At 41.4% G+C, this 72,089-nt stretch overlaps 1 protein-coding gene and 2 pseudogenes across 1 annotated transcript in view; 2 read left to right on the forward strand and 1 right to left on the reverse strand.

Annotated features, from left to right (window-relative positions):
- The first annotated feature begins 31,902 nt into the window (after positions 1-31,902).
- On the forward strand, positions 31,903-34,490 carry LOC129408643 (nuclear factor 7, brain-like; annotated as a pseudogene).
- Positions 34,491-51,652: 17,162 nt separating this feature from the next.
- LOC129408539 (nuclear factor 7, brain-like) lies at positions 51,653-57,077 on the forward strand (annotated as a pseudogene).
- A 5,147-nt stretch (positions 57,078-62,224) lies between these two features.
- Positions 62,225-72,089, reverse strand: part of LOC110170958 (forkhead box protein K2-like) — a 17,209-nt gene continuing 7,344 nt past the window's right edge. Inside the window, 7 exon segments of the mRNA XM_055152673.1 lie at positions 62,225-62,615; positions 64,026-64,229; positions 66,905-67,128; positions 69,025-69,175; positions 69,178-69,212; positions 70,278-70,471; positions 71,005-71,151. Of these exon segments, the coding sequence (XP_055008648.1) occupies positions 62,389-62,615; positions 64,026-64,229; positions 66,905-67,128; positions 69,025-69,175; positions 69,178-69,212; positions 70,278-70,471; positions 71,005-71,151 (1,182 nt within the window). The 3' untranslated portion in view covers positions 62,225-62,388.

Raw genomic sequence — 72,089 nt, forward strand, 5'->3', positions numbered from 1 at the left:
AACCCCTGAGATCAGGAAACTCAACATCAGTGTGTGAGACACAGATAATATCAGACCCAGTGGTAAATCACAGAAATGTTAGCAGTTTATCTTTATAAAGTGATCGAATGAATAGTTTCAAGAACTGCATTGTTCAGCTGTGAGAAGGTCGCTTCTCGTCAGATTTAAGTAACGTAATAATGCCTTTTGCAGTTGAAACCTTGGTTTCATACAGGGCTGAAACTGCAGACACAGTTGGAAGCAGACTTTTTAAAGTAAGCTGGGCACTAGCAGCCATCATTTGTAGTACATACACTGGCTCTTGGATTAGCTGTTTGTGTGCAGTTTGATGTCCTCAGCAGTGTCTCCATCAGGTGCAGTGTGTCCTCCCATTCTGGAAAGCACTTCAAGCAGGTCGTCCATCATACTGCCTTCCTTCAAGCACGGTGTTGGCAATGTCTTTTTCTAAAGGAGTAACAAACCTTGTGTAAAATGAATGTATAAAACATTAATTAAAGTGCATAATGAAGAATACAGCAAGTATTACAACATTTATTGACTCATGTAGCAGTATAATTTCATTTTTCAGCTTAAAACAGTACATTTGCCTCAAAAAAGATTCAATCAGCATCTCTGTTGTCACTTTGTTTTCCATGAATGAGGCACACTGTAAAATGACAATGACAACTTGATTAGAAAGAATCCATGATCTTTGTATCCCTTCCACAGAGTTCTACCTATTGCCTCCCATTCCTCTTTCCCATATTTAGACTGAAGTGCTGGGACATATTCCGCTTCCCCATCCGCACAATTCCGAAAAAAAAAAAAAAAAAAAAAACAGGAGTAGGCATCCCTGGCACCCAGTTTCACGATTCATACGACTGTCCAATGTTGACGTCATGTGGCATTTCATTCTCTTTAAAGTCAAAAATCTTGAAAATGAAACTGGCAAGAGGACCTTTCTTTGACTCACCTGCAGTGAAAAAAACAGTTCCTTTCCCAACTTGATGTTGACTTGATGGTCTTCATAGCCGATAGTTTTTTGAACTATTAACTTTCTTGTCCCACCCCCACATCTGGTTCACACTGGCTTTTTATTGTGTATAAATCCCAGCAATGAATATACATTAGTTAAACTGCTGCTCTGAGCCTTGTCATTTTGGTCTTAAAATAATCGTATGAACCCGCTCCGGTTCTGAAATATTGCAGAACTATACACAGGGCTACTTTGCTTTATTGCTTAATCACTCCATGCTCCATGCACTCTTATGCCACAACCTTAAAATGTTCAAAAGAAAGTCATATGTAACAGCAACAACAGGTTTTCATCTACAATTAAATGTTGCAGCATTAGGCCTGATGGCTGACTTATATTGGCTTTCTCTTTCTTTTTGGAGGCATCATTTCGTTTTCTGACTGGAGGTCTGAGGTGGTGCAGGTCAAAGCCTTGTTGAGGGTTTGCCTGGCTTCAAGGTAGTGTGCTAAAAAAAACATGCAAAACTATTATGCAAGTTATATTGTAAGGATGAAACACTTTAAACTATATTGTCCCTGTTAACTCAAAATCATTTAACATTTAATATTGAAATTCACAGTCAATAAAGTCATGTTTAGTCCCGACTGAGAACCAGCAGGACACTGGTCCCTGAAGTGTTTGTGTGTGTTTGTGTACGTGTGTGTTTGTCTTTTCGTGTGTGTGTGTGTGTGTGTGTGTGAGAGTGTGTGTGTGTGTATGTGTGAGTGCGTGAGATGAGGCTTTGCTTTCCCAGGCAAAAGAATCCATGGCACATCATCTACTAAAATATTACCAATTAATTGATGCTCTACTTGGAATACCTCAAGGCGCCCTAGTGTTCCCCAGGACACTTGCTGAAAATCAACAAGAGGCCACTTGCCATGTACCATAGTAATTCAAGGCCTTACCACGTTTTTATTATGCGCACATCAACGTCGCTCCAGTCCTCTCCAGGCACTTCCTGCATTTTTGCTGCCCTCGTGACCCGCCCATCTTTTAAATATGGTGGCCACAAGCGCTCCCCATCGCTGACCCAGTTTGCTGGGGCAACTGCCACCGTCTTATTAATTGCAAATTCAATTAGATGATACATTGTGAAACACTGAAAGAAAAAGCAAAAACACAGTTACAACTGAATCATATATGTGTATTTAAAGTGACTAATTACTTACTTACACTATTTACAGATTGGAATATAAAAAAGTTAAAGTAAGAGTAAGTTCTAACTAAGTCCCCAGCACAAGTATAAACAAAAAGTCAACAAAACAAAAACAAACCCAGATGGTTTTATGGCGCTGACCACTCGCCAGTCACAAAGTAGGTTCTAGTGACTTTGTGTGTAGGTGTTAGCTGGGGGAAGCTAACCCCACACACAGTCTCCCAACTCTGCCGGATGCAGTTTAATGTCAATACCCAGGACATGAAAATAAAATCAAAATGTGTGAAACAGAGGCATAGCCACAGAATGACCCCTGTATGGTAAAAAGCACAATTTTATGGGTGATATCCTGAAATCTAGCAGACTTAAAAGATTTAGATAGGCTAGATACTTGAAATATTTAAAAGTCAGATTCAAACAGATAGGAAAAACACTATGATTTTTCTGTATATTCTTTGTATACCACAAACACACTGCACAATATTACAGATCTCACAGTTGCTGTTCCCAATCACACATTGTCACCTGTAGCAACTCTCACTGTCCACTTCTCACATGATATTTCACTGAACTGCCTCTCAACAGTGGATAAGTTAGCAAGAGGGCCAACAAAATGCTCCTTTTTCAATATGACTGTTGTAGCCGTGGTAATAAAAGTCCTGAGCTGGGGTTGCAGTTTAGGTGATTTATTTAACAAACTCGAGAAAAGGGAAGTGACCGGGACAAAACACAAACAACCATAGGACAGCAGGGACAGTAGCTAACTGTAAAAAACAAAAAACCCAAAATTACAAAAAACTGACAAACTCGATAAACTTTAATGATTTTAAAACAATTTAAAATATTGCTACCTGCGTTGTACTCCCCACACAGCTCCCCATAGCACCGTCCCAGGTTTCTTTTAAAAAACAGCGTGGCCGCCCTAACACACAACAGTTCATTTTTTAAAATACAGTTTCATTCACACACACAAAAACCATTAAAAACCCACCAGTATCGTCAGCCAAACGCACGCACACGTGGGTCCAGTGGTCCACCCGGCCACCCACGGAAACTGACACCTCCCGGGCACACAGCCAACTTCCCCTTAAATTCTACCCGGCTGTGGCCCAGCAGCGACACCCCGTGGTACCACCCACTACTGGCGGCCACGCTGTTTATAAATATTAATTAAGTTCTGGTCCAGTTCTGGTTCAGTCTGGTCTGGAGCTCTGTGGGGCTCAGTTCTGGTCCAGTCCTGGTTCAGTCTGGTCTGGAGCTCTGTGGGGCTCAGTTCTGGTCCAGTCCTGGTTCAGTCTGGTCTGGAGCTCTGTGGGGCTCAGTCCTCGGTCCAGGGGGCATCCTTCCACCAGACTGTTGACCGGAGTGGGTGGGACCACGAGTTCCTGACCGCCGCGCCACAGGAAGTCCTTCAGCAGCGGCAGCAGCTTCTTCCTGGACGCCACGCTGTTCCCTTGGTGGAAGGCGGTGACGTGTGGATGGACACAGCTGATTGGCCGAAGGTCCAGGGCGGGGTTTTCTGCCTGTTCCAGGTAAAGACTCACCTGCTCTCTGATTGACTGGCTGAGACTGAACACTCCGAGCTCTCTGATTGGTCGCTGGGTCGCAGTGAAAGAGATTGACATGAGCAGGAGCGAATCAAATCCCATCTTCTGAGTGAAGGCCGAGAGCTCCGTTTTTTTTTTTTTTTTGTCTGTATAAGTAGCTCTCACATGGGAATAAAGAAAATGAATCGAGGGTACCATGTTTTTGAACGTCACATGGCAAATGGACCAAAGCATGGATGTTGTACACAATTAGGTCATTACCATATATGCGGCCAAAGAAGTTAACAAAACAGTTCAAAAGTGTATGGGCGTAATTTGCATGGCATGTTAATGTGGCAACCGAGGGGTTCAACACTCCGGGAAATGTTAAGTTTTATGATGAGTTGCTGCAACAACGCCACCCCAAGTCTAGTTGGGGAAATGAAATCTAAATGTAAGGCACACAGGTAAGCATATCATTAAGGGAGAGAGCCAGGTTCCATCATTTACACAAATCTTTATTTATTTCTATTTTAAAAGACAGATTTAAGTGGTTTAAAAGTAGCTACATCCATAAAAATCAGCAAACAGTAAAACACTACAGTGGGAGAACGAGTACACAATATTGAAAATGCAAACCAAAACCCGAAGCAAAACTAAAGCAAAACAAAACAGCAAAACAGACGTAAAACAAAGATAAAACAAAACAAAGCAAATGTGAAGCAGAGGTACAACAAAACAAAGCAAAGGTAAAACAAAACAGCAGAGGTAAAACAAAACAAAGCAAAACAGCAGAGGTGGTGTGCTCACGCCGCTGCAGGCCCCCGCTGACACCTAGAAAATTTTTGGGATTAAAATCGGAGCCTGCAGTGCAAGGATCTGGGCTAAACATACCGTGGTTGAAAGTGACAGTGCGCAGTCCCCAGGCTGAATCGAAGGCAACTCTACACAGAATAACTGCGTCCAGACGTGGTCCAAACAATGTGGACCGACACACACTACAAATATACAATTTAGAGAGTGGTTTGGCACAGGTAGCACGTGATAGTAGGGTTTTGGTTACCTGCCGCTGCGGTTTAAGGGACACGGCGGCGCACCGCCAAGCGCAATGGGGAGGGACTCACTCGGCTCACCCGTGGAGCTACAGAGAGACACCGGTAAAAGTATGGGCATGGATGAATGAGTGGAGGAGTATAGGGCGTGCATTACCTTATCAGGGGAGATGAAAGCGCGCCCTAGGTGCTCTGTGATTCAGAGGAGCGAGGGACAGATGTGGTGAGAAGCACCAGCCAAACAGCGGCCAAACAACGACCAAGCAGTGGCACTGAAAGGAAACGTGATTGGAAATTTGGATGTAACGGACATGGAATTTACGAAGCGGAAGTTACCTGAGCTGGAGGACAGAGCGGCCACAAGGAAAGGCCCGGAAGAGCGTGTGAGCCAAAAGGGGGAATGACTGAGAAGGGAGCACTTAAATAGCCCACCAGCGCAGCGCCACGGAACGCCAGGAAAGAGCACCTGCAGCCTAGACCCTCAAAGGGAGGCGTGGTCAGTCTGAGCGACCTGCCAGGTCCATCAGGCTGACCACGCCTACAGGAAGAAGTAACAACAGCTGATATACGACACGTCACCCACCAACACCGGTGACAGTTCTGAAGATGGCTTGCAGCAGCAGCCGAAACATGTCAACAAGGTAAATACGCTTTACTGCATTGTCTTTAAAAAATAACCCAAGAAGTTAAAGTATATATAAGAAGACATAATGAACATCTTTTGCTTAATAAGAAGAAGATTTGGACAAAGAGGTGTCAAAGCACTTCGCCATTTGGAGAGGCTGGAAAAAGCGCGCGCATGCTATAATAACCACCTACGCTTCAACCTCCGATGCAGAGACGAGAACATCACACCAGCAAGCATTAACATCAAGACCCCGACCCCAACCCATAATGCAAAACAAATCATTAATAAGGCCAAGAAAGCACTGTTAAAGGAAAGAATTAGGATCATTGTCAACAAGCAGAGAAACATCGAACAGGAACTAAGGGACGAAAAGGAAAAATACGGACGACTTTTCCCCCACGGAAGAAGAGGCACAGCGACAGGTTAGCGAACACTTAGAACAAACATACGAATTGGAATTTAAAATAACAAAGGACCGCCACGTTAATAAGATAAAATTGCTAATGGACACAAAACACCGTAAAATCGAAACCTCACTAACAAAAAATAAAGATAAATGGGTATGTAACTTAACACAGCGTAAAATCACAGAAACAGAAACAAACGCACTTGCACGAGGACGTAACTTTGCCACCACCACAAACAAAATCCCCATAGAAGAATATATATTAGCCACGGAGTTAGCATGCCAAAAAATACCAAACCAGGGACAAAAAGCAGATTTACGCAACACAGTGACAGGGATCCTAAAAACAGCCAAGTTACCGAGAAGCAACATAACCAAGAAGGAGAGGAAAGCCATTAATCACATGAGAAAAGACAACACAATCACTATTCTACCCGCAGATAAAGGCAGGACAACAGTCATATTGGACACAAAAACATACGAACAAAAAATGCAAACACTACTCGCAGACACCGACACCTACAAAATTATCACAAAGAACCCGACAGAAGAAAAGAAACGAGCCCTGAAAACATTACTCAAATCGCTATTAGAACAGAAAAAAAATCACCCGAGAAGCATACAACGACCTAATCCCTACAGCCAGCATCACCCCGCGCATTTACGGAACCCCGAAAATCCACAAAAAAGACACGCCGCTCCGCCCGATAGTTGATAGCATAGGTTCAGTCACATACAATTTATCCAAAGCCCTGGTCGAAATAATAAAACCACTCATCGGTCAAACAAAATTCCACTGCAAGAACCCGAAACAATTGGCACAGGAACTAAAAAACATCACAGTAGCACCGGACGAAATACTCATCTCACACGACGTCATATCACTGTTCACTAAAACACCCGTGGATGTCACACTATGTATAGTACAGGAAAAACTTAAAAAGGACAGAACTCTCAAAAAACGCACAAATCTCACAATTATTACGTTTCGTGGCCAAATCAACATACTTCCAATACAATAGCACCATTTACCGACAGAAAGAGGGGTTTGCAATGGGAGATCCACTATCCGCAATAATGAGCAGTTTTTTCATGGAGGACCTGGAACAGAAAGCTTTCAACACCGCACCACCACAATGCCGTTTAACATTTTGGAAACGCTATGTAGATGACATCCTAGAAAAAATACAGCAAGGACACACTCACAAGACCACACAGGTAATATTCAATTCACACACGAGGAGGAAAAAGACGGAGCAATACCTTTTCTGGACATTAAAATCCAACACATCGCAGATGGCAGCATTAAAATCACAATATACCGGAAACCCACACACACTGACCAATATCTACTCTGGACATCCGAACACCCCACTGCACACAAACTTTCAGTAGTAAGAACATTATTCGAACGGGCCACACTCATCACAGACCGACAGGGAGGAAGAGGAGAGACACATCATACAACACTCAAACAATGTCAATATCCCAGCTGGGCCATAAACAAAGGCAGACAACAAGTTATCAATAAAACCAACAAACCCCGGAAAAAAACAACAATCCAACACAGGGCAGCAGGACAAAAACATAGTCACACTACCGTACATCAGAGGAATAACCGAACCCATCCAGAGCCATGAAAAAACACAACATTAGCACTGTAGTAAAACCAGACACAAAACTCCGTCAACAGCTCGTACACCCCAAGGACAAAATCCCACAAGAACAAAAATGCAATGCCATCTACGAAATTCAATGCAAATCATGCAATAAATCACACATAGGGGAAACAGGCCGGGCATTTCACATCCGAAAAAAGGAACACCAAAAGGAATGCGAGAAGGAAACGTCAGGGAGACTCACCAGAACACAAAAAGATAAAGCAGAACAGGAAAACCTAAAATCCGCCATATCAGACACTGTAAAAGGAACAACCACATTCTGGATTGGGACGGGACTCGGGTCATTGGAAAACAACAAGTTCAAACGCTGGATCAAGGAGGCCATTGAAATCAGGAAACGAGGCACGGACAGCATTAACCGTGATGATGGAGCGTTCCTCCTTTCACACACCTGGGACACCCTCCTCCAGAGACACCGGGCGACGGGAGGCGTGGTCAGTCTGAGCGACCTGCCAGGTCCATCAGGTCTGACCACGCCTACAGGAAGTAACAACAGCTGATATACGACACGTCACCACCAACACCGGTGACAGTTCTGAAGATGCAGCCGAAACATGTCAACAAGGTAAACACACTTTACTGCATTGTCTTTAAAAAGAACCCAAGAAGTTAAACTAGACCCTCAAAGCCGGTCTTGCCACATTAATTTGGGGATTCACTAATATAGCAATGCTACAAAAAAGAAGCATGACATTTTCCTACATTGCTTTGTCCAAAAATGGGGAAAGCATCACGGGGCCTGTGTACAGGAGGAATTGTCTAAATTCTGTTGCCTTCCATCTGTCTAGATCCCGAAGAGAGCGAGGTTTTCTGGCAAATTCAACAAGGACAAAGGGACGCATTTCAACTAATTTCTGGGACATTTTTTCAACAATATGGGCAGGGATGCGAAAATTTAAAGGCCCTCGCATCCAGATGTTCAGCAATCTCCTCATAACTCCCAAACAAACCAAATGCATATAATCTAGGGGAAATCCAGAAACCATTCCAATTTGGCAGCCATGAAATGGATGTGGCCCTTCATGGTGATAAACCATGTTCTCAAACGAAATGTCTGTCCTTAAAGCATAGTCCGTAGTGTCAAAAGTCATTCGTCTATTTATGTGTATAGTCCAGGCACATTTGTCACAGCCATGACAGGCATTGTGATCCTTCACATTTTTGACAAAGAACCTTGCAGGGGTGTCACATATAACAGCATCCAATTTAAGTTTTAATGTCTTGCCACCAAATTCAAATCCTTTCTCTAGGGGTTTTTAACTCAAATACAAAATCTGCAAGAAATTTGTGAGCGGAATTAGAACATTTGTTCTATTATTTATTTATTTATTTATTCCTAATTAAGTCAATTTTGGGCACCTATAGGTTCTATGGGAGAGCCTGATTTTGAGAATATTTTATGTCAGAACCGGCGCTCATAACGAACATCCTTGAGGCACAAGTGACGCACTCAAATCAAGGATTGGTCTTTATAAACGTCAATCAAACATCTGCCCTATCATGATTCAGCGTGCTGTTGGCTATGTCCCGCCTAGTCGCTGTACTTGCACTTGGTTCTCCACTAACGGCATTTTTGTTTTATTATGATTGAGTTACAATGTGTTATGTACAGAGAATTCTGTGTCTTCTCTTCAGCAAGACACTTCTGCCAAGATTCACTTGCAGACAAGAACAGAGTATTTGCATTACGCTGGAATGAGTGCATCTGGCTGCTCATATGGCGGCTCAAATTTGGATTCACACTAGCTAGTGATTAGCTGCCTAAACCTCCGGACCTCGTGGAGCCACCTCTTCATATTGGATGGATAGTAAATACACCTTTGGAGACAAAGCCAACAGGACAGCAGATAGACGATACGATAGAGAAGGTAGGATGCTCGTTTTTGTTAGTTTTGGGCTAATCTGAGAACCTCACAGTTAATAGTGAGTAAATGAGCTCGTGGGTGCTACGGGGAGCTGCTACACTGCTGTGTACGTTGTTGGAGCAGCGCTGATGCTGTGTTTTCATGTTTGGACCAGCCTTTTATTGTAGTTATAGCTGTAGCGTTATAAGTTTAAATTTGTTTTGCTGACGTTGTTGGGGCTAGTTTTGAGCGGTGGATCTGCATAAACTTTGCCTCTGGCTGTGCGCTGTTCTCTGATTGTGATAACCATACGCAGTGAAAGAGATACAGCGGGTAACTGATGAGTTACAAGGCTCATTTAGTTCATCAAATAGTGACTATAACAGTCTGTTTCTGGCATACAGGTACTAGCCTCTATACTATAGCTTTTGCTATATCAGACCACTAGTCCTCAATGAGTATCTAAAAGCTATGTAAAGGGTACGTTAAACTGTTTGATTCACCTTTTATAACCGTTTATAATAGTTATATTGAATGATGCCGGCCGGTCGGCTATGGCTAACGTGGAACTGATTAACAGACGGTTTTGTTGTAACTTAAAGTTAAATTAAGATTAAATATTGTCTACATTTTAATAATTATACTTGAAAGCTTTCATTAGAAAGCGAATTTGATGGGTAAAAAATAGATTACATACCGGTAACTGCCTTCTGAAGGTATCACTGTGTGGTCCAGTCAGGGTCCAGTCTACCTGCTCCAATCGGCGGGAATTTCAATGGCGCGTCCACAGTACTGATGTGACACGGACAAGCCGGGACCTGCTGTGTCGCATGTCAGCAGAGTTCAACCTCCACGCATGAGCAGAATGTTAATTAACATTAATAATGGCTAATACAGTGAACAGTTTAACTATTTACTTTCAATGAGGACATTAGGTGGGTGAGTCTTTCCACTACCCCGATAAATGCAATAAAGTCAAAGGCGTGTCCGCGCAGTGGATCTGAACCGAGTTAGCTGCAGATTTGCTCATTATAGAACACAAATACTGACTGCAGTATTAAATGCACATTCACTGTGTGTATGTAAAATAATATAGCCGTATATCCTCTCTGTGACAGCAGGCTGCCAAAGGATTAGGGTTAGTCAACAGTCATAAAGCGAATACGGAACAAATACGCGGCGGATCCGCAAAGCGGACTGACTGTGGGGCGGATTTGGCGGACCGAAAGCCGATCTGCTGCAGATCTCGATGCTATCAGGTAAATTATCATTTTTACTCATATTCTGATTAGTCTAAGTTCAGAGAAAAACAAGTCTCTTTGTTTGGCATTTTAAAATGATCTGCTCAGTATTAAATGGAACCACAGTTAATCTGTCAGGACTTGGAACTATTATTTTACATTTAAATATTGTGCAGCCACACAACATCTTCACGTGATCTACACTGACAGTCAATAAAAATGCATCTTGAAGATTTGAAAACATTGTACTTGTTCTGTTTGACTTTGAATGAATAGAAAATATTGAAGTTCAACAGATAGATGCTCAAGCCACGACTTTCACGTTGATGGAGATGTACTGCTGCTGTGCAGTACTTCATTGCAAAAACTTTTCTATATGTCAGTTTTTTGTTTTCATGACTAGCCCCTTTGCTGACACTGCTCTGTGCTCCATCAGTTAAAGAATAATTGTATGTTCTCATTTTTATCTGATAGAGTCTTCAAAAAGAGCAGCGCTCACAGTACACTGATCCACCACACTTCAGATGTTACCGACATTACAGGTGTCCCAGAGCACAGACGAACAGAAAGTTTAAGTTTTACTGATGTACTTATAATTATTCTATCATGTGTCCTGGTTAGGTCTGAATGATCAAATTTATTTAGCATAGCATTTCTAATCTGCACAATAACTGTGCAGTGTTTTTGAAGCAATTCACTACTTCCCCCCTCGAATTCACACAACTTTGTTTCACTTACTAGTGCAGCATTATTATTTTCCTAATCGATTAGTCAAGTGATTATTCTTTTGATTAATTGCTTTGTTGTTTAGATTCCAAAAGGCCCATACATTTTTTTAATTAAATTGGACCAAGAAAAGAAGCTCAGATAAGGCGATTTTGATCAAATAAGCAAATATACAGACAGGTAGATAAGATATTTTTTCATCAGATACTACATATGATCAATCGATTAAATAGTTTCAGCCATAGTTCCAACTGATATTTTATACAGCAGAGTTTTGTAATTGTACAATGGGAATGAATGGGAGCATACACAACTGAATCCCAACATGTGTTACTTTAACTACAAGTGCTCGACTGTGACTGGACAGTTTGGTTTATGGCAATTCATATTTTTGTGATCTGCAAAGGTTCCACCTTGTGAATGTTTGCTCCAAAAACTTAATCTTTTCTATTTTTTGTGTATTGTTTTGTCTTCACACTTCTCACTTTTAAATGCTGTTGATTTGATATACTTAAAAATCAAAAACTGATATGTCTCTCTCTCTCTTTTTTTATAGCTTAAGAAGCAGATGTTAAGGGATGAGGATTACACCACAGAGAATTATCTGTCAAGTTATGAGTTCACTCAACATGAATATGTTCCCAAACCTAATGAAGTTACAAGTTACACTTCATTAGAAGATGACATGCAGCACAGCGGTCAGAAGACAAAAGGTAGTGAAGAAAGAAAAGACAAGCAACATGCTCTAGTTCCCTGGACACTGATGACACCCTAGAATCTTCTTCATTTGGGGATTCTGAAGTGAAGGTTATGACTTTACAAAAGAAAGAAGATGGGAGAAAAATTTAAAACAAACTGCCTGTTTTGCTTGAAGCCTTACAGAAAAATGGCACGCCATTTGGAGGCAAAAAAGAAAAGAGCAATTGAAAATCCACCTGGGTGTAAGGAACAAAGAGTGCAACTCGATATACTGAGAAACAGAGGTAACTATGTCCATAACAGTCAGGTGCTTAAAGAAGGAACAGGAACAGTGATGCCCCGTCAACACTCCAAGAGACCTGTAAAATCATATGAGATCATATGCACTGTGTAAACAGTCAGGGTTACTTCAAGACCACATCACTGTGGAGGCACATGCAAATGTCACTTAAAGCTGAAGGTCAACAATGTAAAGAAGGGAAAACCTAGGGTCCAGACACTATTTGCATATGGTCAACCATGTTCTAGATAGTGTGAATGAACAATTTTGGAAACTGGTGCTTGGCATGAATGAAGATGACACAACAGCTGCTGTGAGAAAAGAGAAAGCCATTCTGTTTATTGAATATGGCCATGTTAACATGGCAAAAGATGCGTGAGACTGGACGACTACTTCTACAAAGAAGGAAAAATGGAGAGCTGCAAGAAATTATGGATTTTTTTCATTCCAGCTAATTTTCCTTGTGGTTGAAGTGGTTAAAAATGTGGCAGGATTAAATGTGGAAACAGGCACCTTCAAAACACCATCCTTGGCACTAAAGTCAGGTCACAATCTCAAAAAAATTGCTAGTCTTATTGAATGTGAGGGAAAGATCTCAGGTGATGAAACTGTCATCAGCAGCCCTCAGAAATTTGAATGAAGCAAAATAGAATGTCCCACAGCTTCTTCCCTTCACTGAACATGTGAGGAGAATGGTACTGTTTGATACTGGTGCAAACAAAACTCAAAGAAGACCCTAAGAGGAAGCACTGGGGAGAACTGGTCAAAGATACACTTTGTGAAATGATCATTTGCAACCGTAGAAGAGCAGGAGAAGTATCCAAGATGCCAGTTAGTGCTTTTTTTAAATTGAAGGATACATCATCAGCTCATCCAGATGTGGAGCTTGCATTACCTTGAGAAAAAGCTTTGCAAGCATTTCCAGAGAATAGAAATAAAAGGAACAAGCGGACAAAAGGTCCCCATTCTCCTCACACCTGACATGCAAGCATCAGTGGAGTTACTTGTCAACACCCACCGTGAGTGTGATGTGTCTGATGAGAATATCTTCTTTTTTGGAAGACCACAAGCTCTCAGCTACTTTAGAGGATTGGATGTTATTCGTCAGATTGCTCAAAGTTGTGGGGCAAACTACCCAGAAGCTTTATCATCCACTTAACTGCAGAAGCACATGGCCACAATGTCCAAGGTCCTGAACTTAAAGGACAATAATATGGATGAACTTTCTAACTTCCTCAGCCACGATATAAGTACATTGTCAATTTTATCGGCTGCCTGAAGGGACATTACAGCTGGTAAAAATCAGCAAAATTTTAATGGTTCTGGAAAAGGGAAAGCTGTCCACGTTTAAAGGCAAGAATCTTGACCAGATCAACATGTCGGAGTTAGAGCAGAGAGTGGACGATCTGGAGAAGTACTCCCGTGTAAACAACATGGTCATCACCGACATAAAGATCAAGCCCCGCTTGTATGCACGTGCTGTGGCGGCGAGCAGCGAGGAGCCCAGTGAGCAGGAGTCACGCTCAGTGGAGCAACAAATGGCATCCTACCTCCAAAGTAAAGGGGACAGAGATGGACCTGGAGCACATCAAGGCCTGCCATCCACTGCCCACTAGGAACGGGAGACCAGCAGGCACCATCATGCGGTTTGTCAATTGGAAAAACAAGTTGACACTTCTTAAACAAGGACGCAAACGGAAAGGAACAGACGTTTTCATAAATGAGCATCTGACGAGGAAAAATGCTGAAATAAAAAAAAAAAAAAAAAAGGCAAGGTTACTGAAAAAGGAACACAAAATCCATCACACTTGGGTAACACACTGTAAGACCTTCATTAAACTGGACACTTGAGGAAGCTAAAGACTTGGTGGTGAGGAATAAAGAAGATCTTGACAAATACTGACAATGCTCCCAATCAAGGTAATTTTTGACTCTCTACACATCACATGCACAATACACCAATTCCACAGACTGCATTAAGGAAAAAGTAATAACATGGACATGCTGCAGAGAATCGTCAAGCACACACAAATGGAACTGGACACTTTTGCACACAACGAATGTAACATCATAGACCCAGCAGCAGAGATAGACCCTGATACACATTTTCTCTCTTCTATTGTTAACTCTTTCCCCCTTGGACGCCGACTAGGAACAACCCATACATATATGACTAGAGCTACCCATTGAGCACAACTGTATAAAAGTAAACAGACTTCCACGAGTGATTATAAATGATTTTCACACTCATGAACTTAACTGAAACACAGATATATTTGTATCTCTGGAAACCTTAGATTCTGAACTCTTCATTTACGGATGTTTAATTAAATGTGATTCAATTAATTTTTTACTATTATCTTATTCAACTCATTTAGCTTATTATAATATAATAAAACTCTTCCCCTTCACTGAGTGTCCAGTATTTGTCATCTTGGTTATTTTCTCATGCACAGAGCTCCACGTAAGAGTTTGTTTCTGTGCAATTCTGTCATACATTGCATCTTGGGAAAAAAGACTGAAATATTTCAAAGGACTCGCCTGAGAAACATCCAGACAATTTTGGTTCATAATCGAGTATAAAGTCCCCGAGAGTTTATTTGGATATCGCAGGACTCCACACAGACACATCACCCACATTCTCACCTTTGTAAGTTTCACTCTCTGAAAGTCCGTCGCTGTCACTGTTTTCCACTTTAGAAAAAACTAAAACTGTGCACCACAGCGCCGCGATCTTTCCATTGCACGTGTTTCGCGTTGTGTTTTTTTTTCCAGAAGCAATCGTCACTACTTGGATTAACTTCAGAAAAAAATCTGCAAAAACATATCCTTGAATCCTATTGGTCAGCCTAGTGTGGGTTGTAGTGGCCCCCACTTATCACAGCCTCTGTTTGTGTGTGAAAAAACCAAGCCGTTTCTAATGGTCATCAAATCACGTCTTTAGTGAAACAGTGGAAGTGTCAAAAGACGTCATTAAGGAAACAAGGGGGTCGTCAAATGTCGTCTTCATGGGGGAAAGAGTTAAATATTGTAGTTATATTGCACAAGAACAGTTTGAAAAAAGTGTGAAATTAGAGGGCAAACTATCAATAATACATTTCAAGTGTGTATACAAATTTCAATTCTGTCAAGGAGTATCTGCAACTTTCCGCGCACCCCTTTAGTATAATAGCTATTACTGAAACCTGGTTCAGTGATGGCATAGATAAAACGCCTCGATTTTAGTCTTGAAGATTATGAACTAATATATAAGACTAGAGAAAATAAAACGGGGGAGGAGTTGCTTTTTATATTCATAATTCCATCAACTTCATGGTCGTATCGAATATGTCCCTTGCAATACATGAAACCTTGGAATGTTTAACAGTTGAAATCCAAAATGGGAAAAAGGAAAACATACCATATTTTCCGGGCTATTAGGCGCTCTGGATTATAAGGCGCACTGTCATTGAATGGTCTAATTTCGAACATTTTTCACAAATAAACCACACCAGACTTTAAAGGAAACCCAACAGTTGGATGGGTCAGTGGGACTTTGTTTGGCGCATTCACGGTGACTCTGGGCTTTGTTCAGGTTGTGGCGTGTAGGGAGGGTGTGTCTGGGACCAACGGATTGTCGGCGTGTTTCACAGTGACTCAGTTGTGTCTAGAAGTGGCACATTGCACTCACTTTTTCGGTTCGTTCCTCCGTTCCGTTCCTCGTCGGTGTGGAGTGATGAGTGTGTCTGTGGGTGTGTTTCGCTGTGCGGTCGCTGTCTGCTCCGTGTGTGTTTGTGTGTTCTGCGGGTGGTGCGGCTTTGTAGTTTACTGAAGTCGTGCTGGGACACCTGAGTGGATTCGTGTAGGGGCGCTCTGGACTGCAGGGCGCACAGTCGTTTTTTAATGGAGTTAGAGGCTTAAGAGCACATCTAATAGCCCGGAAAATACGGTAATTGTAAGTTGTGTTTATCGATTACTGAAATTTTTTAATAAAATGGATGGAGAAACTGTTTTCCACTGTGAGCCACAAAACATTATTTATCAATGGAGATTTTAACATTGACTTACTAAATCCAGTCAAACTAAAAATAATAGATGACTTCTCAGATACAATGTTCCGTATGTCCCTATATCTAACAGTAACTAAACCAAGTAGAATAACGTCACACAGTGCTACAATTATTGACAATATCTTTACCAACATTATGTGGAATCAATTAACCAGTGGAATTAATATATGACATTTCTGACCATTTACCTGTTTTCATTGTGTTTGACTTAAATTAATTGAATTGAATCTATAAATGAATAAAAACTGAAGAAGCTATCCACTCTCTCTCAACAACAGTGCAGCAGACTTGTGATCTAATGTGTCTGACTCGATCCAGTGGCACGTGATGCCAGTGAAGCTTCTGTGACGTGCAGTCCATATATCTGCTGTTGTGCACACATTTTCAACATGTTTAAGAATTTCGGTTCCAGTTTCCTTCATGTTTTTCAGCTTTTCTCAACGTGCATGAATGTTTTTCTGCTTACAGGGGTCCTGCCCCCACTTAGCCCCTCAACCAACTTACAGAAGGTGGTTTTGTCAACAGTAGAAAAGGACTGAACTTCATTGACTATATCGTCAAAAAACAGTGAATTTACTTTCCTTTGTGTGATGGCTGGAGAGGTAAGGATGGCTTGTTGGAGAGGAGGAGGAGGGGTTGTGTCTTTGCTGCTTTCTTCACCACCATGATCCGATGTGTTTGCTGTGGGTAGACTGTGCATGACTCTGGGATGGACCCTCTAAAAAAGAAGACAAAAAGAAAAAAAAAATATTACTGATAGAGAAATGTTTTCTATATGAGATCACTGCTGCCTTAAATTATGTCCACCTACTGTTAGGTGTCATTGTTTATTAAAAAAAAACAAAAAATTCACTTTCAGTACAAACACAAAGGCGCTAGCCCAGTAAAAATCTGTAATATTTGATGTTTTTTATTCAAAATTATGCAGAATCATGTTATTAACAAACAGCACGGTGCACGGGAGGACGTCAGTGTCTGTGCAGTACAGAAGGTTTTGTGGTCCGCACGTTCTCAGGTTGATGACGATGATGAAGGTGTGTGTTTGTGGGTGTTGTGCGTGCGTCCCCTCATGTCTCAGGTCACTATAGGACAGTCCTGCAGATATTATGAGCATATGTAGATTGTTTTCACAATTCCCAGTAGCTCCAGTTTGACATTTAACTTGTAGGTGATTTTATATGTTTTTTTTTTTTATATATCTTATGTCGGGAGACGTGAGTGGATGGCAAACCCCTGCATACCACACCCACGCCCGTCCACATGGCTCCCCATTTTTCCAAAAGCTTTGATGACGTCTCCTCTCCAAACAGCAGCTGGAAGTCTTGCAAGATCTGCAAGATTTTTTTTTTTTTAATAGTTATAAACTTACCAATCATTTGGTATGAAGGAACCTAGAAAAGACAGTGCACTGTGCTGGACTTCTCTGGATCATGAATCAGTTTCTGTCTGTATTGAAAGGTTTGTTTCATTTTCATGAAGATCTGCTCTTCATCTGTGCTGTGCTTCAGAAGAGAACTGGCCTCCAAACACTGGTCCCCATTAAACTGTTGATCTGTGGCCACCACTCTTTCAACCTCTGGCCCCTTTTCTTTGGTGTTATCTGAAGAGCTGCTTCTCCTTTTACCAAGACCAAGTTCTCACTGCATGTTTTTTAACTTCCAAGCAATGTAACCCTCATTGCTGCTCGCATCAAACCATTTTTTTCCTGAAAATACAATGGCAGACATTAATTGGGGCATGCCCTAATGTAATGTTGATAAGAAAAGCACGTTGATTGCAGTTCTATTAGTCACATATCCTTTTTGAGAGTAGGGATCCTTAAGCAAAAGTAAAAGGGCCACAATCCCCATCGCATATTTGGTCCTTGTGTCCGTGGGCGGAAATTCTTACGTTGTAAAAAAAGAAGTCATTTTTAAATCTATAGGTTGAACATGCTGTATTAATTAGATCTATCCATTTCAAACAGTTAAAGAGAAGCAAGGGAGGTTGATATCGAAAAATGTAATCTTCTGTTTGAAGCAGAATTAGAAGATTTAAAAGTGTGTCTGTATGTGTATAAGTTCACTAATTACAATAGCAGTATTTTCTGCCATATCACCCAGCTGTACGAGACAACGGTCATAAGTGGTAATTTAAGATTGTATATAAAATATATATCAGTTGTGTTAAAAGCAATCAGACCATTTACAGTTTGCTTACCCATGTTTCTCCACCATGTTGGTTACAACAATGCAGAAAAAAGGATGGCAGAGGCTCTGATTTGCTGTGAATTAATAGTCACGCCAACGCGTTTCGACTACTTAGTCTTCATCAGGGCTGATTGAGTGAGCAGCAGGTGTGACCATTTATAGGGGTTGTAACCCAAGACACGTGCTAGTTAAAAAAACACAAACAAAATCTCCTAAAACATTTGCATGTTGAATGCAAGAATATTGACAACAACCCACTCATAACACAACAGATAAATAACACTATGCAGAAAGAACAAAAATGTGGCTGTTTGCTGCAGGTGTTCCAATCAGTAGGAGCAAATAGAGGGTGCTCTTGGAAAAAAGGATCAAGACTCAAGACACAACGGATTCCAGACACTCCAAACCAGTAGAAAAAGTTAACACATCGCACGAGGAAAAATATAATTAAAAGGCCTTTATTTGAATGGCCAAAGCCAACATGTTTCGACCTCAACTGGTCTTCATCAGGGCTTAATTAAGAACAAAGCATGGGTGTGGCCTTCAAATAGAACACATCAACCAATAACAAGGCTGGAGTAAATTGGAGGCAGACAAAACAGGTGCACAAAGACAGGACATGGTACAGGCAAAAAAAAAATATATATATATAACAATTATAAAAAACAGGACAAATCAAAGTCCTCATTTAAACCTGGATGTTCACATGCTCTCAGTTTATGAATCCAGAAAGCTTCTCTTTGATTTAATTTTTGAAGTCTGTCTCCACCTCTTGCCAGTGGTTTCACATGTTCAATACCCTCAATACGAAGCAGAGTGTCACTGCTATTATGATTCTCACAAAAATGGCGAGCCATTGGGTAATCTTGATTTTTAACCCTGATTGCGTATTTGTGCTCAGCTAAACGATCTCGCATACGCCTTTTAGTGCGGCCAACATGCAAAAAGCCTTCTGGACAAGGGCAAGACAGACGATATACCACATGAGTAGTATTGCAATTAATGAAATAATTTTGTGTGAATGATCTACTATTGTGTACATCCATGAACGTTTTTGTTTGAAGTACATTTGGACAATGAGGACAATTCAAACACTTAAATGTGCCCATGGGTTTTTGTAGCCATGTACTTTTGTTTTCTGGAGGAAGATAAGAGTTCATTAATCTGTCTCGAAGATTTGGAGCGTGTTTAAAAGAAAATAAAGGAGGTTCAGGAAACACTTTGCTTAATACAGGGTCACTTAAAAGTATAGACCAATTGTCCCTAACAATCTTTTTGATTTGTTCAGCACTAGTACTGTAAGTGGTGACAAACATAGGCCGAGATAGCTCTTTAGATCTAGCCGTATTGTTTTTAGTGAGTAAAGTGCCCCGATCAAGAGATCGAGCCCTGTCACAAGCCTTTCTGACCACTGTAGGCTGATAGGCCCTATCTAAGAACCGGTTGGACATAGCCTCTGCCTGCTCTACAAAATCCTCTTCCCGATTACAAATGCGACGTAGACGTTGGAATTGCCCAAAAGGGATGTTGCGCTTAAGGTGTTGAGGATGAAATGAATCTGCTCTAAGGATAGTATTACGTGAGGTTTCTTTCCTATGTAATGTAGTGTGCAAACGGTCCCCTTCCCCCTTAAATATGGTAAGATCTAAAAAGTTTATACTGTTTTGTGAATATTCCATTAATAATTTAATATTGGGGTTTATAGAGTTTAAATATTTGTACAAATCCAATAGTTCCTGTAAAGTACCATTAAATAACAACAAAATATCGTCAATATAACGACCATACCAAGTGATACAATGGAAAAATGGATTAACTGTATTAAGAACAAAGTTCTTCTCCCAAAGACCCAAATATAAACAAGCATAGTTTGGTGAAAAACAAGAACCCATTGGAACCCCAATCTTTTGAATATAAAGCTCATCCATAAAAATAAAAATATTATGAATAACCCATTCTGTAAGCTAAGAAAAAAATCACAAGAAGATTTGGGGATGTCACTCTCAATAAGAAAATATTTTAGAGCAGATAAACCCTCTTGATGTTCAGTATTAGTGTACAAAAAATTTCAACATCCATTGTCACAAGAAACTGGTCTTTAATGTTCAGCAAAGATCCAATCCTGTTCAGTACATCTGTAGTGTCCTCAATGAAAGATGGAAGTGTTCTTACCAAAGGTTTTATGTAGTAGTCAATATATTTGGTAGCTGGCTCAGTGAGAGTGCCATTACCAGATATAATTGGACGTCCAGGGGGATTGTCCTTGGGCCTCTTGTGAACCTTAGGCAACATATAGAAGGCTGCCAGAACCGGGTGTTCAACTGTTAAAAAAACAAATTCGTTGTCATTAATAATTCTCATGTCCCATGCTTCCTTTAAGAGTATATCTAATAGTTTTTTCATAACTAACAAAGGATTGGTAAAGAGTCTTTCATAATATCTCGTGTTGAGCTGTCGATGAGCCTCCTGCACATATTTAGCTTTAGATAAGACTACTACAGCACCACCCTTATCTGCTGGACGAATTATTATATCTGTGTTATCAGAAAGTTCATTTAGGGCTTTGCGCTCCTTGTGAGATAGATTATTCCTAGGAAGGAACCCTCATTTTTCATCTCTCCCCCGTCTCCTTTCCTTTTACTGTTTTACTTCTTTTCTCTTGTTGTCCTGTCTCCTCACTTTTTCTGTCTGCTCCTTCTCTCTCTCTCCTGTTTCTCACACTCCCCTCCAGTTTATCACCTACCAGAACCTGTCCCCCTCATGTTGCCACTGTCTGTTCACTGGCTGTAGTCAAGTTTGATCTATTTAAACTACAACATTGTTTTGTCTTTGTTTTAGGTTGCATCAGCTGGTGAGGCTGATGTTCAAGATCCGTCTGTAGTCCTACTCATGATCACCAGTGAAACAGACATGTCAGTGTTGTGTCCCACAATAATTGTAGTCGTCCTTAAGGGCCACATGGTGACTGAGGTTTCATCTTTGTTTGATGCATATGTCATGCTTTTTGGACTGATCTATGCAATGCATTTAAGTTTTCCCAAAGCGACGGCCAACACCTTTGATTTTATTCAGAAATGTGGTGATGGGTCTTGACTCTTAAAAATGACCTTTACCTTGAATAGACATGTATAGGTGCCGTGCAGTTTTTGTTTTTTTTAAATTATGATTTAACACTGTTTTTTTTATGTTTTAACACATTTTTTTCACGTGGCCACACCATTAATTTTTGTTGTTTCCATGTTGTGGACTATTCTTTTAAAGTTGTAAAAGTTACTGTTGTGGGAGTTTACTGTTCTGAGGTTGAATGCAGTGACATAATGTTTGTAGTCTTGGCAAGCCAGGCTGCCTCCTGGTCTTTGTCTTCTGGCTGCTAAGTGGGGCTCTCACACCGGGTGCTGTTCCACTGTCCACCGCATCGTCCATGGGCTGGATTTGCAGGGCTGGCTGGGGCAATAGATGACTGCCATGTGACTATAGACACATGAGAAAGAATAGTGATAGTACTACAGCATATTACATTACATATGTTTAGCTGGAATCACCTATAAACACTTTCCGATAAGTTTTTGAAACTGTTGCAAGTATGAATACATACCTAGACATAATCCTGGTCCCTCGGAACCTCCTCCAGGGCAGACACCTCAGCAGACAGCTGGTCACGCCACTGTGCTCCAGCAACGGCCTCAACTTCATTCTCCCCCTCATCCTCCACGACATTGGGCTCTGGCTCGTCCTCCGGGGCCACGATGTCTCCTGCCCCAAGACAGATGTTGTGGAGGACGGCACAGGCGGTGATGACCTGGAAAAGAAAGAAAGAATAATAATCTTGATGATTGACTGTTTCATAATCACAAATGACATGATATTACATGATAACACAATAATTTACATTTCACTTACATGTGGTGCAAAGGTGTGGTGGACCTCCAGCGTGTGCAAAAAGATTGCCCTAAATCTACTTTTCATCATTCCAGGGCACGCTCAATAATAGAGCCCTGGAATGATGTAAATTGAAACGCTGGGCTCCCACACCTTGCACTGGCCATTTGTAGGGAGTGATGAGGGGGAGTGGATGCTGGAGACAGGGGTACCCACCATCTCCGAGGATGAAGTGCCCTGGAGGAGGATACAGTCCCCTCTGGTAGAGAGGATGGTGCCGAAGGACCCTTGTGTCGTGTACAGAACCAGGCCAGCCCACATAGATGTCTATGAAGCGGCCCTGATGGTCAGACACAGCCTGCAGGATGATGCTAGGGAAAAGCTTCCTATTTCTGTAGCACTGACCATCAGGGCCGCTGGGTGGCCTGATTCTGACGTGGCAGCCATCTATTGCCCCGGCAGCTCTTGCAAAGGCCCTATGCCTTGCCAGCCCTGCAAACCCACGGGTCACTGCCTCGAGGTCTTCTGCAGTGTTAGGGAGGTGGATCACCCGGTGACGTAGGGCCACCACCTCCCCAGTGACCCTGTGGACGATGCAGTGGACAGTGGAGCGGGGTATCCCAAAAACCCTGGAGACCACCCGGTATGATGTCCCACATGCCAGCCAGAAGAGAAAGACCAGGACTTCAATCTCAGCACCCCATCCATGTCTTCGGTTGAGGTTCAGGAGGTTCATTAGCACTGCCAAGGACTCCCTGCTCAGACCAAAGTCAGGCCGTGTGTCTTCACTGTTGAAAAACCTTTCCAGCACTGGCACACTCAGGTTTATTGTGCAGTATCTTCTCCTTGTCTGGAGGAGGGGATAAATTAATTGGATAAATTAATGCGCAGTTATACCCAAACAATAATAATAATTCATTGTAATCTATTGTTATTATTAATGCTACTACCTCCATAAATACATCTTAATATACTAGTGGATGGAGTGGCATTAGAATGGTCTTTGGATAAAGATTTCACTGAGATTAAAGTTCTGCAAGAGAACTTTGAGGGAGCAGCAGTGCTCTTATGCTCATTTCATGTAATCAAGTTCTGGAAAAAGAAAATAGCAGAGCTCGTCCTCAACAAAAAGCAAAAGGCCACACTGCTGTCCACACTCTGCTCAATCCTATAGGCGAGTTTCATTGTTGACAAAAGCGCGTGTTGCATGCTGGGAAATATTTTGGTCGGCGGCAAGAAATACTAATTCAACATGACGGACGGAGCGAGAAAACACGTAAAGGGTATTGATCCCGGTTATTTATCCACTCTAACGGCAGAGGACCCAAGACCATTTGACCAGAAATTGGTCATAAGCATCGATGGACGAAAAATCACCCTTTTCAACCCCGACAAAAGGTGGACCAAACCAAATTTCTGGTCAGAATAGCCAACTACCTGGACAAATATTCACTTTGGTGATATCCACAATGACTTGGGGGAAACTCCTGGGTCATTCACAGCAGAAAAGATGAAAACCTCCAAGAGTCTCGATGTGTTCGAATACTTAATTTCTAGAAAAATAGGCGAAGTGTACTCTCGACAAGTCGAAGAAAAATTAGTCATTTTAAAGGCCGAAGTGAGACCAGGGCAGGCCGAGTCTCAAGAGTCCCACATGCCTTGGGTTGTGTGCTGGAAAACTAGAGAAATGATCACTGGTCACTGTGATTGTAAGGCTGGGTAAGTCATTTTTTTTGTTGAGAATTCTTGATTTTGTCTGCCAGATTTGATCATATTTATAAGAATCTTGCTTCTGATTTCAGACTTGGAGAAACTTGCAGTCATGTAGCTGCAATCCTTTTCAAAGTGGAGACAGCAGTTCGAATTGGACTGACGGAGACTTCCTGTACAAGTGAGGCTTGCAGGTAATGTTGAAGCATTTTTATGTCTGGTCCTTAATTTTTTTTTTGTATACTGAACATTATTTTTCTTTAATCTAAATCTCAGGGATTTGGGGATGCATGCATCAGTGATTTCAATATTATTTTAAAACTGTTCATAGTCGACATCCCCATGTCACATTCACTATATTTTCCCCACATTTCCCCAGTCAGTTCCACCCTTTTTCCCCTAGTCAAAGCTGATGATAGCTGCATTACACCTCAATGTTGACAAGTGTTAAGGTTTAAGTCTCTGTTTAATCATAATATGTCTTATATTTTTTTGCAGGTGGAATAAAGTGTTTGGGAGCAATGCCCTTACTCAGCCAGTAGAAGAAATAGATTTTGCCCCGGTAAATGCAAAGAAACTATCCCAAGATTTGATGCTTCGATGTCAAGAAAGAAAACCCCCCTTGCTGTTGTCAGTGGTGATCACGCCTACATGCAAGCATACCATGGTTACTTAGAGCAACTCAAGCAGCTACATCCAAGAGCCTGCTTGTTCAAATGCATTCCAAAAGTTGATGCAGAGGAAACGGACACAGCATGCAGTCAGGACGACTATAACAGTAAGTGATAAAGAGGACATACCATATTAATAATGAAATGATAACTTTTACTCTCTTTTAATTAAGACTATTTTATTAAGTACTAAAGTACGGTGTATAACCAGACATACTTTTGAAAGAAAAACATTTTCTATTGTATTTTGTAATATACACATTATTTAAATTGTGTAACATGATCAAAGTGTAATAAATAAGTATTATTGTACAAAAGGCCCTTTGAGTTCTATATTCTTGTTAGATAAGTTTTCTTGTTTTGTTGTAATCTGTTTAGGGTCCACTAGAGGGCGCTCTGACCTCCTATATTTGCCTAAGTTGTGGGGGAAAAACGTGGTTCCTGTAAATGGAGTTTACTTTAGCTTAGCAGATTGTTGTTTGGAAGTGTGCGTTTATGACCACCGTAAGTTTGTACTTTATTATGAAGTTGTATTATGTGTCTTAGTTTCCTATTACTGTTTGATTGTATGTTTGTTGTTTATTACAATTAGTAATTGAATGTTTTATTTCTGTTTATTCGTAGAAACCACACATGTGCATACCTACTTATGTTCAACCCCATCAATGTGTACCTCCTTGTCCAAATATAAGAACCTGAACGCCACCATTTGTCTCCTCATTGCCTCCTCCTGCTGAGTCTTCATCTGGGCCTTAAGAGATGTTCTGGCCGACACCCCAGAGCAGTGACAGCTTTACACCTGAACCAGTGCCTACAGTCCACTCTAGTTAAAGTTCCTACCCAACAATTATCTTGATTCAGTGATATATCATGAAACTGTTATGGAAGTCTTTTCATCAGTAATCTTTTACTGGTCTAGGCTGTCCATAAATGGTACATCAAATATCTACTGTTAAGCAGTTATCACAACCTCTTGATTCTTACATCTTTATCTTGGCTTTTTAAACTAGTTTTATTGCTCGCTTTAATCATGTTAACCTACGTAGAGCATTCTGGCCTTGTGCCCTCCATGAGTGTTTTGTTTATATCATATTATTCTCCTGATTGTTGACTGGTTCTGGGATGAGGCTAGGTCTTATGTCTCTGCATCATTCCTGTTCCTTATGCCCCCCAAGGGGTATAAAAACTCTGTATGCATTGTTGGGGACAGACATTTTTTGTGTGCACAATTGCTTTAATAAATCTGACACCTTGATTCAAGACAGCTTTTCAGTCATGTTTTTAATGTTAGCAGTTTAGAAATTACACAACAAAACTGACTAATCAATTTAGCATTACAAAATTATACCCACCAACAGAGCACTGTTTTACTGCATTATCATCAGGTCAAGATGAGGAGGATGAGGATGAAAGTTGTGAGTGAACAGACATGCACAGCGTCTTCAGCAAATACAAATGTTCCATCTGGACTACCCCCCTTCCCCTTCACTGGAAACTCCCTTCCGGTATTTGTTCCGTTACCTTCTGACCTGACACAAGCACAAGCAAGTCACCTTGACTCTCTGAAGGTCACATATGCAAAGGCTCAGGTGTTGCAAAATGAAACCTGTGATCAAGGCTTGGCAGTTGAGAGGATTTACTTTGATGAAACATTTTGGAAGGCAAACTTTGCCTCTCTCCACAACTTTTATTTCAAATACTACCAACCACTTTTTTTGTAAATATTGTTTACTGTAGTTGCTATTTGGCAAAGGTTTCTCTGTTTACAACCTAATGCAGTGTGATGCATCATTTTACTAGGGGTGCTTGAAGATTGACTTAATATGCCGTTGGCATTCTTGACCAACACAATTTCCATACATTAATTAGCTCATTAGAACAACTTCCTCCTTATTATATTTCACTAGGTTCTTTTTTCAGACCAAGAGTTTGTTTTCATACCTGACAGTTTCGACTGCTCCCTGCGATCTTCCTCTGAGTCACCTGATGTTGCTGCGATGTGTTCAGTCAGCTGATTTATACAGGTTTTGGGGCTGTCTTCCTACCGGAGGAGGCAGACATGGGATACTGTCCTGAGGAAGTTGGACTGCAGATGGAGCTGTCATCCTGCCTCCTCCAGTAGGAAGACACCAAACAAAAGTGAGTACACCCCTAAGTGAAAATGTCCAAAATGGGCCCAGTTAGCCATTTTCCCTCCCTGGTGTCATGTGATTTGTTAGTGTTACAAAGTTTCAGGTGTGTAAGTGAAGCAGGTCTGTTAAATTTGGTATTAGAGCTCTCACACACAATTTGCTCTAAAAAGTAGTAACCTGAAAGGAGACATTATAAAGTGAATTGCCTTACACCCAAGTTGTGTATACTATTTATGTGTTCATGTAGAAAAAGAAAAAAAAAATCTCCAGTGATTGCCTGGGAAGACGATATAGATGGCCCAAGTGTGTCCAAGAGAAGAGGGGAGACACGACACTGAAGAAGCACCTGAAGAAGCACCTGAAGAAGCACCTGAAGGTCAGTGGGTTATATGAGTTATAATTAGCAAATCCATCCACGACACGGTGACGTTATACTTACCTGTAAATACTGTAAACATACCAAGGTGTTGCCTGTAAACACGAACATTAATTGATGCTGGAAGCTGCATTAAACTGTAATGTGTAACATTTCATTGGCTGTGACGTCTGTAACCAGGACAGTTTCATAGTGTTTGGTGTAAACTGGGACATTTCAGCGTCCCGAGGAACTTTTGGTCACATTTCATGCGAGAAATGCAGCTGAGATGAAGGTTAAGACTGACTGATGCTCACTGAGGCTGTAGCCATGAATGTTTTAATCTAAACATGCAGAAAAGGCTGATATTTGCTCATTATCCCTGGGATAACGTTACGTCTGATGTTCCCCAACTGGCTCCACTGTGTTTCTACTAAGATATAGGTGCAGTTTCCCGTTCAGAGGAGGTGTTTCTACACAATATCACACAGCAGCGTTCGGTTCCCGAATTCAATGTGGCAAGACAAGACATTTTTATAATAAATTTGAATGAACCCACTTGTTGGTCGTTGTTGTAGCTCCTTGTTGTGTCATTACTCTGTTTTTACTCTGCTACAAACTTAAACATGCACAGTCTTGATCTTGATCCATGTTTCTTCTGCTCCATAAATAATGTCTGTGAAGTGATGATGTATTTTTGACAGTAAAGTTCCGTCTGTGAATTTGTATTTGTACTGATGAAAGTGTAATCATAAATTTTCATTTGGTGATTGTAATTCTTGACGTCGTAATTTTTCAATTTGTATTCTGATGGATAAAATACACACAATCTATTTTATGTACGACTGGACTCATTTGAGAGTTTGCAAATATTTATTTTATGCGCAACTACAGCCAAATATGCACGGATTTCTATTCTATGCGCACAAATATTTTTGAAAACTTCTTAATCCATAAACATAAAACTTAATTTACAAACCAAATACTGGGCCAAAACTCAAAATAAATATTCTGAATTCAAGTCATTTTAATGTTGTTTTTTGCAGTGTACTTTGTCTTAAAATTCTTCTTTTTACCGTGTGGTTGATTTTCTCCATGAATAATAATAATAAGTATCATTTGTTGAACCAGTGTCAGTTTGTTTTTGACCACAGGAGGCCACCATATTCTCTTGGATTGAACAGGAAACAGTGGGCGTCCATTTGGGGGCGTAGTTTCTCTCCCGCTCCGAGTAGAGTTCAGAATGAGCAGCTCTTCTGGTGAATAAGGCCTGGTTGTGGTTTACATCCAGATGTTTCCATCTCCTTGAGTCCTGTCTTTTCATTTGATCTCAAAGGGGCTGCACAATATACTGAACGTTCTGTTTCACTTTTGTCTGAGGACACATTTGTGCAAACGTTCTGTTATGGGACTTTTTGGTCAACCGTGTAACAAAGAAAAGATCAGGTTTTGTGTAGTAGTGAACTCGGAAAGACAAATGTTGACCCAAATCTAACATCTTTTCTTTGGTGGTACTTGGTGTGAAACGTTGGAGCCACTGGTTTATACTTTTATTGCTTTTATGGTTTCACTTAAATTTGACACTTTTCCTTTTATGATTCATTATTTTCATTTTATTTCATCTTGAGTGTCATTTATGTAGTTTTAGACTTTCCACTGACGTCAGTTTTGAAAATAAAATAAAAAGGTGTGTCTGCATCTCAGGTATGAACAGTCACATGACATGTTTATCAGTTCAGACCAAGACCAGGAAATGTTGAGTTCAGTTCAGAGACACAGAGGGAGAAGGATCCATCTGAACGACCATTTCACCTCCAAAATTCAACAACAAAGAAACTCCAGGCTTCTACTTGAGCTGTGAAACCTGCTCTGGGCTTTGGTGAGTGGAAAGACACTTCTGTTACGGCAGCAGAGAAAGTGAAAGTAGATGCTGCAGTGGGGGATGGCACCCAGGATTGTGGAACTCAAGATACAAACTTAAAACTGCAGATCAGATTAAACTAAAGGAAACTTAATAAATACATGAAAACAACCAAATCCACCTTCATGACTCGAGTGAGTCCTGACACTTATGGAACCACATTATTTTACTGTTGATTTCTTTTTCTGCATTTGAAGTCATATTTATCTAGTTTCCTGTAACAGGGTTCAGAATTTTATCATTGATTTTCAGTAGAAACAGGGTCATGACTCGAAGTCTTTGTGTTTGTCAGTGCCGTATGTTACTGTTTTTTTTTTTTTTTCTTTAAATGGCTCTGAAAATATGGTGTGATGACAAAGTGGAGTTAATGTGATTAAATGAGTTTCAGAAGCTGCCTCAGTCTCCTCTCCAACCAACCACAGCTTATCTCAACCAGCTCTGTCAGCTCTCTCGACTTGAAGTCGTTAACAACCCGTCAGTTTCAAACACCGATCTGTCACCCATTCCTAGTTCCTTCCAGTTTGCGATTTCCTCACGCTGCGATGTATACCATGACGATCCCATGCAGGGACCTGCAAGAAGATAGACCTTCCATCACATGCCTGCTCTGTGGTAACGTGTGCCGAGTTGGAGGGGGCATTTCCGCATATGAAGGCTTGCTTCATTTAGGAGAGGAGCTGAAATTTTGCATCCAGTAGATGTTCTACTAGAGCAAATGAAGCTTCAAGAAGCTTTGCGCTGGAGTGAACCAATTGGATGAAAGGTTTCAATGTTTCATGAAGCTTCATCTGTCCATCACTACACAGTGGATTTCTACCTCCAAGGTGTGTTGTGTGTCCACTGTCAATACCTTTGTAGCTGGCAGCATCTATGGGGTATCCACATTATTCTCCTAGTCCGCCTCCCCCTCCTCGTTAACCTGGCAGTTGTTTGGTGCAGCCCGACCCCAAGTGACCAAGGCATTTGGCACGGCCCAGCCTCCAGTGCCTGTGGCGCTTGGCGCGGCCGGCCCTGGCAACCACGGCATTCAGCTTGGTCCAGCCTCCAGCCACTACGGCACTCAGGCAATCACCGCTTTTTGGCGTGCGAGGCACCCAGCGTGCTCCTTCAGGCTGACAACACATCATGTTAGAACTGACATCAAAGATGGTCACTCAGAAGAGGAAAGCACCCACTTAGCTGATTCATCTACAACCCTTTGGGTCAGGAAAGTAACCTGAGCACTATGAACTACCTTCTGTGTTCTGCTCAGTCTTCTCTGAATCCCCCCGCGTCCATCTCACCTGCTTCTACAGCCCCCCCCCCCCCCAGTGGGGGACAGGTCCTCTCCCTTGAGCAACCCCCTTAATGTTCTTCTTATGATGTTGCACGAGGCACCACGTACACTCTCACTGTTCTCGTTCACACTCTGAAATGTTATTCCGGTGCATTTGTTTGCTCAACCTGCTCATCTCAGTATCTACTGCCATCCAAGCTTGTGCCACTCAGCTAGCTCACGCTACTCCAACCCACACAAGCTCAATCATCTTTACGCCCGCTCTCTGCTATTCCAGTATTCAGCTCCCATCCACTCTCATCACTCACTCTTTTCTAGCTAGCACCGCCAGACCAGGCAAGCTCATGCAATTTCATCACATGCTAGCTTAAGCTGTCATTATAACTGCTCATTTATTTCGGCCCTTGTCTTGAGTATTACAGCTTGTGCTGCTCATGTTTTCATCACATGCTAGCTTAAGCCACTGCTAATCATGTGTTCATGCTAGACCGGCCCTTCCACCTCAGCCCTCACCCCAGGTTATGCACCCAAAAACACCATCTCTGTTCACTACCTCACACTGCATCGAGAGTTCTGCCATTGATAACGGCTCATGACTACTCCACTGTTCTATCCTTCTCCTTTCCAAGTGATGCTCTCGCTATCTCGTCCTCACCTCGAGCCGCTCACGCTACGTCATTGCAGTCTTTTATTAATCTCTGCTCTCACGTCACGACGACTCACACATTTACATTCTTGCATCCATCCATCCACCGCCCAGCGTCCAACCTGTAGCTGCCCCGCAAACACCCACAGCATGCATCTCCATCTATCAGGTCCTCAGCCGTTCCACGGGTCCTGAGTCGTTTCACGGAACGAACCTTGTCTTCACAAATATTCTTCCAGCTTAGTTTTCATCAGTGCTCGAGTTCTAATCTTTTAACTTCTCCATTGTTCCGAGATGGTCCTTTCTTTCCTTGGTCAATCTCACTTGACTTGTTCATCCACCTTCCAAGGACTGCTTTTCAGGCAACATAATTCCTTCCACCACACTAACCAAGCCATGCAACCTTGCACTCATATCTCTCCTCCTGGTTCACATCTGTCTCCTCCACGCTTTCTGACCAGTCCACTAAAGAGAATCCTTCGTTTGGCCAGAATCTCCTGTTACTATTCCCACGATTCATGTCAGAGCTGCCTCTTTGGGCCAGACAGCCATTCCTATGCATCATTGTGTCCTTCGACAGTCAGTCCTCCTGTGTCCACCTTTTCATATGTTCATTAATTGCTCTACCAACTCCTTAGCTTATTCCTTATTTACAAATTTTAATCCATCTTTGGGGATTCCGAATCAGCTGGGTGACCATATTGGATTGGAGACAGAGTCCACCCTGAGTCTCCCCCCAGCCATCATATCTATCCAGTGTCAATAAATATCTTTATTGTATAACAACGTTGTGGCATGGTCCTTACTGGTGAATTGTGTTTTCTATTTAGAGACAAAATGGCTTCCAGGCTGGAGGAGGACCTGACCTGTCCCATCTGCTGTGAGCTCTTCAGAGAACCTGTGGTTCTGTCCTGCAGCCACAGCTTCTGTAAAGTCTGTCTGCAGAACTGGTGGAGGGACAAACCTATAAAGACCTGTCCACTTTGCAACAGAAAGTCGTCAAGGGACATTCCTCCCATGAACCTGGCCCTGAGGAACCTGGTGCAGACGTTTGCAGAGCAGAAAAAGCAGACCCCTTCAGAGCAGAGAGAGCAGACCCCTTCAGAGCAGAGAGAGCAGACCCCTTCAGAGCCTCTGTGCAGTGTTCACTCAAAGAAGCTCCGGCTCTTCTGTCTGGACCATCAGCAGCAGCGTGTGTGTGCGTGATCTGCAGAGACTCCAGGACTCACAAAGACCACAGGTTTAGTCCCATGGAGGAGGCGGCCGAGGACCTGAGAGAGCAGCTGAGGACGTCCATCAAGCCTCTGCAGGACAAACTGCAGGTACAGACTCTTCACCTCTGGAACTGTGTTTGTGTTCATGTTTCTGTTTGTCATTATACATGCAAGGACCTTCCAGGACCTTCTTGTTAAGAGGAGAGAGTGCTAACCACTCTGCCATCGTGCCTCCATGTGGAGCCTCCCTCTCCCCAGACACCTCCTGGTGTTATTAGAGCCTTTAGAAGCGTGTGAGGAGCAGCTCACACAGACCACTGTCAGAGCAGACTTACTGCTGATCAGAGGCTCAACTGTGTTCACTCACATTCATCACACTAATGTGTCAGGGCCCCACAGACCAGAGGGCTGCTTCTGTCTGATTCACTCGGACTCTTTCTGTGCAGGTTCTGACTGGGAGGAAAGAGCAGTTTGAAGACGCCGCGGCTCATATCACAGCCCAGGCTCGACAAACAGAGGCACAGATCCGACACCAGTTTGAGAAACTGCACCAGTTTCTGTTGGAGGAAGAACAGTCCAGGATGAAGGCTCTGAGGGAGGAGGAGGGAGCAGAAGACTCACAACATGAAGGACAAGATGGCCACCGTGAGCAGACAGATGGAGACTGTGTCCAAAACCATCGCACAGAGACAGAGGAGCAGCTGAGGGCCACAGACATCTCCTTCCTGCTACAGTACAAGTCTACAGTGGAGAGAGTGCAGCGCCGCCCCCTGGTGGAGGAACCACAGATGGAACCTGGAGCTTTGATCGACCAGGCCAAACATCTGGGCAACCTGGACTTCAACATCTGGAGGAACATGAAGAGACTGGTGAAGTTCTACCCTGTCATTCTGGATCCAAACAGAGCAGATCCTGAACTCATCCTGTCTGAAGATCTGAGCTCAGTGAAGAGTGGAGAGAAACAGAAACTTCCACAGAATCCAGAGAGACGTAAAGGTCACATTGTATTTGGATCTGAAGTGTTTAGATCAGGGACTCACAGCTGGGACGTGGAGGTCGGTCGGGGACAGTAAGAGATGGTCTGTAGGTGTGATTGGACCTGTTCAGAGACGGGGAAAGACTGAGAATGTAGATTGTTTCATACTTTTCATTGATGGTAAATACTCAGCCTGTTCTCTCCCAGACACAGTTAAATCACTCTCTGTGAGGAGGAGTCTGCAGAGACTCAGAGTGAAGCTGGACTTTGACAGAGAACAACGGTGACCTTTATTGACCCCGACACAAACACTGACCTGAACACATTCACAGAAACTTTCACTGATGGACTGGTTCCTTATTTAATCACCAAAGACAACATCCCCCTGAAGATTTTACCAAAGGACGTCACTGTAAACATGTAAATATTGAAACTTCAAGAGGAGGAATTATGCAAAACAACTTTTAGGAGTTTTCTACCATGTTATAGTGATGTTGGCTTATCAAAAATGTGATGGATCTCAGTGGAACTTTAGCAATAACATCGACACCAAGTGACAAAAACATGTCTAATGAGGTTTTATATATCATCTATGGATGTTTGAGCAATTTAGATATCTCTGGGGCCGAATTCACGCCGCCTGTAATGTGATGGTGCTCTGAAGGGGGAGTGACTTAGTGACAGAGGCACAAAGGGGAGACTTAAGAACAATTTATCATCATGCATCAAATTGCAGAGCGTCTGTGTCGACCAGCGTGCACCTCTGACATTTTGTAACCACTGAACCGATGCAGACAGCAGAGGGAAGCCACGCAGACAGTAAGGGCTGTGATTGGTTCTCTCTACATCTGCTCTACACACATTTTTGGTACTGCACTTTCTTGCTTCATTTTCTATACACAAATGCAATCCTATCCTCCTCGAGTTGTAGCGGTGAATTACTTTGTGGTGCATAGAACTCGACGCAGATCCATAAATCAAAAACCAAGGCGACGGCAGCGATAAGTTGACACAGAAGTACAATTTAGCCTTTAGAGAGACAAAAACTAAACTAAAATGCATTAAACATGTTGATGTGTTATTTTTGGTGAATATTACATTTTCCAAACAATCAAAGGAAACATGGTGATGTAAATGTGTTGTGAGTTTGCAGTTCATCCTCCAGAGAAGTGGAATAATACTCCCTCTTTAAGGACTCAGGTTTCTCTCACAGTTTTTGTCTTGTTTGAAACAGGGAAAAGGGAAGGTCACAGTGTCACATTTTAGTCTCATCATTACTACTGTTTTCAATCCATGATTTCCATTGTTCTTTTTACAAATCAAGACAAAAATATGATGCAACAGCTTCAAAAATAGGATCATGTCATGTAAAGGTGCACTATGTAGATTTTCAGCTGGAGGGTTCATCACCTGCTTGTCTCCATGGAGATGTTATTGCCTCTAGTTTCACAAAAGAAAAGGCAGTGCCAAAGAAAAGCATGTTTTTAGCCAATAGTCGTGGTTTATTGTTTTTTGAAGTGGACCAAGTTAGTACAAGTTTTGATATGGTCATCTAAGCTATTTCAGAAATTTGCTCCACGTCTGGTAACACACATGCTTTTGAGAGTTGTTCAAGAGAACTGTTTTTTGTGTGTGTGTAATTTAAACAATACATCTGTGTTACTTTACTAAAGAATTTCCCAAACCTCTACACAGTAACTTGGGGTAAGATAAAAGTACAGTACAAGTAGTTTCTTATTTAGGAGGAATTTGGATTTGTTCCTCAAGGCTCTAACTTTTGCAATTTTAATTTTATAAATGTTGGGTTTACCAAGAAATGTGTGTTCAAATACTCTTTCTATTGTTACATTATCAATTTGAATTAGTGTTTGCAGATTTATTTCATGGTTTCTAAAGAACATTGCTCTTGTTTTCATGATATTTAGAGACAGTTTGTTTTTAGCAAACCACACTTGGAACTTTGCAATTTGTGTCGTCTTGATCACTAATCTTTGAAGATCCTCACCTGAACACAGAACTGTTGTATTGTTCGCAATGAGAACTAATTAAAGTTTTTCACAAACTAAGTACAAGTAATTTATATATAAAAGAGATAATCTGGGGCCTAGCACAAATCCCTGTGGGACACCACAGACAATGGTTTCACATGTGGATTCGTGCTGTTCCTATTGCACACACTGCTTTCAGTTTGTTAAGAATCAATCCTCTGATCCCATATTTTTGTATCTTTTGTAAGAGTATGCTGTAGTCCACCGTGTGTCGAACGCTTTCTGTAAGTCTATGAATATCCCAGTTGAATACTTTTTTGAATCAATATGTGTAGGCCACTCTGCCACAGCACGAACCTTCTCTGGATCTGTCCTCACTTGTCCTCTTTCAACAATGTGCAGTAGAATTAGTTAAATTCACATTTCTCACTTTTGACAAATAGTTTAATCTCCAGTAACCTTGGCAGAATCTGTTGTACGGGGAGTGTGCTCTTCCTGGGAGTGTGAGAAAATGAGAATGTCGTTGAGGTAGACAAACACAAACTGGTTGAGGAAATGAGGACTCGGTCCCAGCAGCGTTCACCAATGGGGTGATCTAGTTTAACTGTTGTAAAAAAGATGATTTTGTGGATCTAGATACATTCATTAACAGCAAGTTCATCCTTCAGTTGTTCACTAAAGCCAATAACAAAAACACTCATGAGATCTGTGTTGTCCCAGTCTGTTTCAGCTGCTAGAGTCTTGAAATCAACAGAATATTCTGCTACACTTCTCGTCCCCTGGTGCAGATTCAACAGTCTCTTTGCTGCCTCTTTAGCTACAAAAACTTGATAATTTTACAATATCGTTGTTTTCCCAAACAGCTGAAGCCCAGGCTAAGGTCTTACCTTGTAACAATCCCATTACAAAAGCTATGTTCGAGCTATCGAAGGCATAAGCTCGGTTGGTAGAGCATTCGCCCACTGATCTGAAGGTTGGCGGTTTGAATCCCGCTCTCAACATAAACATCATAGGTTGAGAGGTCAGATCCACTGACCCACAGGTTGCTGATGTGATTCCAGCTCCCACCGATGAATGCTGCCGTTGTGTCCTTGGGCAAGACACTTAACCCACCTTGCCCACAGTGTCTGCGTACACTGGTGTGTGAATGTGTGTGTGAATGTGTGAGTGGTTCCTTGTTGTAAAGCGCTTTGAGTGACTTGGAGGTGGAAAAGCGCTATAGAAAAATGTGACCATTTACCATAAGTGACCAGTTTTGGAGTAAAAAAATATCACTGAGCATTGGAGAAGAAAAATCACCACATTTACCCATGTCACCTGCATAATGTTCAGGATCTGGAACATGTGACTCGTGGGTTTGGTGACTATGTGAAGCTGAAGCAGAGGAAGGACCAGGTGAAGGTTGTACAGCAGGAGCAGCAGCAGACTGAGTCAAAGCAGCAGTGAGATTCTGCAGCAGGACACCAAGTTGGACAATCTGAGCAGCTGACGACTGTTGGTTTTACATAAAAGACTTTAGGAGGGAGTCATGTGTTCAACAGTTGGTCTTGACTGGAAACTGCTTGGAGAATAGAGTTTGAGTCCGCTGGGTCCATGTTTAGATCAGTTTGTACTGTTATAAAGCACAGATCCAGGACCCAAGAGCAGAACCAAAACTCAGGTGAAGTAAAGAGATTCATTTTACAGGTGTGACAGGAGCTGGGAGGAGGTTTGTATGTAAATGCAGTATCCTGGTTACTGTCACATAAAGAGCTGCACTAAACCTGCACATGTCTGAAAACATGAACCATCTCCAACACGACACACACACAGAACACACTCATCATCATCATCATCATCATCACTCTGTCACAGAGAGAACACTCAGATTCCACTGAGTCATGTCCTTTAGACTGACAGAAGCTGAACTGCATCAGTGACACAAGGAAAGAGCAGTTTTTTTTGTTTTTTTAGCACTTATAGTTTATGCAGATGAGTCATGTGGTTTGAAGTTTTGTTTGTGTAAAACATAAAAGTGTCAGAGCTGCATTAAACACATTATAATGTCAAAGGGGCTGATGTGGTTCTAGAGTGTTTATGTTTATATGTTGTAAAGTTTATTTATGCAGATTAGTAATAGTAATACTAATGATGATCATTTTAATATAAAAACATTAATGATTAATCAAAAATCGATTGTTAATTCTCCCGATGATTGATTAACAAAATTTGATCAAATGCCCATCCATAAAAATCACCTTTCCAAAGATCAAAAAAGACCTTCCCCTTCTACATCAACAAAATTAAGTCAGAGAGAAAGAAAAAAAAATATTCTGCTGTGTGGGATCATTTTGATCTTTTAACAGCAAATAAGGCAACTGTATTTCCTTGTTTCCACTTGGTCTATCAGAATAAAAAAAAAAAAAAGAAAAAAACACACACACAGCATTATGACTATAATATGTATAGTAATAATGTAAAGAAGGGAAATAGCGTCCAAAAAATAAATAATTTAAAAATTAAAAATTAAAAAAACGCAAATCGACTGAATACCAAAACACTGGAACAACTTCTTTTTTTGAATCTAAAAAATAAAAACTCCTTGACTCAAGAATATTTAAATTGGTAAATTACAATCACAACATTTTCACTTAAATGTTCACATAAGATATAAAATAATACCATTGGAAAATATAATAACGTAAATAATATTGTGTATACAAGTATGACTTGGTCTTTGAATCAGTGTGTGTCTTGTGAGTCTCAACTAAGTTTCCTGCAATGATGTAAACCTTAAGATCCAACAGGTGTCAGTATAGAGCACAGCAACACACTGTACCTGCACAGAGTCAATGCAGTTTGGGACTGTGCCCAAACACTTCACGAGGCCTCAGCTCCTCACCAATAGTCACGAGACGAGCAGGTGAGTAGAGATGACAGATCCAGGGAGCACAAGAGTGTTAAAGTGCTCAAGTGTCAGGGAGTGGAGGAGAAGCGGCTGATCTGGGCAGGAGGAGGTTGGAGATGATCTCAGGTGTGTGATGACTAAGGCTGCGTTCACACTGCAGCCTGAAGTGACCCAAATCCAATTTTTTGGCTTCTATGTTCCTGTATCTGATCTTTTAATGACAGTCTGAACCACACAGATCTGATTTTTTCAAATGTGACCCAGGCCACTTGGATATGTGCTCCTGAAACTGATACATATCTGATCTTTTGACATGCGACTTCAGTCTGAACGGCCAAAGCGCATTCATCCGACAGACACGTCATTAACAAGCCACAAATGTCACTATTCTGCGCTGAAGTAGGCGAAAACCGGAACTGTACAATCGCCAGGTGCTCAATGCTCGCGTCCATGTTTGGACAACTTCCGTAAACACAGAGCACGCTCGCTGCGGTTGACGCATGGGGTTGACGTCATCGTGTCTCCAGTGTCACATGCAGGACACTTTCAGGCCGTTTACCGTTCACACTGGAGTCACAGACAAGTCGCATTTAATTGGAAATGTGAACGACCTCGCAAAAACATCGGATTTCACAAAAAATCGGAAATGAGCATTAAGCCCTGCAGTCTGAACGTAGCCAGAGGCTGCAGCTGGTGTTGTGAGGCGACTCCTCCCACCTCAAACACACAAGGACAAACTGGACGATCAGGACAAATTCAATGACGTGATGTCTGGTGAATTTAGTCTCCAATTTTCCTACATTTTTATCTACATCTACAATTATCGACATGTTTTATATATTTTGTTGAATATCGAGCACAAAAACAGGCAGTGATCACTAACATCAGTTACTAAGATCCCACTCCGCACGTCTTTTGATTAACTGATTCATTTTTATTTCGAGTTTGTGCCGAGAGAGAAACAATAATCATGCATATTACATAAACATTGTAAACAACAGAAAAGCACATTTCTCGAGTGGAAGGAGTGAGAAGAAGAAAAAGTGATATTAACCCACCTGTGTTCATGACACGTTCAAAGTGATGTGGTTGTTTCTGTACATTGATCACAGAACTGAACAAATATTTACAGATAGAAAAATAAATGACAAAATATAATTTTAACCCCAAACCTTTTTTTTCTTTTTTCATTTTGTACTACACACACACACACACACACACACACACACACACACGCACACACGCACACACACACACACACACACACGCACACATGCACACACACACACACACACACACACACACACACACACACACACACACACACACACACACACACACAACACACACACACACACAACACACACACACACACACAAACCGCACACACACACACCACAAATCACACACACACGCACGCACGCACGCACGCACGCACGCACGCACACACACACACACACACACACACACACACACACACACACACACACACACACACACACACAATAGGCCTCTTGATGTGTGCTGGGTGAAAGCTCGACTGTGGAGGTTCTATGGACACACTCACACCTGCACAAAACCCAAACACACACACACCATGTGTTCACCTGTTTCACACCTGGAATTTCTTCTGTTCAGGTTCAAGGTTTTGTGTTTTGGAGAAACTTTTGAAACATGTTGAAATATATGACATGTGTTACTACTGCCCCCATGTGGACAAGACTGACACAACAGACCAGAGGTCAGACCAGAAACCAGAAGTTGAAGTTGGAGTGAAATTCAGAACATTTCTTTAAATATTAATTTGGAAATCTGTGTGGAAAGAAAACCAAAAACAACAACAACAACAACAACAAAACAGCTCAGCATTGAACAGAAACATGATTAATTGTGTAAAAAGTGAAAAAGTAAATAGTGTGTTGTAATAATGGTCATGTAACTATGGTGATAACTCTTGTGTCACATCAGTGACTCTGCACACGTGGTTTTCTTTTAAACAGGTTTAGTGAAGAGCACTAATCAAGACCTCTCCAAGACCACAGGGTCCCAAGACCAGGACAAGGCCAAGACGAGACCTAATTGAGAACATCTTTGTCATAGTTTGTTTTGTTTTTCCTCCATTTGATGTAATTAATGTTAATTTAGGCATAAAATAAGCCAAACTGTTCTGCACTGAAACAACCTGTGCACTTTTGTGGACCACCGCAGTTTGAGAAGCTCTTCTTTCACAAAACTTCCAGTGGCACTTTACACAAAACTATTTCAAAGTGACTAAAGTGGGTAGGATTTTTAAACCTGTTGTTTTGTTTTGTTTTTTTTTTCAAGTTTCTAACTGGAGTTCCATTCTCTTCCTGGTTTTCCAGTGGGATTTAGCCTGTGCACATTTACCAAACCAAACTCACATTGTGACAAACACAGATGGTCCTGGATTAGACCTGGAATGAGACCTGTCACAATAACACAGTTTGAAGCTCTACATATTTGTAAGGAGAAGCAAAAATATTGAAACTACTGTATGTCACTGATACAATGAAATTAAAGCCGGATAATCCCAGTAAATGATTTTAAATAGACAAAATCATTTAAAGGCCCTGAATAGGAACAAATACAAATCAGAATGAAGCCATAAAAGTGACTTGTTCTTCCCTCTACTGCTCAAATCTTATCGTATTTAAATACTGAGCCCAAAAATATTTAGTTCCAGTTTTAATATAGTGAACAATAAGTGTATGTAGTATTTAGTGTGACGGCCTTCCTCTAATAGTTGTGTTTTCTCTTTTCTTTGTTGGTACATGTTTATACCAGATTGAACTTTTCTTGTCATTCATGATTTCATCCTTTGGTTTTTCTGAAGTTAAAACAAATCATTCATATTTTATTTCATCTTCAGAGTCATTTATATAGCTCAGACTTTATACTTTGACTGGTTTTGGAGATAAAAGGTGTGTCCAAATGTGCAATGAACAGTCATATGATAGTTATCAAACATTTATCAGGTTAGACAAAGTTCAGAGACACAGAGGGAGAAGGATCCATCTGAACCATTATTCCAGCTCCAGGATTAAACAACCAAGAAACTCAAGACTTGTGCTTCAGCTGTGAAACCTGCTCTGGGCTTTGGTGAGTGTCTGCGTACACTGGTGTGTGAATGTGTGTGTGAATGGGTGAATGGTTCCTTGTTGTAAAGCGCTTTGAGTGCCTTGAAGGTGGAAAAGCGCTATAGAAAAATGTGACCATTTACCATAAAGCAGGAGTGTCCAAACTATGGCCCGGGGGCCAAGAGCGGCACTCAGATATTTGTACTGGCCCACAGGCCTTCTACTGCTCTGTCCACATGATCTTAGACACTACTGTTTACAGCAAATGTGATTAACTCTACAATTTGAATCTAAATCAAATCCAAATGGATTGTGATACAGAACTACAATTCATATTTAAGCCTCATTAAAGGTTCAGCAGCTCTGTCCAAACTACAGTCTGTTAAATGCACCTGAATGATCCACAGTATGACCACTTCAAATAAACCTCATGATTAGAATTCTTCATGAAGACTTTGTTTGCTATTGTCTTTGGTTACTGTTTTTTGTTTTGTTTTTCCTTTAACTGTGTGACTGTGTAAAATCTGTCAAATGTGTGAAACAGTCACTATTAGACGACTGAATCCATCAATAAGAGTTTACATGATCCTCATGTTAATATCAGTTTCTCTTCTCTCTTCTACTGTTACTTCAATAAAAATATTACTCAAGTACCCAGAGTACACAAGTACTCAACCCAAAACATGCTCCAGGTCTCCAGGAAGAACAGTTGATAGTTCAGGTCAATAAAATACAAACAATCAGTGAACCTGTCAGGGACGACAGGTGCAGGTGTCGCACTGGTGCTACAACCTGCGACAAACATCTCTCCTGTCACTGTCCCTGTCTCACTAAAGAAACCAACTATAAAAACATAAAATAAATAAAAAAGTTCCACTGAAGTAAATATAACTGACTACTGCCCCTCTGTGTCATTGGGCAAGACACTTGAGCCCCTGTCTGTGAATTTTTAGGATAAGTAACTCGGCTTAGGTGGTGTATAACTACTGCTATGATGTAACTGATGTACTGCTATCTTGTACATGAACTGAAACTATCTCTGCATCCCTGATCTGTTTTTGTGGGTCATTGCAGAGTGAATTATAATAGTACAATAATAAAATAGAACAGTACATCAGTTACATCATAGCAGTAGTTATACACCACCTAAGCCTAGTTATTTATCTAACAGTATGAATGGGCTGTTTGTTGGGGTTTACTGCTGGATGGTGCAGATTGGCAGCCTTGCATCAGTCAGTCTGCCCCAGGGCAGCTGTGGCTACAGAGCTATAGATTCTTACCAGCACTAATCAAAGGAGAGTAGAGGAGTTAAACCTGTACTCATGTACAAGTACAAATTACTATGAAATATTACTCAAGTACAAGTACAAAGTAGTGGTTCAGGAAAGTACAGGTAAAAACTCCTCCTCGAGTAAAAGAGATTTGAAGAGAAACATGCGATTTTTTATAATTAGAAGAACAAAAAAGAACAAAATAAGAAAAAAAAAGGTTTTGTGTAGTAACTTTTCTGGTTGGGAGGGTTGGACCTGTGCTTGTCTCCATGGAGATGGCATTACTTGGCTAGAATGTTCCATGATATGGCATTAAACTGTCCATGTCAATAGAGACAAGTGGGAGACTTCACCTGGTCGAGTTACGAGTTATATCTGTGGAGAGGTGAATCTGTTCACAGCAGGAATTCATGATTTCTGTTCAGTAATATTTTTATTAGAAATACAGCCAAGTTTAATGCCACACTGTGGAATATTCCAGGCAAAGCAAAACATCTCCATGGAGACAAGCATGTTGTGTACAGAAATGTTACTCACTACACCTTTACATCACCAAGACCATAACACATGAAATATGAATCCATGTCCTGAATGTTTGTGGCTGGATGTTGTTTGAAATTGTAAATATTTGTTTCTAAATCAAATTTGCTCATTGGTCATTTACAGCTGTTTATGTCGTCTACAAACACTAAAACAACTTGGCTTCATTTATTTGAATCATTTCAGATCCATTTGTAACACGTCTTATTTTATGTCCAAGTGTGTGGCCCCGATCTGAAGCTCTGAACTCAGAAAGACAAATGTTGACTCAAATCTAACATCTTTTCTTTGGTGGTACTTGGTGTGAAACGTTGGAGCCACTGGTTTATACTTTTACTGCTTTTATGGTTTCACTTAAATTCACCACTTTTCCTGTTGAGACTCATTATTTTCATCATTTTATTTCATCTTGAGTGTCATTTATGGAGTTTAGACTTTCCACTGACGTCAGTTTTGGAAATAAAAGGTGTGTCTCCATCTCAGTTATCAATACGAAGGTAGGGTAAGGTCAGTGTTGTGCAAGTTCACACTTTTCATGAACTAGTTCAAAGTTCAGTTCACACTTGTTCAAAGTGAACAGATCAGTTCATAGTTCACAATTTTAATTTTGAACTAGTTCAAAGTTCAGTTCATTTATATTTAGATGAGATCTGTAAATGAAAGGCTGCTTTTATTTTTCAAACTGACTTCTAGTTTACAACAACTTTACAAGATCCACTGTTGGACAAGTGACTTTAAAACTGTAATGTGTTATTTATGACTTGTTACTGTCATTTCAAAGTCATTTGTTACATTACAACATTACTGTATTTAAAATGTAAAACATTACACGACTATTGCAGCACTTTTTAATTTACTCTCACCAAAAGAACTGTTAAGATGCTGACCTTTGCGCCGTATATGGACTGAACCAGGACTAAACCAGGACTAAACCAGGTCTAAACCAGGACTGAACCAGAACTGAACCAGGTCTAAACCAGGACTAAACCAGAACTGAACCAGGTCTAAACCAGGACTAAACCAAGACTAAACCAGGACCAAACCAGGACTAGAACTTGGAATCTAGGACCGCCCCTGAGAGAACCCCGAGTGCGATCGGGCGTCAGCTGCGTTTATCTCGGTGGAGCGTGGACTTCTGCGTCGGTCCTTTCGCTCAGGATCACGGTTTACGCGGACGAACCTCCGGGTTTCACCGCTGTTGATATCGCGGTGATTTTAGCAAATTTGTATGAAGAAAAACGAAAAACCCACCATTTCAATCCAGGTTAAAAAGCATTGTGACGCGCGTTACTGACATTTGTACCAAGTAAAATAATGCGCGCGCGGAGCAGCACGTCCTGTGCGTGTAGATTTCAGAAAATAGGATCCATCCTATTTTTTGACGCTCTACACATAGGCGCGTATCCCTGTCAAAATCCACAGAGAGCATGGATCTATTTGTTGTATTTGTGCATTTACCATCAGCACATTCGTGCTCCCTGGGCAGTTGTGTATCATGTGAAAGAGCCCAGATCCAATACACTGTTAATTAATGCTTTGAAATTTACTTTTGAAATCCTTGCGTTTGCCGTGGTCAGCCTGTACAGAAGGTAAATACAAGCAGCTAAACGCGCCCAGTCAAGTTTGATTGACTTCCCATTGAGAGACACAAGAGCCCGTACGTTCCACTAAAGCTGCCGGTGGAGTCGCCTTCACGTTGACACGCGGCTGTGGTTTCGCGAGGTGATGTGTTGCGAGCAGATCGTCTCTCGTCAGGTGAAAAACAAATTCCGACGTTTAACTGAACCCCAACAGTGACGTACGTCGTTCATCACACATAATTTGAACAATTCACGTTCAAGTTCTTGATTTACAAAAGTGTTACGTTCAGTTCAAAGTTCACTGAAAAATGAACGTGTTCAATGAACGCGTTCTTTTGAACTCGTTCATGCACAACACTGGGTAAGGTAAGGTAAAAAGTCAATCAGTGTTGCTACAAAATATATTTGCAATGTCTGTCCTGACCATTAATATTTGTGTAATGAAGTTGAAGCATCACAGCATCATGGACAGTTTATTGAGCTTGTGTGATGTAGAGCTAGTGGTTCTGCTCGTTGATCTGTTTATTCAGCAGTTCAAGTACAGCCTCCAGTAAGAGAATGGTAAGATTAAAAGTGGTTCAAATGTAAGTATTTGGCCCTCGTAAGCACCATAATTACTACAGAATGACATCAGCCCGTTTGAGATTATAATGTATTTAATGCAGCTTTGCGCACAAAATCGAAACCTAACGCCACAAGACTAATCTGTATAAAATACTCGCCGAAAAAAACAGTTCTCTCTGTGCCTGATGTGGAGCTTCTGTCGGACAGTGGTGAGTCTGTTCTGGAGATGGTTCATGTTAAACTTTACAGAGATCATACATGTGCACATCGTACGTGTGCAGGGTCTTTTTTCATTTCACTCATGTACAGTCACTTTATTTACGTCGGCTCCCGTGTCACTTTCGTCTATAGGCAAATTCCCCCTTCCTCGTGTGCTGTCCTCTTCATCACGCAGCAGTCCAGCCTTTCCAAACCCGTTGGTTATCGTGGATTTTTTCACATGGCTCCACGCTGTCACACTGCATGATACAGTGTCAGTACCGGTTTATCCAATACGCACAGTACGCACATTGAGTAGGGCCCCGTGAACCAACAGAGGCCCCTCACCTTGGCGTTACCCCTTCTCAGATACACTACGTGGATCCACAGACTGTACACGTCTCCTCCTGCTCCTATGCGCCGCATTTCCTCCCGTACAGCGCATGGACCGTACCTCTTCCCGTGCACCTCTAAACCAGAACTAAGACCAGGACTAAACTAGAACTAAACCAAAACTAAGACCAAGACTAAACCAGAAATAAAACCAGGACTAAAACCAAGTCTAAACCAGGATTAAACCAGGACTAAAACAAGATTTAACCAGGACTAAACCGTTAGGTGCAGACTGCGAATGATTGATCGATGATTCCGCATCATTTTGAGTAAAAAAACATCAAATATTACTGTCAGTGAGTTTTTTTTTTTTTATAAATAACCTGGGTGTAAATAGCATGTTTGTCTAGGAACACCCGGGTGCCCTTCTATGTGTCACGCTAAATACACCCGGGTGTAAATAGCAACAATGGCTATTTGCCCTTTGTGTGAATAACAATGTTAGATATTTACACCCAGGGTGTAAATAGCATCTGCCATAATTTAATTCTGTCTACACAATTATTTGAACAAACAACATGTAAAGTCCTTCACGGGTTTGAAAGTAAAAGAAAACAAAAACAGTGTTTAGTTTTCCACAGTTGTGTTTGGTCTTAAACAGAATCAAACACACAGAGCACAGGGACACACACACACAGTGTGGAGCTGGACAGTGTGAGGATTATTCCAGTGAAGACGCTCTGGTCTCTGTGGACACAGGAAGAACACATGATCACACTCTGATGATCCACTCTGTGTCGTACACCTTTAAATATACTTCAAGTACTTTGGACTCTCTAATACAACACTGGAGCAGAACACAATCACATGAACATTAGAAGTGTACATGCAGAAACAAAACTCACCATGTGCTGCTTTTCTTCCTCACAACACAGTAACAGGGAGGGCATCTGGTATAAAGTCCTCCTGCCACATGAGCCTGTAGAAACACATGATCAATGTTCACTAGGAAGTAAATGTGGAAACAAATAGAATTCTCTTCAAATCATTTGATTCCTTTATTTACTTTGTTCATCTGTGTTCTGTTGGTGCTCAAACATCTTCCTTTTTTCTGAAAGATACAGAGATTTTGATTTAGTTTTAGTCTTTTTATTTGATCTGTTAACGTCACTTTCAGAATGGTGCAAAAAACGACAAACTAACATCAAGTGTAACATTCCTGAAGTTCCCACAGCTCCAGCAGAGCTCTGGACGTCACTGTTTGTTTGGAGACGACTCTGGAAGCAACATGTTCAAATGTGACACAAGTGTCTCACTCTTGGACATGGACAGAGATGCAACAGTTTGTTTGACTGAAACAGTCCTGACATGAAGCCCAATTTCAAATACAACACCACAAACCTGTTTTTACAACCACCACATTCTAGACCCGAGAAACAAAACAAATGTATGAAAAGTCTCACACTGTCCTGTCCTCTGTCCTGTCACTGTCCTGAGTGTGTCCTCTGTCCTGTAACTGTCCTGAGTGTGGTCCTCTGTCCCGTAACTGTCCTGAGTGTGTCCTCTGTCCTGTCACTGTCCTGAGTGTGTCCTCTGTCCCGTCACTGTCCTGAGTGTGTCCTCTGTCCTGTAACTGTCCTGAGTGTGTGTCCTCTGTCCCCTGTCACTGTCCTGAGTGTGTCCTCTGTCCTGTCACTGTCTGAGTGTGTCCTCTGTCCCGTAACTGTCCTGAGTGTGTCCTCTGTCCCTGTAACTGTCCTGAGTGTGTCCTCTGTCCTGTAACTGTCCTGAGTGTGTCCTGAGTGTGTCCTCTGTCCCGTAACTGTCCTGAGTGTGTCCTCTGTCCCTGTCACTGTCCTGAGTGTGTCCTCTGTCCTGTAACTGTCCTGAGTGTGTCCTCTGTCCTGTAACTGTCCTGAGTGTGTCCTCTGTCCTGTCACTGTCCTGAGTGTGTCCTCTGTCCTGTAACTGTCCTGAGTGTGTCCTCTGTCCCGTAACTGTCCTGAGTGTGTCCTCTGTCCTGTCACTGTCCTGAGTGTGTCCTCTGTCCTCAGTCTGACTAAAATACACAGGTCTAAAATCGTCCACGATCACGTGACCTTTGTAAGATTTAAACACACTGGACAGAGAATCATAAAAAAGTCATGTTATTGTTGTTAAATTTGTGTTTGAATTTGAGCCACTCCTCTCAGACCAGTGTGGGGAACTGTGGGGAACCTGGAGGTTCTCTCTTCTAACAGGCTTCACAACTGGATTATTCATTTGAATAGAAACAGGCTCATGACTAGAAGTCTTGATGAAGACTTTGTGTTTGTCACTGTCTTATGTTACTGTTTTTTCTTCTTTAAATGACTCTGAAAATATGGTGTGATGACTAATTGTGTTCTGTCTCATTGTGGTTTTAGATTTAGAGACAAAATGGCTTCCAGGCTGGAGGAGGACCTGACCTGTCCCATCTGCTGTGAGCTCTTCAGAGAACCTGTGCTTCTGTCCTGCAGCCACAGCTTCTGTAAAAGTCTGTCTGACCTAGATTTTTAAGATATTTGGAACAATTTGAACTGATTTATGATCAAAATCTTCTGCTTCACTTTATTTTTTTAATTCCAGTTAAAACAACAGACAGTGACATCTGATTGTGTCTAAAATACAACATTTGGAACCCACGTTTGAAATGTGTTGAACGGATAATTACACAAAGTTCTATTTGATGTCAGTTTGTCTCTGATAAATCAAATATTGGAGGAAAAAGTGGGACATTTCTCCAAACAAATCAAAGTGAGTGCGACCCATGAGTTGTATTCAAACTAGTCCAAACTCCTCCAAAATGATCAGTGCTCTTAACTTAGTCCTTTTAAGTGGAGTAGATATTTGTTTTCCAGTGTGGCTCAAGTGCAAGTCTGTTTCTTTTCCTTTTGTTGGGTTTGTACAGTAAACTTGTGTGATTACATGCAGGGCTCACATCTGGAAGCTACACACGCAAAGAGTCATATAGTTCTCATGGGTTATCTGTGCAATGATTCCCATTCAAATATGGAGCTTTAACATTGAGTTCATATGCCACAGAGAGACAGAGAAAGGGAGAGAGGTTACAAAATGACAACGGGTCGGAATATTGGGATCAAAAATGTCCAAAACAAGTGGAAAGATTCAGTTTTGTGACACCGATACACTGCAAAAAGTCCAGATCTGCAATCGGGAAAAAGTCTGGAATTCACAATAGATTTTTCTTGACTAGTTTGGACTAGATTTATTGAATTACTTAGTATCAATGACTTGAGTTGTTGTGATGTGTTTTTTTTTCTCCAATTTTAATATTGTTATTTAAAATTTGAACTAAATTCAATAAGTTCAAATTTCCAACTGAAGTGGCAGAAAAATGCAGTTGAACTACGTTAGTGATTAGAAATAGCTCAAGTCATTTTTCAAATCATGTAGACAAGTGAATAAATGAGAACTAGTCCAAAGTAGTCAGATGAATGGAGTGAATTCAAGATGTTCTTTGTTGCAGTGTACATCCGTTCCCTAAAAACAAGTGTTTGTGAAAAAGTCCTATGAAGTGAATACTGCATATCTACTGCCATGATGAAGAGGTTTGGCCCTGTATCCACCAAATGTGAAACAAACAACATGCTTTCATTTGGTTTGATCCTTTGAAAAACATCCACATGATTCATCTGAACTTGTCTTGTGTCTTTAGGCAAGACACTTCGACCACATTCCCCGCTCCAGACACAGAAACGAGGCTGGTTGTGAGTGGAAGGGCATCCGACGTAAAAATCCACCAAATGACTGTGCCAAGTCGATAATGTGAAGTGATGAATACCTTAATACATGAAGTGAAGGACATTTGGAGCAGATTTGGAGTCGCCGCTACTTGAAAATGCATGTCTACACTGTCCAAACAAATGAGTCAATAGAACCACATGACTTTTTGTACAATAAGTCTCATTTTGTTCAATATTTGTACACAAGCATTTCATAAACAGTAACCAAGAGCCACGTGAACATCATTTTACACAAATACATCCAAAAGATCCAAATAAAGCTACTGGGAGTCACAAGGCTGCAATTTAGGAAGACATCATTTTGTGTGACACTTGGATTCTATTTGATGAGTGGTTTTAAAGCTGCATTGTGTCACTTTTCTGGTAGATGGACCTCCACCTGCTCGTCTCATGGAGATGTTATTGCACTGTCTGGAATGTTCCACGTTCAACTTGTAGATCTTGTGTTTGAATGGCTTCAAATCACTTGAAAAACATGCACTCTTACAGTAAGCGGGCTCGCCTCTCCACAGATTTGACCTGTAACTCGGCCTGGTTATTGCTCGTCTACATGGAGACGAGCAGCCAGAAAAGTGACACAGTGCAGCTTTAACTTGATTTCATTCACTTTGAAGGTTTCAGTTCTTTTCAATAGTTTGAAGGTTTTCCAAAAGGTTTCAGCACATTTTCATTTCCATTCATATCTGCCAGTGAAAGAAATGGACGATCATTAAGTTTGAAATGACAAAATGATTCAAACGTCCAAAATCTTCAAACCAAATGTGTAGCAACTCCTTCAATAAATAGAGTTCAAACTAGTGAAACAAATGCAGTTATTTCAAGTGGATTTTGGTGGAGACAGGGCTGTTTTGAGCTGCCAGAGGATTTTTGGCTCAATCGGTTGCTTTTTTCTCCCTAAAAAACATGAAATGAATCCATCCAAACCAAGGCTCCGTTCAGGACAGAGCCGGAGGGTAAGGCCCGTGGAGCGGCGAGGGGCGCTCTGCTGCCCCCTGGTGAGATGAGGTAACATGACAGCCTCAGTGTTTCCTGTACACATTTGGACTGAGACTATGGTGGCACTGGTGATACCAACTGAACCCTTTTCATTCCATTTTTGTGGAGCTCAACTTTGAATTCATGCTTCTACACTTGATTCAATTTAAAATCACTTGAATTCACAACATTTGTTAGTATTTTAAACTGAATTTATTAAGTTAGGAAGTCAAAATTTGCAGATTTGCAACATTTTATTTCAGATGTCACATTTTGAGCCAATGGAAAAAGTTGTATTTTGTCACATTTGAGGTGAAGGAAGTGAACTTGGAATATGAAAGAATATTTCAAACTTTTCATTCACAATTTAGCTTAAAATAAGAACAAAATATTCTGGGACCAGCAAAAGAGGAACATAAAACTTAATTTACAAACCAAAAACTGTCCCAAAACTCAAAATAAATATTCTGAATTCAAGTCATTTTAATGTTGTTTTTTGCAGTGTACTTTGTCTTTAAAATTCTTCTTTTTACCGTGTGGTTGATTTTCTCCATGAATAATAATAATAAGTATCATTTGTTGAACCAGTGTCAGTTTGTTTTTGACCACAGGAGGCCACCATATTCTCTTGGATTGAACAGGAAACAGTGGGCGTCCATTTGGGGGCGTAGTTTCTCTCCCGCTCCGAGTAGAGTTCAGAATGAGCAGCTCTTCTGGTGAATAAGGCCTGGTTGTGGTTTACATCCAGATGTTTCCATCTCCTTGAGTCCTGTCTTTTCATTTGATCTCAAAGGGGCTGCACAATATACTGAACGTTCTGTTTCACTTTTGTCTGAGGACACATTTGTGCAAACGTTCTGTTATGGGACTTTTTGGTCAACCGTGTAACAAAGAAAAGATCAGGTTTTGTGTAGTAGTGAACTCAGAAAAACAAATGTTGACTCAAATCTAACATCTTTTCTTTGGTGGTACTTGGTGTGAAACGTTGGAGCCACTGGTTTATACTTTTACTAGTTTTATGGTTTCACTTAAATTTGACACTTTTCCTGTTAAGACTCATTATTTTCATTTTGTTTCATCTTTAGTGTCATTTATGTAGTTTAGACTTTGCACTGTTGCCAGATTTGGAAATAAAAGGTGTGTCCAAATGTCAGCTATGAACAGTCACATGACACGTTTATCAGTTCAGACCAAGACCAGGAAATGTTGAGTTCAGTTCAGAGACACAGAGGGAGAAGGATCCATCTGAACGACCATTTCACCTCCAAAATTCAACAACAAAGAAACTCCAGGCTTCTACTTGAGCTGTGAAACCTGCTCTGGACTTTGGTGAGTGGAAAGACACTTCTGTTACGGCAGCAGAGAAAGTGAAAGTAGATGCTGCAGTGGGGGATGGGACCCAGACGCGGACGCATATTTATCTTATGTGACCTTATTCTGAACATTTGCCAAGTCCTTCACGGGTTTGAAAGTAAAAGAAAACAAAAACAGTGTTTAGTTTTCCACAGTTGTGTTTGGTCTTAAACAGAATCAAACACACAGAGCACAGGGACACACACACACAGTGTGGAGCTGGACAGTGTGAGGATTATTCCAGTGAAGACGCTCTGGTCTCTGTGGACACAGGAAGAACACATGATCACACTCTGATGATCCACTCTGTGTCGTACACCTTTAAATATACTTCAAGTACTTTGGACTCTCTAATACAACACTGGAGCAGAACACAATCACATGAACATTAGAAGTGTACATGCAGAAACAAAACTCACCATGTGCTGCTTTTCTTCCTCACAACACAGTAACAGGGAGGGCATCTGGTATAAAGTCCTCCTGCCACATGAGCCTGTAGAAACACATGATCAATGTTCACTAGGAAGTAAATGTGGAACAAATAGAATTCTCTTCAAATCATTTGATCCCTTTATTTACTTTGTTCATCTGTGTTCTGTTGGTGCTCAAACATCTTCCTTTTTTCTGAAAGATACAGAGATTTAGATTTAGTTTTAGTCTTTTTATTTGATCTGTTAACGTCACTTTCAGAATGTGCAAAAAAACGACAAACTAACATCAAGTGTAACATTCCTGAAGTTTCCCACAGCTCCAGCAGAGCTCTGGACGTCACTGTTTGTTTGGAGACGACTCTGGAAGCAACATGTTCAAATGTGACACAAGTGTCTCACTCTTGGACATGGACAGAGATGCAACAGTTTGTTTGACTGAAACAGTCCTGACATGAAGCCCAATTTCAAATACAACACCACAAACCTGTTTTTACAACCACCACATTCTAGACCCGAGAAACAAAACAAATGTATGAAAAGTCTCACCTCCAGATCAGTCACACTGTCCTCTGTCCTGAGTGTGTCCTCTGTCCTGTCTGTCCTGAACTGTCCTGAGTGTGTCCTCTGTCCTGTCCTGACTGTCCTGAGTGTGTCCTCTGTCCTGTCACTGTCCTGAGTGTGTCCTCTGTCCTGTCCTGACTGTCCCTGTCCTGTGTGAGTCCTCTGTCCTGTCACTGTCCTGAGTGTGTCCTCTGTCCCACTGTCCTGAGTGTGTCCTCTGTCACTGTCCTGAGTGTGTCCTCTGTCCTGTCACTGTCCTGAGTGTCCTGTGTCCTCTGTCCCGTCACTGTCTGTCCTGAGTGTGTCCTCTGTCCTGTAACTGTCCTGAGTGTGTCCTCTGTCCTGTAACTGTCCTGAGTGTGTCCTCTGTCCTCAGTCTGACTAAAATACACAGGTCTAAAATCGTCCACGATCACGTGACCTTTGTAAGATTTAAACACACTGGACAGAGAATCATAAAAAAGTCATGTTATTGTTGTTAAATTTGTGTTTGAATTTGAGCCACTCCTCTCAGACCAGTGTGGGGAACTGTGGGGAACCTGGAGGTTCTCTCTTCTAACAGGCTTCACAACTGGATTATTCATTTGAACAGAAACAGGCTCATGACTAGAAGTCTTGATGAAGACTTTGTGTTTGTCACTGTCTTATGTTACTGTTTTTTCTTCTTTAAATGACTCTGAAAATATGGTGTGATGACTAATTGTGTTCTGTCTCATTGTGGTTTTAGATTTAGAGACAAAATGGCTTCCAGGCTGGAGGAGGACCTGACCTGTCCCATCTGCTGTGAGCTCTTCAGAGAACCTGTGCTTCTGTCCTGCAGCCACAGCTTCTGTAAAGTCTGTCTGCAGAACTGGTGGAGGGACAAACCCATAAAGACCTGTGCAGTTTGTAAGAGAAGATCCTCAAAGGGAACTTTCCTCCTGTGAACCTGGCCCTGAGGAACCTGGTGCAGACGTTTACAGAGCAGAGAGAGCAGACCCCTTCAGAGCAGAGAGAGCAGACCCCTTCAGAGCCTCTGTGCAGTGTTCACTCAGAGAAGCTCCGGCTCTTCTGTCTGGACCATCAGCAGCCGGTGTGCCTGGTCTGCAGAGACTCCAGGACTCACAAAGACCACAGGTTTAGTCCCATGGAGGAGGCGGCCGAGGACCTGAGAGAGCAGCTGAGGACGTCCATCAAGCCTCTGCAGGACAAACTGCAGGTACAGACTCTTCACCTCTGGAACTGTGTTTGTGTTCATGTTTCTGTTTGTCATTATACATGCAAGGACCTTCCAGGACCTTCTTGTTAAGAGGAGAGAGTGCTAACCACTCTGCCATCGTGCCTCCATGTGGAGCCTCCCTCTCCCCAGACACCTCCTGGTGTTATTAGAGCCTTTAGAAGCGTGTGAGGAGCAGCTCACACAGACCACTGTCAGAGCAGACTTACTGCTGATCAGAGGCTCAACTGTGTTCACTCACATTCATCACACTAATGTGTCAGGGCCCCACAGACCAGAGGGCTGCTTCTGTCTGATTCACTCGGACTCTTTCTGTGCAGGTTCTGACTGGGAGGAAAGAGCAGTTTGAAGACGCCGCGGCTCATATCACAGCCCAGGCTCGACAAACAGAGGCACAGATCCGACACCAGTTTGAGAAACTGCACCAGTTTCTGTTGGAGGAAGAACAGTCCAGGATGAAGGCTCTGAGGGAGGAGGAGGAGCAGAAGACTCACAACATGAAGGACAAGATGGCCACCGTGAGCAGACAGATGGAGACTGTGTCCAAAACCATCACAGAGACAGAGGAGCAGCTGAGGGCCACAGACATCTCCTTCCTGCTACAGTACAAGTCTACAGTGGAGAGAGTGCAGCGCTGCCCCCTGGTGGAGGAACCACAGATGGAACGTGGAGCTTTGATCGACCAGGCCAAACATCTGGGCAACCTGGACTTCAACATCTGGAGGAACATGAAGAGACTGGTGAAGTTCTACCCTGTCATTCTGGATCCAAACACTGCAGGTCCTGAACTCATCCTGTCTGAAGATCTGAGCTCAGTGAAGAGAGGAGAGAAACAGAAGCTTCCACAGAATCCAGAGAGAAATAAAGATCACAGTGTGTTTGGATCTGAAGTGTTTAGATCAGGGACTCACAGCTGGGACGTGGAGGTCGGGGACAATAAAAGTTGGACTGTAGGTGTGAGTGGAGATGTTCTGAGACGAGGAAAGACTGAGACTGGAGGTTGGTTTATACGTTTCATTAATGGTAAATACTCAGTCTGTTCTCTCCCAGACACAGTTAAATCACTCTCTGTGAGGAGGAGTCTGCAGAGACTCAGAGTGAAGCTGGACTTTGACAGAGGAACAGTGACCTTTAGTGACCCCGACACAAACACTGACCTGAACACATTCACATTCACAGACACTTTCACTGATGGACTGATTCCATATTTATTCACAGAAGAAAACATCCCCCTGAAGATTTTACCAAAGGACGTCACTGTAAACGTGTAAATACTGAAACTTCAAGAGGAGGGATTCTGCAAAACAACTTTTAGGAGTTTTCTACCATGTTATAATGTTGTTCCTCATCAAAAACATGTTTGAAAAGGTTCCATGCATGTTTGTGTAATTTAGAGATCTCTCTGGGACTGAATTCACACCTGTAATGTAATAGTGCTCTGAAGGGGGAGTGACTTAGTGACAGGGACACAGAGGGGAGACTTAGAGAGGCAAAAATGAAACTAAAACTTCTTAAACATGTTGATGTGTTATTTTTGGTGAATATTACATTTTCCAAACAATCAAAGGAAACATGGTGATGTAAATGTGTTGTGAGTTTGCAGTTCATCCTCCAGAGAAGTGGAATAATACTCCCTCTTTAAGGACTCAGGTTTCTCTCACAGTTTTTGTCTTGTTTGAAACAGGGAAAAGGGAGGTCACAGTGTCACATTTTAGTCTCATCATTACTACTGTTTTCAATCCATGATTTCCATTGTTCTTTTACAATCACAACAAAAAGATGATGCAACAGCTTCAAAAATAGGATCATGTCATGTAAAGGTGCACTATGTAGATTTTCAGCTGGAGGGTTCATCACCTGCTTGTCTCCATGGAGATGTTATTGCTTTGCCTGGAAAGTTCCACAGTATGGCATTTCAATTCAACTCATTTGTCTTGCATGTTTTCAGTGACATTTGTTAATCTGTCTCAAAAATACCTTGAAAAAGTGACTTATAAAAGCACATGGTCATATAAAAGAAAGTCCTCATATTTAATGTGGAAAATCACATTCTTTTGTCGAAATAAAGAGTTCTTTTATCATCATCGTGGGATCAGAATCGGTATTGAGTATCGAGTCTATTTCTTAGTATTGAAATGGAGTTTGAAATGTTGTTACCGTGACAACACGACACTGAACACATCCCACTTTAATATGTGATTGTGTCAAATGTGTGAAACAGTCACTATTAGACGACTGAATCATCAATAAGGGTTTACATGATCCTCATGCTAATATCAGTTTCTCTTCCATTTGAATTTGGACTTCAATTCACAAATGAACAGTTTTCTAAATGACTCCAAAATGTTTTTATCTGTTTATGATCTAAAAATAGGTAAAAATTGCTACAAAATCCGACATGTTTGAAAGTTGTAGGTCCCTGTGAGCTGAACATGAACAGTTTGTGTTTACATTGACTCTATGAGAAAAATCTCGTCTCAGCCCAGGGGAGTTTTTCTCTGAAGTTCCAGTGAGTGTCTCTACGTCAACTGGAGGCAGATACAAGCAGAAACACCTCCACTTATTTGAATAGATCCATGGTGTGTGTCCATCAACCAACCCGAGCTTCATTCACTTCTGTGTTATATTGTGTCACATGGAGTGTGCATGTGTGACGAAGTCACGAAGAACATCAGGAGACGTTCTGTTATTTGTACTTGGATCATTTTTATTTTCCCATCTGTGTTTAAAGGTTATTATTAGGAGATTTTTGTTTCTTTTCATGTTTATGATTGTTTAGTATTAAAAGGGGAATTGATGTATTTCTAAAAGCCGTTTTTTGTTTGTGAATTGATTTGGGGGAGGAGCTTCGTACTTTAAAAGGGGACTCTCCTCTGCACAGAGGCAGTGTGTTTTGAGGATTGGAGCTGTGTGCACCACAGGCACCAGCTCAGGAGATATTGAAAAGACTTCCACAACCTGTAAAGAGATTGATTTGTTTCAAACTCTCACTGTTTTGTGCACTTGTGTAAATAAAGTCACAAACACTATTTTTGACTACAACATGTTGTTTTCTTTCATTAAAAAGAATCCACGACAGTAACTGAGTAAAAGTATTATTAAGAGTATTAGTGAGTACTACCCCTGTGTCATTGGGCAAGACACTTGAGCCCCTGTCTGTGTATGAATGTGTGCTGTTTGTTGGGGTTTACTGCTGGATGGTGCAGATTTTTTGTAACTAGAAGAAGAAAAAAAGAACAAAAGAGTAAATCCATAAGTCAGTGTGTGGTTAATATGATGAGTTTTCTGTCTGAATGATTCTTTCTGAAGCTTTGGTTTCACCTGTGAAAGCTCAAGGAGCATTGAAGTGCACTGAAATGACAATCTCCATGTATTAACAGACAGGACACATCACTGGGCTTTAAATTAATTTATTTTAAAAAAGCATTTCTCCACTGAAGCAAAACAACATCAATTTGTCTTTTCTTTTCTCTGGACTTGGAACGTGTACAATCAACAGACTCGCCGGGTCGCCAGAAATGATCAAGCAATAATAATATGATCATAATAGAATAATAGTCATAATATTGAGAATAAAGAGGTGTAGGGGAGATCTGCCAACAACCACAACATCAAGACGGCCTCATTTGAAACACGGGACAGGAAGTAGGAGGGCGGGGCTTAAGGGCTCCACAGGAAGTCAAAAAAAGGGAAACTCAAAACTACAGAACACTGCACTGCAAAACAAATACGTACAAGTTTCAAATGTCAAATGATTCAGAATCCTGTGTTGATTTGAAGTGGTTTGGACCAGTTCAAGTGATAGTGTGACACTTTCTGGGGCTGGAAAGTCAACTGCACTGTTCTACACAATAAGAAAGTTCAAACCATACTTCACAACATTCTCCATGGAGACACACACACCGTTTATGTCCTACAGTGGAATATTATAGCCAAAGGAACAATATTTCCATGGAAACAAATGAGGGAAGGCCAAATACGAGTCAGGTTTGTGGAGATGCAAGCCCCTCACAGTAAAACATGCTTTATTTTAGTCTATTTTTGGTTAAAAAGTGACATACTGGGGCTTTAGCAACTCAGTTAGACCTAGATTTTTAAGATATTTGGAACAATTTGAACTGATTTATGAGCAAAATCTTCTGCCCAATCTTCTGCTTCACTTTATTTTTTAATTCCAGTTAAAACAACAGACAGTGACATCTGATTGTGTCTAAAATACAACATTTGGAACCCACGTTTGAAATGTGTTGAACGGATAATTACACAAAGTTCTATTTGATGTCAGTTTGTCTCTGATAAATCAAATATTGGAGGAAAAAGTGGGACATTTCTCCAAACAAATCAAAGTGAGTGCGACCCATGAGTTGTATTCAAACTAGTCCAAACTCCTCCAAAATGATCAGTGCTCTTAACTTAGTCCTTTTAAGTGGAGTAGATATTTGTTTTCCAGTGTGGCTCAAGTGCAAGTCTGTTTCTTTTCCTTTTGTTGGGTTTGTACAGTAAACTTGTGTGATTACATGCAGGGCTCACATCTGGAAGCTACACACGCAAAGAGTCATATAGTTCTCATGGGTTATCTGTGCAATGATTCCCATTCAAATATGGAGCTTTAACATTGAGTTCATATGCCACAGAGAGACAGAGAAAGGGAGAGAGGTTACAAAATGACAACGGGTCGGAATATTGGGATCAAAAATGTCCAAAACAAGTGGAAAGATTCAGTTTTGTGACACCGATACACTGCAAAAAGTCCAGATCTGCAATCGGGAAAAAGTCTGGAATTCACAATAGATTTTTCTTGACTAGTTTGGACTAGATTTATTGAATTACTTAGTATCAATGACTTGAGTTGTTGTGATGTGTTTTTTTTCTCCAATTTTAATCTTGTTATTTCAAATGGCCAATGAATTTGGACTAAATAAGTTCAAATTTCCAACTGAAGTGGCAGAAAAATGCAGTTGAACTACGTTAGTGATTAGAAATAGCTCAAGTCATTTTTCAAATCATGTAGACAAGTGAATAAATGAGAACTAGTCCAAAGTAGTCAGATGAATGGAGTGAATTCAAGATGTTCTTTGTTGCAGTGTACATCCGTTCCCTAAAAACAAGTGTTTGTGAAAAAGTCCTATGAAGTGAATACTGCATATCTACTGCCATGATGAAGAGGTTTGGCCCTGTATCCACCAAATGTGAAACAAACAACATGCTTTCATTTGGTTTGATCCTTTGAAAAACATCCACATGATTCATCTGAACTTGTCTTGTGTCTTTAGGCAAGACACTTCGACCACATTCCCCGCTCCAGACACAGAAACGAGGCTGGTTGTGAGTGGAAGGGCATCCGACGTAAAAATCCACCAAATGACTGTGCCAAGTCGATAATGTGAAGTGATGAATACCTTAATACATGAAGTGAAGGACATTTGGAGCAGATTTGGAGTCGCCGCTACTTGAAAATGCATGTCTACACTGTCCAAACAAATGAGTCAATAGAACCACATGACTTTTTGTACAATAAGTCTCATTTTGTTCAATATTTGTACACAAGCATTTCATAAACAGTAACCAAGAGCCACGTGAACATCATTTTACACAAATACATCCAAAAGATCCAAATAAAGCTACTGGGAGTCACAAGGCTGCAATTTAGGAAGACATCATTTTGTGTGACACTTGGATTCTATTTGATGAGTGGTTTTTAAAGCTGCATTGTGTCACTTTTCTGGTAGATGGACCTCCACCTGCTCGTCTCATGGAGATGTTATTGCACTGTCTGGAATGTTCCACGTTCAACTTGTAGATCTTGTGTTTGAATGGCTTCAAATCACTTGAAAAACATGCACTCTTACAGTAAGCGGGCTCGCCTCTCCACAGATTTGACCTGTAACTCGGCCTGGTTATTGCTCGTCTACATGGAGACGAGCAGCCAGAAAAGTGACACAGTGCAGCTTTAACTTGATTTCATTCACTTTGAAGGTTTCAGTTCTTTTCAATAGTTTGAAGGTTTTCCAAAAGGTTTCAGCACATTTTCATTTCCATTCATATCTGCCAGTGAAAGAAATGGACGATCATTAAGTTTGAAATGACAAAATGATTCAAACGTCCAAAATCTTCAAACCAAATGTGTAGCAACTCCTTCAATAAATAGAGTTCAAACTAGTGAAACAAATGCAGTTATTTCAAGTGGATTTTGGTGGAGACAGGGCTGTTTTGAGCTGCCAGAGGATTTTTGGCTCAATCGGTTGCTTTTTTTTCTCCCTAAAAAACATGAAATGAATCCATCCAAACCAAGGCTCCGTTCAGGACAGAGCCGGAGGGTAAGGCCCGTGGAGCGGCGAGGGGCGCTCTGCTGCCCCCTGGTGAGATGAGGTAACATGACAGCCTCAGTGTTTCCTGTACACATTTGGACTGAGACTATGGTGGCACTGGTGATACCAACTGAACCCTTTTCATTCCATTTTTGTGGAGCTCAACTTTGAATTCATGCTTCTACACTTGATTCAATTTAAAATCACTTGAATTCACAACATTTGTTAGTATTTTAAACTGAATTTATTAAGTTAGGAAGTCAAAATTTGCAGATTTGCAACATTTTATTTCAGATGTCACATTTTGAGCCAATGGAAAAAGTTGTATTTTGTCACATTTGAGGTGAAGGAAGTGAACTTGGAATATGAAAGAATATTTTTAAAACTTTTCATTCACAATTTAGCTTAAAATAAGAACAAAATATTCTGGGACCAGCAAAAGAGGAACATAAAACTTAATTTACAAACCAAAAACTGTCCCAAAACTCAAAATAAATATTCTGAATTCAAGTCATTTTAATGTTGTTTTTTGCAGTGTACTTTGTCTTTAAAATTCTTCTTTTTACCGTGTGGTTGATTTTCTCCATGAATAATAATAATAAGTATCATTTGTTGAACCAGTGTCAGTTTGTTTTTGACCACAGGAGGCCACCATATTCTCTTGGATTGAACAGGAAACAGTGGGCGTCCATTTGGGGGCGTAGTTTCTCTCCCGCTCCGAGTAGAGTTCAGAATGAGCAGCTCTTCTGGTGAATAAGGCCTGGTTGTGGTTTACATCCAGATGTTTCCATCTCCTTGAGTCCTGTCTTTTCATTTGATCTCAAAGGGGCTGCACAATATACTGAACGTTCTGTTTCACTTTTGTCTGAGGACACATTTGTGCAAACGTTCTGTTATGGGACTTTTTGGTCAACCGTGTAACAAAGAAAAGATCAGGTTTTGTGTCGGAGCTTTTCTAGTGGGAGGGTTGGACCTGCTTGTCTCTATGGAGATGACATTACATGGCTAGAATGTTCCATGGTATGGCATTAAACTGTCCATGTTAATACAGAGACAAGTGGGAGACTTCACCTGGTCAAGTTACGAGTTATATCTGTGGAGAGGTGACCCTGTTCACAGTAGTCATTCATGATTTCTGTGAAGTATCATTATTATTATTATTAGAAATATGGTCAAGTTTAATGCCATACTGTGGAATATTCCAGGCAAAGCAAAAACATCTCCATGGAGACAAGCATGTCACGTCCCCACCATCAGAAAAGTTACGCACTAAACCTTTAAGTCACCAAAAGCACATGAATGTCATATTAATATTCCTGAATGTTTGTGGCTGGATGTCGTTTGAAATTGTAAATATTTGTTTCTAAATCGAATCGGCTCATTGATCGTTGTTTTTGTCGTCTACAAACACTAAAACAACTTGGCATCGTTTCATTCCAAATCCAATTTTCGCACAAAGAACAATCGCGCCAAAACGTGTTATTTCGTGTAGAAGTGTGCAGCCCCGACCTGAAGCCGTCTTTACCAAAAGTCTTACAGGGCAAAATGAAAGCGCTCTCCATTTTGGCACTGCGGGAGTCAATGGAATGGCAGACGATGGGAGCCGAAAACTATGGAGGAGGAGGAAGAGGAGTAATGTAGATTTACGGGAAAGATTACACGCCAAAAAATACACTTACACGAGTTTAAACGACTTGAAATCTACAATATCTGACACTGAGTCGGTGGAACTTGATTTTATTGGTTAGTTAATGCGTCTGGATAATTTGACTTGTTTCAGTGTCATTTTTTTTTTCTTTCCAGGTGATATTTTCTTTACTCTTTGAAATACTGAAGTTCAAATTAAATTATTTGACTTGCAATTCTGTCCAAAACCAAAAATATTTTAGCTTCAAAATAAGAAAAGACACACTGAACCAAGTCAAAGTCAAAGTTTTTAAGTAAATATTCTGACCAGTTCAAACTACTCAGATATTTCAAGTGCTTTAAACTCGTGTCGGTGTTTTTTGGTTGCGGTGTAGGGGAGGTTTCGGGGTCGGGATGAGTTAGTTGAGGTCGCCGCTCTGGTCGTTAGCTGCCGCCGTGTCGTTGGAGGGAGGACAGGAAGTGAATGTCGGGGAGGAGGAAGTGGGCGTGGCCTGTTCTGGGTCCGGTTTGGAGCGTTTGGCGTCCGGTTGCTGCTCCGCGCTCTGGTCTCCGTTGTGGCGTTTGGTCGGGAGGGAGGCGGAGGCTGAGGCGTGGGCGGCCAACAGGTGGAGGGGGCTGGCGGCGGCTGGAGAGGACAGAGGGACACGGAGGTTAGACGGACTCACAAAAGACGCTCTGAACGGACGATTCTAGTCCGAGAGCACCTCATCCATACAATGCAGTCGTCGACATTTACTGTGGTGTGAGGCGAACTGCAAGCAACAGTTTTTAGTTTTTCAGTTTGTCACTCTCAACTTTTTGTACAAAATCTAAATTCTAAACAAAACATGAACATATTTTATTGATCACAGGCTCCTGAAAAGAAGCTGTTGCACTCTGAGGATCTCAGCAACCTGCTGAAGTCCAGGTTTAGTCCTGTTTTAGTCCCTCAAACATCAGGGACCAACCTCCTGCTGTAGTCCTGCTGTAGTCCTGCTGTAGTCCTGCTGTAGTCCTGCTGTAGTCCTGCTGTAGTCGTGCAGTAGTCGTGCAGTAGTCGTGCAGTAGTCGTGCAGTAGTCGTGCAGTAGTCGTGCAGTAGTCCTGCAGTAGTCCTGCTGTAATCCAGGTTTAGTCCATTTTTAGTCCCTCAAACATCAGAGACCAACATCCTGCTGTAATCCTGCTGTAGTCCTACTGTTGTTCAGGTTTAGTCCAGGTTTAGTCCAGGTCTAGTCCAGGTCTAGTCCTGGTTTAGTCCCGGTTTAGTCCCTCAAACCTCAGAGACCAACCTCCTGCTGTAGTCCCGCTGTTGTCCAGGTTGAGTCCAGGTTGAGTCCAGGTTGAGTCCAGGTTGAGTCCAGGTTGAGTCCAGGTTGTAGAGTCCAGGTTCAGTCCCTCAAACCTCAGAGACCAACCTCCTGCTGTAATCCTGCTGTAGTCCTACTGTTATTCAGGTTTAGTCCCGGTCTAGTCCCAGTTTAGTCCCGGTTTAGTCCCTCAAAGCTCAGGGACCAACCTCCTGCTGTAGTCCTGCTGTAGTCCTGCTGTAGTCCTGCTGTAGTCCTGCTGTAGTCCAGGTCGAGTCCCTCAGACCTCAGAGATCAGCCTCCTGTTGGTGCACAGAGTCTGGTCTAAACATGAGTCTGTGTTTCAGTTTTCTGCAGCTCCACCTGGAACAGTCGTCCTGAACATGTGAGACAGACCTCTGCTCTGACTCTGACTTTAAATCCAGACTCAAAATGGTTCTGTTTAGTTGTGCATATGACTGACTCTTTTAATGTTAATTTTATGATTATTTATGTTCTGATCTGTTTGTATTGTGCTTTGAATGTCCCTCTTATTCTGTAAAGCACTCTGAATGACTTTTGTACAAATTGTGCTATACAAATAAACTTACTTTGCCTATTTCCATTTTTGTTCAACCTGATGTGGACCTGGTGGCGCTCAGAAAACCAGACCTCACTTATTTTGTGTCAGTGTCATGTGTTGCAGTTGTCCGTCTTTAAACTGTTGTGTTATAGTGTTTTCCTGCCTCTTTTCTTCGAGTGCAGTACCTGAGCTGTGCCCCTGGATGGCAGTGGCGAGGCTGTGTGTCCCGTTCTGGGTGATGGTCTTGATGGGCAGCTGGTGCGTGCCCAGAGGAGGCTGTGGGAGGATGGTGAGTGTCTGCAGAGAGGAAGAGCTCTGGGGGCCTTGGATCACCGGAGCAGAGGGACCTATGGAGCCCACAGCCGGAAGAACTGTCTCAACTTTCACTGCTGAGGGACAAAAGCTTTTATTTCAAAACACGCATCATGTACAATCAACTTTTTAACCGTGTCAAAGTGTTTTCTCGCACCATAAACTGAAAGGGCCTATTTGATTCTCTTTTCTGATCTGTGTTCTAATGTTTCCTCATCACAAACAGACCTGGACTTGTTTTGTTTTGTTTCATTCACACATGTTGAACACACAAACCCTGCACATTTAGACTGAGTTCTTCTCTCAAACTGAAAACACTGTTCCACCTTGTGATGTCATGTGGTAATACAGGAAGTGCTCCACTGTGTTTTTGAACTCCATACACCTTCTTTAGAATCATTTGTATAATTTTAGCTTGGGCTGTTGAGTAAACACAATATTGCAATAACACTGTCTGATCAATCACGCCGCACTAGGGTTCAGGTCACCGCGGTAACCACATTTTTCATTTTAATGAGGCTCCCTGTACATGCCCCACAAAATGTTACTACTCTACTATGAACCAAATCATGTTTACGTGGCTCTGAGCAAATGGGTTCAAATACTGTGACCTGACCCAGACCTGCACACGTGCTGAGCCCCACTACAGTTGACCATCGTATCTGTGGGGCTGTGCCTTGTGAACACATGGTTTTGTTTGCGCAACGAATCCCCCTTCGTTTTGCTCTTTACACTCACGTGCAGTGTTTAGGACCTGTTTGAAATGGCCTACGCGCTTAAAGGACATGGTGTGGCAGCGTGTGCATGCTCTGGATGTCTCCGTCCAGGTGAGGAACTTTGTCTTTGCACTGTGTTCGTGTGTATGATTCGTGACCTGTAGTGTTCACGCTAGAACACCGTCTGTGGAGTTTCAATATGTAGCTATAAAACTATTCAAAACGTGTCTGCTCCATGTGCACAGGACACTGTGCACCTTTTTCTTGTCTCTCACTGTTTTCATTTAGTGATAATTGCATAAGGACTAAAGTTGTCCTCTTTGCGCAGGTAACACAAGCAAATACACAAGTCCTGTGCCCTCGTTTGTTAATCAGAGTTACAGAGTATGTCTTTAGGTGAGGCTATGATACGACCCGACTCACCCACACCCACTTGACCTCGTCTCATTGAGTTAGAGGGTTAACCGTGCATCAATACAAGTGTCAGAAAGACACTGGTGAACAGTTTGGTCAGTAATTACTGTGGCACTCCTCCCTGCCTAAACTGGGACATCCTTTTGGATTCAATGGACATTCAAGGTATGCACAGTGCTACAGGCGCCCCCTGCAGGCGCCTCTGTGGAGGTTTCTGGTGGCTGTATGGGCTTTACCTCGTAACTTGTCTGTAAAACCTTACACTGCCCAAGCAGGTGTCTGTCATTCAGGCCTGGCTCTGGTTTGACATTGATATTTTTCAAGTACATTTACATTGTACATGTATTATTAAAGACCTCTGTGCTGTGACACACACACAGCAAACTGCGGTGCAAAGGCACATATAAAGTTAACACAAGGGACAGTTTTAAACCACGACAGCCCTAATTTCAGCCCTGGAATTGCCAATCTCAACTAAACAAAAAGTAAAGTAAAAGTTTATTAAAATACGTTCATGAATCTCTTAATTTGAGCTCAGGTATTCGCTCCTCCTCCCAGTTCCTCTTCACTGTCCCTCGGTGCCTCATTGAGCTGGGAAAATCTGCCTTTTCCTACACAGATCCATGGTTTTGGAATCATTTACAGAAAGATCTTAAATTTGAATCTGTGGTGTCACTTGATAAGTTCAAGAAAATTGTAAAGCGTGTCATGATCGAGACGTGTTTTTCTTGAGAGGAGCAAATGATTTTATGTGATACTTTGTGATTTGACTGTTTTGTATTGATTGTGTTGATACTTCTTGGTCTTTCTGGAAAAACAGATTCTGAATCTCAATGGAACCTCCTGGTTAAATAAAAGTTAAATAAAAATAAAATACATGGTAGCGGTTCACTTGAGCATTTTGAGTTTTGGAGATGTAAACAGACTCATAATAAAGTGTTACTCAAACATGTGAATGAAACAAAACACAACTCCAGGTCTGGTTTTGAGGAGGGAACAATATTCTATCACGTCTTAAAGCTCATAAAAGTAACATTTGCGTAACATAATATAGAACCTTTACACAGACTCCTTCACACACTTTCTGTCATTTACAACCATAAATCCATGCTTATTATAGATTTAAAGGGACACTGCGCAACTTTTCTGGTGGAGGGTCCATCACCTGCTTGTCTCTATGGAGATATTACTGCTTTGCCTGGAATGTTCCATGGTATGACTTTAAACACCTTTATTTAGCATTTATTAATTAAGTGTGATTCTATTGGTCAAAAATGCAATCACTCTCTCTGAACAGGGGCTCCTCTCCACAGATCTGACCTGACCAGTTCAGTCTCTACCGTGGAACATTCTAGACACAGAGATAACATCGCCATGGAGACAAGCAGGTGACAGATCCTGAACCAGAAAAGCTGCACAATGCACCTTTAAACATCTGCAGTTTGTTTTTAGTGTGAGACGTGTGGTCGCTAAAAGAGGAAACTGTTGTTCATGTTCATTGTTTTCGATCGGCTGATGGACCCGGAAGTGACATCATCCTGAGCAGCTCTATTGTTTGGGTTGATCTGAACTTTGTGTCAAAAGTGCCCTCTCCAGTCCCAGTTAGCGCAGCCTCGTGTTACCTTTGACGTCGGCGTGGTTTCCGTTCTCCTGGCCCTCGCTCTTGATTAGAGTGGCCGGTTGGAGCACGGTTCCGGCCGGGATCTGCTGCAGTACGTGGACGGTCTGTAGGGGGGCTGTGAGCTGGAGCTGACGGGGGAGGCCATGGTGTACGTGACGGGCTTCAGGCTCTGAGCTATGGGCCTCTGCACCGCGATCAGCACCGACGAACTGCTCACTGGGGACCCTGACGGAGACAAGAGAGCATTATTATGAAGACGACTTTCACTTATTATAGCAGCGCCTCACATAGATCCTTGTGTTTCAAACCTAATTCTACGTTTTATTAAAAATATTAAATATAAAATAAACTAGGGATTGACTGGGTTTGTTTACATCCAGAGAAACTGATGGCTAAGGTTGGGTATCATTCACAAGTTGTCAATATGATACATACCTCGATACACAGGGCATGATATGATGTGCATCTCTATAAACTGAGCTTTCCATTTGATACTATACATTTCAAATTGATTCAATATGGTTCAATAAAAATAATGTCTAAATCAAGGCTGTGATTTTAAAAGTCTTTGTTAAACCACTTCTTGTGCAAAGTGAATATAAAACATACACATTTTAATACTCAAAATCATGAAAATGTCAAATGTGTCACATTAAAGACTTTCCCTCCTCTAAACAAACAACAAAACTGCAGCTGTAACAAAATAATTTAGTAAAATGTACAAAAAAAACCTCTTATACTGATACATATAGAGCAGCCCACGATATCAATACTGTATCATCACAATAAACATGTGACATGGTATATCAATATTTGGATTTTTTTGCAAAGCCATACTGATGGCCAATCAGCTCTGCCGATACTTTTTGGTCAATATATAGGGCCAATTTAGATTTTTTTTTTTTAATTCTGTAATTTAACATTGACTACAAAACTCACGCACAGCCCTTTTTGACTGTTAGTCCATAAGAGAGCAGTGTGTAGTCATGTTTTCTGCAGCTCTCTCTTTCCACTGAAATGTTTAAATCAAGTTTTATGTGTATTTTTAAACTGCAGGGCAGCCAAAACAACAACTCAGTCTGTGCTGGAGATTTATGACCGATATGCTATAAAGGGCAAATATCGGTCAATCGATATAATCGGTCTAACTCTAAAATAAATAACCAAGTTAGGAATGTTTTTATATGTGGATTAATTCTGTTTGTGGTGCTAATTAATATTTACTATGCCTCAAAATTTGCATTAGAGTTTGGTGAAGAATTCGGTCTAATTCAAGAATCAGTATTTCACTCGTTGTCACAGTGACTTCCCCTGGAGCTCGCTGTCCACCGCCTCATCTTTAAAACTGTATTTTAGTCTGACTTGAGAAACAATGTGAGACGTGGCCACACCGCCCTGTCAAAGACACTTCACCCACATTGCCTAGTCTGAAAGTGGTGTGTGCGTGAGTGGTGCTGCTTTGTTTCAGTCAGTCTGCCCCAGGGCAGCTGTGGCTACAATAGTAGTTTACCACCACTGATCATGGAGTGAATGAACAATGATCTGTAAAGCAACTCTGTGACATATGTCTCTGAAAAGCACTATATAAATAAAAACCTGCTTATTTACTAAAACACAGATAGAAACAACTAGCATGCTAACAGCACCCCAGCCTCCAGGAAAGTGACATTTTGTTTTTCTTCAACAACTCCTTCAGTATCAAAGATCTCTGCTTCCTCATTCATACTGATCAAATATCACACACAAAACAAAATGAACTATGAAATGAAATACATCAATATTTCCAGACAATAAAACAGATTTTTAAAAAAGCTACTAAAACATGCAATATCTACAGGAAATATTTATAACTAAACAGTATTATTTTCCCCTGCATTTTATTTGAATTTATTTAAGGTGTATTTGTTTTTTTTCCCCTTGTGTAGTTGGTTCTTATAAGTCGGGGACTATAAGAAACTTGTTGCAGACAGTCCACAGGGGTCTCATTTTGACCCCAAGAGCTGCTTTAACAATATATTTATTCTGGATCTAGACAAATGTAGTTTATAAAAGTATAAAGTTAAAAATGCTGAGAATATTCCCAGCGTGTGACGTCTACAGTATAATCCACCGTGTGTGTACCTGGCGTGTTGTGTGCGAATCTCGTCTCCTGGATTAGTTTGGGCTGCACGTTGGCGCTGGGGGCGGGGACAGACGTGTCGACCTCCAGAGGGACAGGTGAGCCCTCCCTCGACAGGCTGTCCGGGGTCTGCACACCGCTGGAGTGAGCAGACAGCACCCCCGAGTGGTTGGGAGACGCCGGTGCACTCCTGACAAATGACAGGAACATTTTATTAAAGAGGAGGATTTTACCTCGATGGAAAATTAACTGCAAACATGTGTAGATCAGCACGTTACTTTTTATTCTTTGGAGATAGAGAGAGACGGAGAGAGACGAGAGAGACAGAGAGAGAGAGAGACAGAGAGAGAGACGGAGAGAGACGGAGAGAGAGAGACGAGATAGAGAGAGAGAGAGAGACAGAGAGAGACAGAGAGACAGAGAACCTCCAGTGTCCGCAAAGTGTGCTTAGTGGACTGTTGTGCTTAGCCCTGTACTTAGTAACACACATTAAATGGGCCAGAACCCAAGTGGGTCCCTTATGATCCACACTGGAGTTATTTTTTAGAAAGCCACGTAAAATGAGGTGTTCTGTAGGATGTGCATATGCACCAAACACGCTGATGCCGTTTCATATGTTCATTTAGTCACCTTGTTGCAAGTTTCTTATGTTTAATTATAAAATTGTATTTATTTAATATGAATTATTATATAATTGTTACATTATACTTTCTATTTTGTTTCACCAAAAAAAAGTTAAAAACAAGGACAAGTTCACATTGGTTGAGCAGGTCTTGAGTTAAGTATTTGAAATAAAAACCTCAAGATTTATTTATTTATTTTTGTAATTCATGCCTTGAAAGTCAAAGAATCTAAAGTTCAGGTAAAAACTAAACTTTAAGATTAATTTTGGTAAGTAATTCTCAACATGAAACTAACATCATTTCTATGAGCAAACCGTACTGGCACCTTACAGTTCGACCTTTGTTTTTGACATTCTGAGTCTGAGATCCCTTTGGTCTTCATGCTAAGGCACTCCCCCTTCAGAGCTCTATCACAACATAATCAGCCTGCAAGCCACTAAAGAAACTACTGCACATCGCATCAGGTTTGTGAAGTAGTAGTGTCTTGTTTTGTATCCTGCTTTTGTACATTTATGGAGAATTGGAGAATATGGGAGCATGAGTGCACAGACTCTTACGGCTAAACGTGAGGAGGGTTTTGTATATTTTAGCCAGATCACAGTGTAGCTCCATCCTCCCTCCGTAAGTCTGACCTGGATGAGAGGGGTCCGTGTGGGGCTCTGAAGCAGGGGACTCCTCTGGGCCTGCGTTTCCTGAAGGCCTGTTCCACCAGTTTAGCTTCAGACGACGGGTCTATCCTCCAGAACGAACCTTTCCCCGGCTCCTCCTGAGACCGGGCCACTTTTATGAAGTACCGGTTCAGAGAAAGGTTATGACGGATCGAGTTCTGAAAAACAGGAGGCAGATGATTGTAGTTTCATCTTAAAAGGAAATATGAAGCAACACAATATTCACTTACTCATGTGACCCTCTCCTCCTCTGCTCTCACACATAGACTGGATAAAGAAATGCACGAAGATAACCCACTAACCACTGCCACAAACTCTATGTGAGTGAGTGTGACATCACCCACAGCGTTCAGCTCCAGTCAAATGAAGCTTATCGAGGCCGGCAGTGATAGAGGTGAATTTGGAGCTGAGTCCCATATTTGGAATTCTGACTGAGTATCATAGCAACCAAAGAGCCAATCAGGAGTGAGGCTGTTGAAGGTTGAAGGCATCTGATTTGTCTGTTATTAATGTTCATGTCTTGATTCTGGTCGCAATTGACTTTCTACAGAAAAATGTGGCAAATTTGATGTCTGCTGATGTCAGGCTTCAGATTCAGACCTACAAATGTCTGTGTTAACCTGGTCTACATGATCCTGGTGTTTTTATTTCACTCGGTGGTCTGTATATAAAGTGATGGTGTGGTCCTCACCTGCCAGCCCTTGTCGGCGGTGCGGTAGTAGGGGTAGTTCTTGGTGATGTGGTTGTAGATGCCGTTTAAAGTGAGCTGTTTGTCCTGAGCCAGAGTGATGGCCTGGACAATCAACTGTGCATAGGAGTACGGAGGCTTCGAGTCGTCCTACAGAGAAAAAAAACACAACATTTAATCTGTGTTTAGGATTATAATGCATTTTAAAAGACTTGACACACACAAGTCAGAATGAAGGTATTATGTTTGACATTATGCAACCCTTGTAAGATCTGCTGTCCCACAGGTTTCACTGGAGATAATTCTAGTCATTGTGATGGATTTAACCTTGCACACGATTCTTGCAATATTTGGAGTTCACAAACTCACAAGAATCCATCTTGAGATACTCTCGCTGTGAGGGTCAAATTCACCCAGCAGCAGGTGGACCAACCACAGAGCGACATTGAGGTTTGTGTTAAAGCCAAAGGCGAAGTGCAGACACACGTATGAGTCAGTCCATATGAAATCAACCGTTTTCAAGGAATCTCCCCTATGAGCCATCTCAGAATTGGCTGGAAAATTTTCCAAAAATTTCTAAAATCACCAAATGAAAAAAAATCTAAAATTTTTGCTCAATCCCTTGAGTCGTTTTCATAAAAAATAGACTTAGGAAGGTTATTGTAGATTCTTGGTCATAGATTCTAAATCTGATGTCAAATATTGGTTATTGGTTCTTTATTAAGCTCATTTTCAAAAATTCCATTTGAAATGAAGGAAGTTAATGGTAGATGTTTTTATTACTTTAAACTAATCAGAATATACCAAAGTTTCTCTGGAAAAAATTTTATCAACATCTAACTGTGCCCACATGGGGAACCGAGGGTCCAAAGAAGGGGCCAAAAAAATCACATTTGGTTTGTGACCATATTTGAGACTCTACACCATCCACATGAAAGCTCAGAAAAGTGTGAGATTGTTGTCAGAAATGGTCATTCTCTCAAATATTCAGGTTCAACAGTGAGTTTGTAAATCTGCTTGGAGTAAAAAGATTTTAAATCTCAAAAATTGAAAAAAAATTAAATAAAAAATTGAGCGGTAACCAAATA

Source organism: Boleophthalmus pectinirostris, unplaced genomic scaffold (genome assembly GCF_026225935.1).
Source record: "Boleophthalmus pectinirostris isolate CB_2022bp ecotype Guang Dong unplaced genomic scaffold, ASM2622593v1 HiC_scaffold_17, whole genome shotgun sequence".
NCBI lineage: Eukaryota > Metazoa > Chordata > Actinopteri > Gobiiformes > Gobiidae > Boleophthalmus > Boleophthalmus pectinirostris.